This window comes from Vespa crabro, chromosome 21 (genome assembly GCF_910589235.1).
Source record: "Vespa crabro chromosome 21, iyVesCrab1.2, whole genome shotgun sequence".
Taxonomy (NCBI): domain Eukaryota; kingdom Metazoa; phylum Arthropoda; class Insecta; order Hymenoptera; family Vespidae; genus Vespa; species Vespa crabro.
Genome location: NC_060975.1, coordinates 4321577 through 4393665, shown reverse-complemented (window position 1 = coordinate 4393665; position 72089 = coordinate 4321577). Strand labels below are relative to the sequence as shown.

At 35.2% G+C, this 72089-nt stretch overlaps 5 protein-coding genes and 1 long non-coding RNA gene across 20 annotated transcripts in view; 3 read left to right on the top strand and 3 right to left on the bottom strand.

Moving 5' to 3' along the window:
- Positions 1-15467: 15467 nt before the first annotated feature.
- Positions 15468-26211, bottom strand: LOC124431407 (leukocyte tyrosine kinase receptor). 6 transcript variants are annotated; one of them, XM_046979298.1, is made up of 27 exons: positions 25030-26209; positions 24305-24607; positions 23999-24248; positions 23503-23915; positions 23185-23377; positions 22969-23096; positions 22760-22891; positions 22518-22673; positions 22299-22429; positions 22066-22232; positions 21907-22001; positions 21609-21707; positions 21342-21528; positions 21115-21262; positions 20755-20901; positions 20533-20695; positions 20271-20450; positions 19774-20019; positions 19577-19678; positions 19303-19498; positions 18942-19224; positions 18557-18849; positions 18048-18273; positions 17824-17940; positions 17403-17678; positions 16753-17196; positions 15468-16511 (listed from the first exon to the last, which is right to left on the bottom strand). In XM_046979298.1, the coding sequence occupies exons 4-27, from the start codon at positions 23864-23866 to the stop codon at positions 16464-16466; spliced, it is 4521 nt and encodes a 1506-aa protein (XP_046835254.1). In that variant the 5' UTR covers positions 23867-23915; positions 23999-24248; positions 24305-24607; positions 25030-26209; the 3' UTR covers positions 15468-16463. The 6 variants fall into 6 exon arrangements, with proteins under 6 accessions (XP_046835254.1, XP_046835253.1, XP_046835255.1 ...); XM_046979297.1 differs by having other exon boundaries at positions 24444-24607; XM_046979299.1 differs by having other exon boundaries at positions 24516-24607.
- A 661-nt stretch (positions 26212-26872) lies between these two features.
- LOC124431409 (cell wall protein DAN4-like) lies at positions 26873-28551 on the bottom strand. Its single transcript, XM_046979305.1, has 3 exons — positions 28349-28551; positions 27634-28101; positions 26873-27551 (listed from the first exon to the last, which is right to left on the bottom strand). Exons 1-3 carry the CDS (start codon positions 28413-28415, stop codon positions 27457-27459), a joined length of 630 nt encoding a protein of 209 aa, XP_046835261.1. The 5' UTR covers positions 28416-28551; the 3' UTR covers positions 26873-27456.
- Positions 28552-28893: 342 nt separating this feature from the next.
- LOC124431408 (toll-like receptor 7) lies at positions 28894-36082 on the top strand. Its single transcript, XM_046979304.1, has one exon. The coding sequence runs from the start codon at positions 30166-30168 to the stop codon at positions 34387-34389; it is 4224 nt and encodes a 1407-aa protein (XP_046835260.1). The 5' UTR covers positions 28894-30165; the 3' UTR covers positions 34390-36082.
- Positions 36083-50253: 14171 nt separating this feature from the next.
- LOC124431404 (histone-lysine N-methyltransferase trithorax) lies at positions 50254-67030 on the top strand. The gene is made up of 11 exons (XM_046979284.1): positions 50254-50418; positions 50944-52381; positions 52458-53024; positions 53123-53559; positions 53678-53839; positions 53921-54316; positions 54392-60867; positions 60981-61143; positions 61265-61411; positions 61584-62255; positions 62369-67030. The coding sequence occupies exons 1-10, from the start codon at positions 50254-50256 to the stop codon at positions 61755-61757; spliced, it is 10125 nt and encodes a 3374-aa protein (XP_046835240.1). The 3' UTR covers positions 61758-62255; positions 62369-67030.
- Positions 67031-67182: 152 nt separating this feature from the next.
- LOC124431406 (protein capicua homolog) overlaps positions 67183-72089 on the top strand; it is a 30164-nt gene continuing 25257 nt past the window's right edge. For 3 of the 10 annotated variants that reach the window (XM_046979294.1, XM_046979292.1, XM_046979293.1), the window contains exon 1: positions 69594-70562. The gene's annotated coding sequence lies outside the window, so the exon portion shown is untranslated. Of the gene's footprint in view, positions 69572-69593; positions 70563-71476 lie in introns of those variants that run through there. The other 7 variants (XM_046979295.1, XM_046979296.1, XM_046979291.1 and 4 more) reach the window with 5 other exon arrangements.
- Positions 70363-72089, bottom strand: part of LOC124431410 — a 3506-nt gene continuing 1779 nt past the window's right edge. The window contains exon 2 of the long non-coding RNA XR_006943987.1: positions 70363-70601. This is a non-coding gene — a long non-coding RNA (uncharacterized LOC124431410). The remainder of the gene's footprint in view (positions 70602-72089) is intronic.

Sequence of the window (72089 nt, the reverse complement as noted above, 5' to 3'; positions counted from 1 at the left end):
CAAGTTTTTGTAGATATTCTTCAAATACTTATTTTGAACCGATTTTAATTAATATACGAGAATTTGTGAATGTAAGCGAATGTACTCTGAAATATCTGCTATTTAATTTGTAAAATATCTATCACATACTTTTTTAATTATCATGTTATTAGTGTTCAAAATAATATCTCTCCATAGCATCGTCTAAAATGAGCAATGACAAATTATAGTAATCTTTTGATGGTTTCCGAATTTATAGTAACACAAGCTCTAATTATGCTCTGCTTCGTGTTCTTTGGAGTAGGCTTTTCTTTAGAAACATCTTGCTTTAGTTCTCCCCACAAGAAAAAGTGGACGTTCAATTTTACCGATTTGGAGATTTTCTCACGAAAATTTGTTTTGTAAGATTCGAAGAATGTATCGAAGAACTGTTATGTTACTACTATATTATTTCTCTCAACTGCCATTGCTAAAGTCTATGATCTCGTTGAAAATAAATTTATTGTTCTTTAATAATTTAAATTTTTGGAGTCAAAGATCACTTTGCTAACATGTCATTATATATATCTGAATGCATTTTAATGCATGTTAATTTAAAATGTTATTGTATTTTCAATAACATGAAAGTGCTATAGAGGTTGACTTAAGAGCAGGGCTCGCACTGAAGCGCGTACGTCTGTACGATAGATAAACAATACGACCGATAGGACGCCCGTTGTTCCTTTTAATCATTCATGTAGTTTCGCATTAGACACCGAATGCATCGGTTCTGTATAGTAAAGTGTAAGATATCGGAAAGAAAATATAAAAAATAACAAACATTTCTACGATCTATTTTTACCTGTACCTAATCTTTTACCTGTACACAACAAATTGGTGACGAGCGTGGAATGAAACTAAAGTAAAGTGCATTACAAGTTAAAAAATAGGTTACATAGACATACAGTGTACATTCGTGAATTTTTTCGTGAAACAAAGAAACAGACAAGAAATTTCGTACAATGCATTTATAAATACTAATTGTAAGTGCAGTAGAAATAATGGTAAAGATAGTGTTGCAAGATTCAGTATCGAAATATTCGATCTAATAAATGGAAAGAGATGGCTAGAACATTTCGAAGACACGACAATAGTTTTCAAGATATCAGAGAACAAAGAGATGGTTTATTTATTACATTTTATCAATTTTCTATGGTTTTCGATATGATGTGCAACAAATTGGCTTCAGCTGAACAATATAAGCAAACGTATGCAGATTTTACTTCTAAATTAAAGGATTTTTCCAGACCTATATCGTCAGAAACTGCAGAAAATTACTGTTTTTATCTGCGAAAACAAGAGGAAAGCAAATTCATACAAAATTTCGTAATGGCACTACATAAGTTAAGTATCTATTTCAATTCTATGGAGATTATTTAAAAACCAAATCCAAGCATGATTCTTAGAAAAAAATAATCTATATTTTTATTGCTATGTCTATTTTACTATAAATAATAAAGTTAAGATAAGCTGCGATTTTAACGTTACAATAAATAAGCGATTAGTCGATGAACATTTACTTTCGACAATTGACAAACTATTCTCATCAATAGCAGAGAGAGAAAAATATTAAAAAATTGCTCTACAACAAACTTACAAGTCGAAATTCATCTGAATGATCGGGAACTACTTACATTAAATACACACAATTACATTAGATACATACGTACATCAATGTATAAAACTATTATATACGGAATTTCGAGCACATCTGCAATTAAGTAACGCAAAATAGAAAATTTGTTAAAAAACATTCTGGAAGTTATGATATTCCTCGATGACATAATAATGTCTAACGATAAGTAACATTTCTAGATTAAATATTAATTAAGTTAAATAAAACGAACATACAAGAATAAGGAAAAATCGAAATTTTTTAAAAATTCTATAAAATACTGCGGATATACGATCGATAAAAATGACATTCATAAAATAAAAGCAAAGTAGATATCATTGATAAAATATCACGACCACGAAATAGTATAGAATTTCGAGAGTTTATTATTTTTGTGAATTACTACAGTAGGTTTATTTAAAACTTAAATTCATTGTTATGTCCAATCTATCAATTATTGAGACGTAAATCGTGTTTCATTCAAATGGACTAAAGAATGCGAAAGAGAGTTATTCGAAGCAAAGAAATAATTCAAAAATGATAAAATTTTAGTTTGTTTTGATTCTTTAACTTCCATTAATTGTGGCAATGAATGCAAGTTTATTGTAGGAACAATAATTTCACATAAATATTCAGGCAGATCAAAACGAATTCTATAATATATACGTCACAAACACTGACGAAAACCGATAACAATATTTGCAGATCGACAGAAAAGCGTATGCAATAATTTTTGTAATCAAAAAATTTCATCAGTACCTTTACGGAAATTATTTTACATTGTATACTGAACACCAACCATTAGTATAAATTTTTTCAAAGTCATTACAAGTATACAGTGCTATGAGGATATAGCACTATCCATTATTTTTATAAGTTTTCATGTTCAATATTAAATATAAAAATACAAAATTACATGGTAATGCAAATGTATTATTGCGTGTACCAATATAAAAGAAAAAAAAATGTCAATATGACGTAGTAGACGTTCATGAGTTAGACAACATAAATACATTGTCAGTTACAGCAGAGGAAATAGCCAAAACAACTGAAATAGATAAAATTTAAAAAGAATTAAAGTATCATTAAAAAGTGGAAAGCAATTAGCGGCTTTTTTAACATTCAGGAAACAATCTATAATTTACAAGGTATAATCAATAATAAAGTAGTCTTCCAGAACGATTACAAAATAACATTAATCGTAATAAACCGGCTTTATTCATGAAATTATTTCTTCGATAAAAAATATAAAAGTAATTAAAAAGATACTAAATAAAAATTATAATTCAACGGAGATATTTTTCAATGGTCTCGAATTCAATATGAACAGTACTCGGATTCATCGGAACAAAGAAAGTTCATTAAATCTTGAGAAGAGATTGAATAATTTCAATCAGACAATTATATGTTTTTATAGAAATTTTTTATGCTCGGAGAGAATATCAACTAAGATTTTTGAAAGCGTTTTATTTATGGTCCAAGAAATGGGACCCGCCTTTATTTTCAAACATTCAGATTCATACGTTATGATAAAAAAACATAACGATCTTAACGTTTACATACAGATAAGTTTGCCCTAATTTCGGAAATATAGAGTAAATTTATAGATAATAGTCAAGCGTGTTATAACCTATATGAAAATATTTCAATTGATAAACTATTGTTTCCTATGAAAGCTTGATGCCATTTTATACAAAATATGCTTAATAAGCTTTATAAATTTAACATAAAATTTGGTTAATAACCGATATTAAAACTAAATGTATTATAAATGGTTTTCCATATTTATGTAAAGATAAAACATGATTTTCGACACCTTTGAAAAAATTTATAGTCTTCAAATTAGCTGAACCATATTTAAACCGAAAAAGAAATATAACTACAGATAATTTTTTCATTAGTATATCACAAAAAAATTAATTAGAAAAAATGAAAACTTTGGTTGGGACAATCCGGACATTAAAGAGAGCTATCGAAACCAGCAAAAAATGCAAAGATAAAATGACTCTGTTATACTCACTGTATTATAAATCGGACAACTGCATTCTCATCGCTTATCAGAATAAGCTAAAAATAAAAATATTATTACTAAGCACAAAACACATTTGTGAAAGTTGAGAACAATTACAAACATATCCCGGAAACAATTAGATTTTACAATAAGACCGAATTTGGAATAGATGTAATCGATTAAATTGCATGCAAATACAGTATAAAAGCAAGATCTTTCCGGTGGCCTTTTCAGTTTTTTTTACAATATTTTAGATTTGGCAGTAATAAATGCCTGGATTTTATACAAAAAATATTTTATAACATCCAGAAAAAATTTTATATTTCAATTGGCCGAAGAAATTATCAACAAATACAAAAAAAGAAACGAATCAAGGATTCTTTTCCCATTAATTAACAGATCGTATAATAAAAGTTTGTATAAGTTAATATAAATTAATTAAATGAATAACATTCAGGATATTTCGATGTTATAAAAATGATAGAATATATATATATATATATATATATATATATATATATTCTATCTATCTAATATATATATATATATATATATATATATATATATATATATATATATATATATATATATATATATTAGCGACTAGATATTAATAAAGACATAGAAAATATTATGAAAAATTGCATATATTGTAATAGTAATAAAAATAATACAGCAAAAGTAAATACACATGTTGAAAACTAACGACTGTAACTTTCGACTGTGTACACATTGATTATGCAGATCCATTCTTAAGTCATTATTTTTTGTACTAATAGATTCATTTTCAAAATGGCCAGAAGTCCGAATAGTAGAAAATACTGCATAGAAAACAACGATCGAAAAGTACAAAAAAATTTTATTACTTACATTCATTATTACTTACAGTCATTTCCCGTATAATAGTAATAAATAACGATATAAATTTCCATTTACAAGAATTTGTAACATTTTTAAAGACAAACGAAATTACTCCAAAATTTACACCATTTTACAATCCTGCGACAAATAGACAAGCGAAGCGGCTTGTACAAATACTTAAAAGAATAATACAAAAAAGTTTAGAGGAAAAATATTTTTATTACATTACAGAATCACAATACAAGCTTCTACAAACGAATTACTAACAAAAGAAGATATATTCAAGAATCGAAGATAAAAACTCAATTAGATCTGATTTATCCTTGCAAGCAATAACTACGTACAGATATAAACGAAAATGACGAAATACGTTATTTCAAGAGAAAAAAGGAAAAGGAAGAGAGAGAGAGAAAGAGAGTGCAACACGAAAATTATTTCGGTTTAAATAAACGATGTTTCGCCGTGATTAAAAAAAGACGAGACTATACTTTTGCGCTCGATGATGGAAACGCCACAAAATAAATCATATACACAAAAATAAAAGTACGCAAATTGAAAATAGAGATTTAGATATACGTTACGAATTGTCAGAAAATACATCAATACAAACAGAACAAGTAAAAAAATCTTTCCGTAGTTCCTCAAGAACCAGTAATACCGCAAGTTTTAGAAAGATACATGAGAAACCAAAGACCGCTATAACGTTACGGTGAATTCTATGAACATTAGAATACTTTTATTAAGAGGAAGAAGTGATATAAGTTGACATAAGAACAGGACCTGCATTGAGTGGCATACGTCGAAATTATAGAAAATATTGAATATTTTCATAAATTATTTTTATCTTTAGTTGACTTACACAAAATCAGGAAAAACAAATAACTCGTGTTTAGATGTTATTTTAAATATCTCCGTTGTTTTTAATACTCTTATGTATATATATTGGGTAAAGATGTAATCCAGACGCAATCCAAATGGAATCCAGACGAAACCGTAACCTTCGACTTATATTTTGTATACTCTTTCTCTCTCCTTTATTCCTCTTCACTTTTTCTTTCACTATTTTTTCTTCGAGATTGAAAACTCAAAACAATGACATTTACAGAAAAATATTTTTTGCAGCATATTCATCGTTTAATACTTTTCATATTGCATGCAAAATATTTGTTTAATATTACATGAGTACTTAAAGGTAAAGATAAAGGTTTTTTAATATTAAATGAGTACCTAAAGTCGAGACATCTTGTATATATTAACGATATACATACGTATCTTCAATCTTATCTTGCACTATTTAGCGATGATACAACTATTTTATCTGCTTCTTGGCAACCTGAAACTTTAGTGCTAAGGCTTCAAAGTTATTTGAACATTTTCCTAAAATTTTTCGAAAATTGGAAGCTTAAAATCAATTCTAATAAAAAAATTCATATTTATTGTTAGAAAACATACACATTCTATTAATAAAAATTCTTATCGTCTAATGGATGAGGACTTTCATATTTTTTAATAGGACAATGTTAAATACTTTGCTGTTATCCTAAATAAACATCGCTATTGCATCTTCACGGGGGAAGAATGTATGGAAAAGTCCATCAAGGTAATTGGGACCTTGTATCCTCAGATTTCACCGAAGTTATCTCTTAGGCTTAACATCTATAAAATGTGCATTAGGCCGGTGTTGACTTATGTTATTTAAATATCGTGAGATATTATACCGGAATATTTAAAGATTAAATTGCAAAGAATGCAAAATCGCAACCTTACGATCTTCGAATTGGGCAGATGTGCCTCCATCTACAAGATTTACGAGCAGGTATTCCTCTAATTAAAAATTATCAAATCACTCAATCAGTTTATTATATATCCGTTTATTGAACTTACAAACACGTATAATATTTATACCTATAAATATACCTCGTATTATTTCTATCTGCTCAGCTTATTGTTTGCCGATGATATTTTTTTTAGTATTGTCAAGTTTTCAGTCGTATATTGTTTTTTATTTTTTAGTTTAATTGCTGAACTCCATATAAATAAAGTTCGGTAATTTCCATCATGATCTGTAATAATATTTTGATATGCAGATGCTATGTCTGTTTACGTGCTAATTGGATCTTTTTTTCTTACAGCTGCGGTTTTTCTGAAATTCTTTTCCGTTTATAATCAACCCTATAAATTATATATCAAGACAGTAATACCATTATATTTCAAATCTATCAATAAATAGATTTCGTCTATAAGAACGGTTCTTATGAAGAGCGTATTGTCAGGCGAGACTTACTACTTCCCCTACCTCAAAAAAAGAAAAGCGTACACAATTATTAATTTATATCACAATCTTATCGTCACAAATTTCATGTGAAATTTTAGTTGTACATACAATCGTGCTAACAGTGAAAGTCATTTTATTATTTCACATTGCATATTATTAGTCATCATTTTTTAATGATTTGGGCATACTCCCGCAAAACCAAAAACAGACTTATACAATGTAATTTATCTTCTGAGCAGTTTGAAAATTTACTATTCTACAATTATATTACTCTACAACATTTAAAAAACATTCATCCATTTTAGAATACAAGAGATTCTTTTGAATCATCCGGTATTCCTTATATTGATAAATACAACGTACTAGTAATAGAATCTAAAATAAAAACACGAATTTGTTTTGTTTCTTTTAGTTTCAAACAAATTCAAATCACTTCGAACCTGATTCGAAATATAAAAAGTCTGGAAAATTTTTATAAGTTCTGAGTTTTTTGACATTGTCGTTGTCTATCAACAATGGATTCATGCTAAGACTCTTAAATAGCTTTGAATCTGTATTTCAACTTTGAACATGATTCGAAACTTAATATTTTTAAAAATCTTGATCGTTATAGAATCGTCTTAAAAGTTTCGATAAATTTTAGACACATACTTGATAAGTATTCAATATTTAATAAGCTTTTTGATTATTTTTGTTCAAGCAGTTTCATTGACATAAAATATGTATTAAAAAAAGTTTATAAAGTTCAAATTATCATAAATACATTAATTTACGTTATACGTTTTTATAACTTGCAGTATACGAATGTTGATATCTAGGGAATAAAAGAAATAGAATAAAAAAATATGTTTATTGCTTATGCATACGTATTACTTATTGAATAACAAAACTGTATTTAATGTATATATAATATAATTTTGTTGACGTGGGCATGTTATTTCTTACAGATATCTCCTGTTATTTCACGTTGCGCATTTAATTGATCGCAATTAAACTATGTTGTTCGACAGTAACACATTTATCATTTGCGTTTAGAATTACAAATGTACTCGTGTTAGTTGTTGAAAACTATACTTTACAGTTAAAGGTATTCTAACTTGTTATAAACTATTCTATTGGTTGTATTATAATATTAAACGATTTAAAAGTATCTTATCTATTCGGTAAATGAATGTTTTTGATCGAATGCATTTCGGCTTGAATGCTTTTGCCGGAATGTTTCTCAGGAAATGTTCTGAATTAAATATATGATGACTTCTAATAAACTACCTAGATAAACAAGATTATGCAATTAGAAAGGAAAAGAGAAAAGGAAGAGTTTCAGTAAAAAGTGAGGAACCTCGAAAAGGGAGGACCTCATTGGTCGTGGGCGTGTCTGAATAATTTCTTAAAATATTTAAACAAATGATTCCTTGGACGAAATGAACAAACTGTTTCGTGAGAAACAAATAGACTCCAGACAAATCCATGACTCAATCGGTTTATGAATCTATCACTTATTTATTCTTCGACTTAGCAAATTTCCGAAGACTACGCACTTACCTAAGAATGTTTACGATTCGGATAATAGTAGTAATGAGTTTTTTATCTTACAGTATTTTCTTAAAGACTGTCTAACGAATTCTCATGGACAAATTTTCTATATAATAATATTAATAAATATAAACCTTGAAAGAAAGTTCTGTGAACTACCTCGAGTGTGCACACATGTATTAAAAAACATAATATATACAATATAGAGTAGTAATTATATTTTTATCCGAAGCAGCAAATATATAATCAGAGTATCAAAAGAAATAGATTAAAACCTAACTTTTTGAATAAAATCTTGTTATTAAAGAAATAGTGGCGGTGTAAGATTCGATATAACGCGCACAAATAAAAGTCTATTGTTGACAATCCAACGAAAATGATAAAAGATTCGAGATTTATCAAAACTTGAAAATCTATGTCAAAAATTTTAAACTTCGAATAATGTTCGAAATAAATTTTTTCAAACTACGTAATATTTAATAAAATATAAAAAAGAAAAATAAAAAACTATATAAATACGAAATAATAATTGTTATTTCAATCGCCTATATAAGTGAAATACTGTATCTGAAAGATGCAACTTCGATGTACCGCATAATGCTATTGATCTTCAGTTTTTTCTCATGTATTCTATGCATCTGTTAAACGATTCTTATGTCGACGTTATAACGTTCCAATTAGACGCGACTCAAGATTAAAACGCCGAAAAACACCAAGAGCCAGCTCGTGCCTCGAATATCTTTATATATTTCGGTATGCCTGTCTTTTCCATTCAGACGCGTGTAGGCCATCGACTTAACCAGGACCGTAACAAGATTAATAAGTACCATATCTCGTTCTTTGTATTTCCCTTGTTTTATTTATTTGTCTATTCCCAAGGTTTTATAATACGATTAATTGATTAATTCAATCAATTTTTTTTTTATAATCCGATCTGTTTCTGATGTGTAACAAAAATATATATATATTTACGTCTTAATGTTCGAAATTAAATTGACGATATTTCAGGCATGTAATTTGAAATAAAAATTTTTTTTCCAAAAATATATTACTTTCCTCAGGAATATAGTTAAGGAACTTATTGCGAATGCAATGAAAATAATATTATATAATAATTTAAATAATAATTTTTCGATTCTATGCGTTCGTTGATACTAGAAAGGAACGAGAAGAATCCAGGGTCCGAAAATGAGTCGATCAATACCTGGCGCTTCAATTCGGTCAAGTTCGATAAACTTTGTTGGCAAGAGAATAAGAAGAGAGAGATAGGAGAAGAGATATAGCTGCGTCAACCGTATATTCACAAAACATTTTCGCGCGGAACGTTTAAAATCCACCGAACGACCTTGTAATCAAATCACCATTCAGCTTGATCGTTTTGTATACTACGTGTACTATCGTACATATCGACAAACAAAGAATGATTCACGCGATAAAATTGAATCACGTGATCGTAATTCAAAGAAAACTTTTTCCATAATTATTATACACGATTTACAAGATTCTTATCTTGTCACACCTTTGAATTATAGTAAATTACTAAAGGGTCTTTCATACTTAGGCCTTCTGATATTGAAGCGTATACCACTAACGTCTGTTTGATCTTTTTTCCAGACACGAAATAAAATTCTTCGAACCGATTGAATACTAATTCTTAACTCTTCGTTTAGGTTTTTCGTTGCATAATATCAAATATTATATTATCGACGATATCTCTCTCTCTCTCTCTCTCTCTCTCTCTCTCTCTCTCTCTCTCTCTCTCTCTGCCGATACGTCACATCACGGCTTTTATCTCATATTATCCTGGAGTAAAGCCAATATACTTGTTTATTAACATTACCACATGAGCGACATATAAATATTCCTATAACAGAAATTGAAAAATTAATAAATTCGGCAGATCGATAATTACATATATTATTGTTGTTTCTTTGACATCTAAGACTATAGTCTAATTATTTATAACATCGTCGACAATTCTTTCGAAGAAACTTTGCATTTCTTTTATATATATGAATATAGTACCCTATATATATATCTTAAATTTTGGTCAAGGTATAGATTTGCTCTCATTTGAAACTGGCAGTTCAATCGTTTTACTTAACGTATATACCTACAAATATATATTAGTAGATGTTGTTGAAAAACACCGATATTCACGTTGCTTCTCGATTTCATCAAGTCGAAACGGTAAAGAGGTGCTCCTATTAGATTTTACTGCACAAGAACCCTATCTTAGGAGAATGAATGAAAGCTTAAATATATGTATCTATTTAAAGTGTCGAGATATTATGTTCAATGTATATAATGAAGTATTAAAAAAAAAAAAAACTTCAAATTAAAGCTTTTGTTGAAAAGAATTTGGATCAATGACTAAGTCAATGACCAGAACATATATTTGAACTATATTAATAACTTTGATGCTTCCTTATCTACATACACTTTTTATAGCTTCTGTAACAGATGATTTATATTTATATAAAATGAGTTTAAATGATTAGAGAAGAATCTTTGGTACTTTATTTTAAACAAATTCGTAAAATATACGAGTATTTCCTATTGACGTACACGTGCGTATTATTAAGCAATTCGCATGACTTTCTTTCAAAGATCATATATAATTATGGAGAATATTTGCTCTTAGGAATTCGTTAGACATTCGCTGGGAAAATACAGTAGATAAATAGATAAAAAACTCATTGCTATCATTATTCAAATCCTAAGCATTTTTTAGTTCCAAGTAACACATATCACGAGCTCTTTAGGATCCATGATGTTGTACCACTAATTTGTGCAAATACGTTGAGAAGTATTTTATGAAAGACAATATATATATATATATATATATATATATATATATATATATATATATATATATATATATATATATCTGAACTTGTACTACTGTTCTTTTCATCGCGATCTAAGTGAGTCTAAGATTCTGCCGCCCAGAAAAAGATCCTGGCATACTTTGTAAAAATCAACCTTCATCGTTGGCCATACGAAATCTGTAATGTAACGCCCATTTGTAATTGTGATCAAACATACATTTCCATTAGACTCTATGAAAAATATTCTTAAGACGTCAAATTAATGCTTTAATCCGTTCAACCCTAAGATAACTTTCATGATTGATTATCTAATTGGAATTCGATATACCAATAAAGGATTCTCCTAGTGACATTGTACGTATTTGTTGTAGTTTTCAATAATAACGAAATAATATCTTGTCTATCGTTCGTTTCGATAGAAGAAAAAAATATTAATATTGTTTCGCCTACATAATATTTTATAACGATGATTTTCTCTTATTTCGTTTCCTTCACCAAGTGGCCATTAACAATAGCTTGTAATGAAAATTGAATGGATTGTTTTCTCGTATTTTTATAACCAAATACAATAGAAACGCTTCGATAAAAGTTGACGAAAGATCATCGAAATTGCACATCGTATAATATAACGTAATATCTGTATTACGTTATCTGTAAAGAGAGAATTGTCAAAAAAAAAAGGAAAAAAGAAAGCAAGAGAAAAAAATAGAAAGAAAATATAGAATTGGATAAAAAGAAAAAAAGCAAGACTAATTTCTATGAGAGATAAGAAAACTTCCAATACATATATTGTATATTATATATATATGTATATAAGTATTATGTAGTTATATTTTTTGTCATACATTGTTTACCTCTATTATATAATGTATATAGTAATACATGTATACATTTATATATACGTTTACATACAAATATACATATTTATATACAGGGTGTGAAAAAACGGGCGCGAGGAAAAGTATATCAAAAGGACCAAATTTAAAATAGGAACCGTAATGCTACTTAACCAATGTTAGAGGGGAAATAGTGAACATCTTGATTGGAAATATCAACAGCATAAAACCATATTAATAGTAGAGAAGCACTGAAAATGTAACATCAGTAACATGTGACATTAACTTGTAACATTATTTGAATTATTTGTGTTCAACTTAATTGTTATGAAAACTGCGAGATAGAAAAGTATTCCTATCTCCGATTATTTATAACGATCTCCTCTATCACGCCCCAATATCCGAATGCGTCTATATTTTTACACCATATATATATATACAGAGTATCCCATTTATCTCGAAAAATTGGACTATCTCATGAGGGACTGAATCTATCAATAAAATATTTTTACGGATTTGTTTAATATAAAGGGGCACATTATATAGTGTTAATTTTTTTACAAGTCAAATGATGGGAGAAATTTTGAAGTCAAATTCATTGTCTTTAAATGGAACTATATATTTTTCTTTTCATAATTCGATGAAATTTGTGGAGACGAATTCAACGATGTGCCATATAGGGTTAGTTAGTATTGTAAAATGTTATAAATTATATTATAAATTCGTTAATTCCTAAAGAATATAATCCTATATCTCTGATTACTGGTTCCTAGGCTACATATTATAAACGAATACCGAACTTTTTACAAAATAAATTTCATTTACTTAGTCGTTAATTTGTGCATAATAATTGGACCTTTGTTTACAGGATGAAGCCTAACAGTAGACAACCAGCAATACAAGGTTACAGAAACTCGCAATATAATATGATATATATCATTTTATAATAATAAATGACCTCATATGGCATGTCGTTACATTCGTCTTAACAAAAGCCATCTAACTATAAAAAGAAACATATATAGTTCCATTTAAATAAATGAATTTAGCTTTAATATTTTCTCAACCATTAAGCCTGCAAAACAAAAATTGGCATCATATAATCTCTTCATACTAAACAAATCTGTAAAAAATTTTGTTGGTACGTTCGATTTCTCACAAGATATTCCAATTTTTCAAGATAAACAGAATACTTTGTATACATAAAAATAGTACAGTAAGGATAGTATTATTTGCAAAGAATAAAGAAAATCTTTAGTCAAAACATCTTAATTCTCTTCCATCTATCTTTAGCGAATTCAATACTATAAAAAATCGCTGATGGAAGACCTTGGAAGTAACTACAAATAAAAGATCATTGAAAGTAACATTGGCAGGATAATTAACATCTCCAAAATTGGAGATGTTAAAGTAATCTCGAACGAAGCTCATATCTTCGAAGAGTCAACCTGAACTTTTTAGGTGTCTCCTGCAATTTAATATTTCTACAAAGAAACCAGATGTCGTCGATATATACGCCAAAGTGAATTCCTTGATATTATCAGTTTAATGATTTCTCTTCATCAATCTCTGTCCTTGGAGCTTATCCTTTTAAGAATTTATCTTTCTCATTTTTGCATTCTCGCTATCCTCATCGATGGTCTTGACGTAGTAATAAAAATAATTCATTATGGCTTTGAAAGGAGAAATTTAATTAAACAAATTCGCGAGAAATAAAAATACTCTACATGTCGAAGTGGAAACAAAACTGTACCACAAATTGGATTTCATCGTCATCGTCATTCCTCTTCTTTCTTCCTTAACTTCTTCTACATTACCATATAATGCTCGAATGTGTATACGTATAATTCATAGGTTCATATATATAGTCATTGCAATCGCTAAGCGTCAGAACTACCAAGGAAAGCAAAAGATAATGAAAAAGAAAAAGAGAAAAAAATAAAAAGCTTCCTTGATAACGTAATAATGAGTCAATGAGACGAGAAATTTCAAGTTGTTCAATCGATTGTTCTTCAAGATTTTCCATAAACATGTTTCTTTATTATCATACATAAGAAAACATGGTGATTTTTGGTGAGGTCGGTGGTGCGATATTTTTAAAGGGTGTACATATATGCTAAACACACGTACACAAGATACATCGTTGTATCATTTTTCTTCTTCTTGTAAGAAAAGTAAAAAAGGGCCGTGTGCTTCCTTTTCTCTGTTAAATATACGAGACTTCGTTCATTTGTTACAGCCAATATTTAAATTTCCACCTCAAGGTAGAATTCAAGGAATACGAAAATGGCGCGATCTGCGCTTTGAATATGGCGGACAAAACGGTGATCTCACTTAGGATACAATCTTGTTATTAGACCGGCAAAATTCACGATCGTGATATTGTCTCTACTTGTTTCTCTCTCTCTCTCTCTCTCTCTCTCTCTCTCTCTCTCTCTCTCTTTTCCGCATGAGTTTCTTTACATTCGATACATTCTTATGTCGCTTCTATGAAAAGGAATAGTTATCAATTTGAACAAAATTTGAATCGAGTGCATCGATAAAAACACTTTGAATTATTTCGGTTCGACATTTAAAAAGTTACTTCATAATAATTTTGCTAGAATTAGAGTTGCTACGAATGACGCGAAAGAGACGACGAATAAAAAAATATTATTCGCGTTTAACGTTAATATTTTTGCGTTCGATTGCAGCCTTGTTCTTTAATAATCACTATTTAAAGGTTTTATTGTGAATAAATTTTTATTTAAATAATAATTTAATTCTCATATCGATATACGAGATATTTATTTTCCTTTTTTTTTTTTAAATGAATTGTTACTTAATAACAAATAATACGACTGATGGATAATAGGTAATAAAGAACAAGGCGTATACAAATAATACGAATAACGAATAAATTTTTATTCAAATAATTAATTAAATAAAAATTCAATCTCGAATAATGCCCAACTCTGCATCGAGTGAGTTCGTACGAATACGGACGAATCATCTTTGTTGTTATTTCAATTCCCTATTAGTTAATTTTTCTTCTTTTGTTGTTGTTGTCATATTATTATTATTACTATTATTATTATTCGTATTCTTATTGTTATTATTGTTATTTTTATTATTATTATTATTATTAATATTATTATTATTATTATTATTATTATTATTATTATTATTATTATTATTATTATTATTATTATTATTATTATTACTAGTAGTATTACTATTATCATTAGTATTATTTCGTCCTCTTTAACCGCTTATTATTATTATTTCGTTTTCCTGTTTTTTTTCTATAGAACATTCCTCGATACTTTTTTCATCGACATTATCATTACATCCATATGATTATAATTATCATTATCCCTATATCTATGATGGATATATGCATATTATTGAGATGACAAATATATGTAAAATATCGAATATTTGTCTTTGTAATTGTTAGGTAAAGTGAGGTTTTTATACCCTGGCACATTATTTGTATTCTCTATAATGGTAGAATTATCAAAATACCATTGTATATATTTCATGTTCAATGACAGATTGGAAAGTTTAAAATACATTTTTTCCTCGTGTAACTATAATTGTTTTCCGACGTTGTCGTTGCTATTTCATCTTTTACTGCTATTACTACTTCTATCACTATTACTACTATTACTTCTATCACTATTACTACTACTACTACTAATACTACTATTACTATTACTATTGCTACTGCTACTACAATTAATCCTATTAAACATTGCACAATTACTACACTATTTCTACTCTTATCATTACCAACTACCGCCGTTGTCGTTATTACAATCATTCCCATTGTCGTAGTCGTTGTGATTTCGCCCCCAGCGTTATAATTATTGTACAGTGATCCGTTGCAAGTCGGTATCTGACTTTTAAAAAAAGAAAGACGGAAAAGAAATCACTGTTGCGATGTGCAAAAGCAAGAGATTGTTTTTTAGAAAAATTCTCTCAATATTAGAAGCAGTCTATAATACGTTAGGTCTTATTTTATATCTTCATTGATTATTATTTAACTGGAAACGGTAACCGTTAATAAATAATGCGATTCAACCTGTACATATAATTGCACATATATACATATATCTGAGTATTTTTCTTTTCCTCTTGTACTTTTATAATTGTAATTACTTATGGACATTACGTTTTTGTCATTGTAATAATTTGTTTCTATACAATTTAATTGTTGTACATATAATACATATACATACATATGTATGTATATGTAATAACCTGCGAACAAATAAAAATGTTGGATCATTCGCAACGTTATTTATAAAAGCGTCTCCTGGGAATAAAATCTCGAAGACATCTCATCGGCGGATGTCCAAAGAATGGTCGATGATTCCGTCAATTTAAACGTGATCGCAGAAATCGTCGCTGATCTTTGCAGCTGCCTGCAAGTCCTCGCAGCGATTACCGCTACAGCAGTGTCTGGGGGGGAGTCCGGTCAGCCCCCGTCGTACAATTCTCAGCAAGAGCATTCTTCCTGCCTAGGTAACTCGTGTCCAAGAGAATCCTATACGCGTAAAAAATAAATGAAAAAATCGACGATGTTAACAATGTAAGAGTAGTTAGAGTATCGTGTATGAAGTTTCATCTGATTGGAGTCAAATATTATCCTCAATGTTAGACTCTAGATCATTTTCTTTCAATTGTACAATTTAGGTAGATACAACAGTAACAAAATATAAGTTAATTTATGATCAGATAAAACGAGCAAGATGTCCTAGATAGAAAATTTATGTATCTAAGTTTACCTTAGACAGCTCTATACTTCCAGGTGTGCTAGAACGTTGTGGTGGTGCAGAGAATGGTATTTTCTCATAATGAATCGTGCCGCGGTATAACGCGCTTGGATCCAAACTTAGAGCAGCCTTCAAAGCACTTTTTTTTAATATTCCATTGACGTTGTTAGCATTAGCATTGAGAACGATCCGACTAGGTGAACAGGTACGTGTGTTCGGTGTCGAATTGCTCGTCGTATCGGTCGAAGTATCAGCTGGTACGACAGCCATTGAATCAGAATTAGTGTCAGTCGTTGTAGTACTTTCATTCCCGTTTTTTCTATCAGCCGCTAAGTCTGTGCCGTCACTGTTTTCGCTGAAACGATCATCTTGATCCTCGGGAGGATCATTTCCGTTATCGGAACATTCCGAAATCTCCTTTTCCTCGACGTTCGTCTTCGTCGTTTTACGTTCGTGCTGAAATGAAATGAAATATGATAAAATAAAAAATAATTTATGCTATTGAGAAAAAATCGTAACAACTTCGAATGAAACCTTCTATTTTAATCAATTTCAAGATAAAAGATAAATAAATATAAAGAAAGATAAGAAAAAATTAAAGAACGAATCAAGAGAAATTTAGCAGAAAAGTGCTTACATTATCTAATTTCGCTCATATTTACCTCGGTTCTGTCGTTGCCATCGTTGTCAAGAACCGTACGAGCGTTTTCGAGATTATCTTCATTGTTCAGATTCTTTGGATTATCCTTATAGGAATTATTCTGTTCTGGTTCAATTCGTTGAATATCTCTCATTCGAGATATATTATCGTTCGTAGGTCCACTTTCGTATTTCTTTTGATGCATATAAGACATATTATTGGTGACTTGTTCAATGCGATAAGTCACTGGACGAAATTCTATGTCTCTTGGCTGCATATAACCATCAATCAACGCAGTCTATAAAGAAATCGATAGAATTTTGTATTTTTTTATTTATCTATCGATGTCTACCGATGACTATACATTTTTTGTTTAAACAAATTCTATATTAATTCTATATTAATATAGAATTAGTATATTAATTCTATATTAGTTAACTCACGTCCGAATGGACATTGATGCATTCTGTTTCAGGATCCGGTCTCATAATTGTTATTTCACGATCGCAAGCTGGTAAAATATCGTAATTTGGTGTTGGATGGTTTATTACGTCGGGATCCTAATGAATAGAAGAATCTTTAATTATTAAAAAAAAATTTATTTTGTTATAATTCATTTTTAATAATTTATTTGTTTAATTCCATTTCTCTTAGAAATATACTCTACCTGCAAGCAATAATCGATTCTTTCGGTGATGGTCGCAAAACTAGGTCGATCCTCCGGGCGTGGATGCCAACAACGCGTCATTATTCCATAAATTGGATCGGGACAACCGGCTGGCTTTTCCAAACGACCACCAGACGTTACCATTGACATTACCTCACGATTGGCACAGCCAGTGTATGGCATATACCCAAAAGACATAATTTCCCAAAGAAGAACGCCGAAAGCCCTTTAAATGAAAACCATCACATTATTTACTTTTTATATCTTTAAACTGCAGATAGTACAAACAATTACATCATTTAAACTAATAAAAGGATTAGAAGGATCATCTATCAAAATGATTCCGCAAAATTAATCACAAAAATCTAAAATCTTATATAAAATTGTATTTATAAGATACTTAGCTTTAGTCTAACTAAACAAAAGTAATTAATGAAAATATTAATAATAACAATAATGCATAATGAATGCTTGGAATAATAATCTTGAAAAATATTATCAAAACTTACCAGACGTCGGTTTTCGTAGTAAATATACCATCCAAAAAACTTTCTGGTGGCATCCATTTTATAGGTAACATAGCTTTACCGCCTTTCCTATAATAGTCACTTCTATAAATATCTCTAGCCATACCAAAATCTGCGATTTTTACTATACGACCAGATCCTTTGCAGGTGAGTAGACAATTTCGTGCAGCTATATCGCGATGTATGAAACGTGCCTCTTCCATGTATTTACAACCATTCGCAACATTGTAGCCACACATTATTAAATCATACATAGTTAGCGTAGTAGAACGATCCTGATGATAATAATTCATAAAGTTAATAAATAAATTGATTTTTCCCTTTTTTCTTTTTATTAAATGGACACATAAATTATATATTAACTCACCGATCTTGGTCTTTCTTCTCGAAGGAAATTTTTCAAATCACCACCAGCTAATAATTCTAATACAATATATCTTGGGTGGCTGTCAAAAGAGACTCCAATAAAATGTACTATATTGGGATGGCTGAATTTACTCATAATAAGAGCTTCCATCATGAAATCAGCTTCCGCTTGAGATGTCGTCAACGAGGGTAGAGTTTTAACAGCTACCGGATGCTCCTCGTTACATCTGTATTTGTATACTCCTTGAAAGACTTCGCCAAAAGCACCTTGCCCAAGTGGTCTACTTGGATACAGTATATAACAAATATACTTAATTACATCATCTTTTTGCCTCTCTTATTGGGTAAAATGAAATACTAACTTCACCAAAGAGATGTATTCACGTGGAATCTGAGGTAAATCCTTAAAACTATATAAATTCCCAGCAAATTCGTAATTTGGATTAAATTCGGTCATCATCGTGTCCGAGACAGCTCTCAATGCTGTTAGTTCCGTACCGTTTCCAAACATCACCTGTCGACGTTGTAAAAGAGTTTTTCGATTCTGATAGCGAATATCTACAGAATCAAATTTGTAGAAATTAGATATTATAACATATTAATTTCTATCTTTGAAAGAAAAGTCTAATCGCTTACAAAGTAGCGTGCCAAGTCCGATGAGAGCCACTAATAAAATTATGCTAGCGAATATCAACAAAATTATAAACAGTTGATGAGACACCTTTGGGTCAGTGGCCACTACAATAGACACGAGTTCCAGTTAGAAAATATTTATTTCTAATAATAACGATTACATATTAATAATAATTATTTATTAGCAACGCGTCACTTACTGATGCAGGATCTGGAATCATTGCTGAGAACCCAACCTGGTGGACACAGACACCTTGTTTCACTTAAATATTTATCGAGAGCAATGCAACGAAAATCGCATTTGCAACCACTTATAGCAGGTATTATATAAACTTCACCAGGTCCAGGATTCGCAGCAGGTTGAAAATAAACGTGTAATAAAGCGGTTGCAGCATAAGAATATCCACCTTCGCCATTACCGGATTCCTTAAGACCAGTACTACCTCCTGCATGGTATTAAAAATAAAATAGCGATATCTAATTAGAAACGATTTATATTTCCAAGAAATTGCTCCCAACCCGTTAATTCAAATGAGAATTAAGATTTGTTAAATACATAGATGAAAATACTGAATGAAAAAAATTTCAAATTTTGTCAAAAACGAAAATCGTTTCCATTAAATTCTGTTCAAATCTATATTTATAGCTTGAGGATCTTAAAAGGAATTTGCTAGTAAGGAGAAATATCGTGTTTTACCTATATAACCTCCACCTCCACCTCCTGTTAAACAACCACCACCACCTCCACCAAATCCACCATTACCGTAACCTTCTTTACCAGAACCACAGCCAGCACCACCTTTTCCTCCACGAGCCAAAGGAATTCCAGCAGCTACTCGGAACATACTATTCGAACTATTCCAACCACCACCAGGACCTGTTCGAATCAAATTTGTATCGTTATAGAAAATGAATATTTTTAGCATATTTAACTTAATATCATTTGTCAATTGCGATACCTGCGTTTTCAGTAATCGCTAAGCCAGAACTAGGTGATCTTTCTGATGGAGCAGCACCTTTTCCATGTTGTATACTATCATCCACTGATTGTCCTACACGTAATCCTAATCCACCGCCACCGGCAGCGATAAGCAATGGTTGCTGATCACCATTATTCTTAAGCTATAAAATAATATCAATTTTAATACGTAAGATTTTATCGCGTTTGGTCGTGTACTTACAGTGAAGATATAGGTAGCACCACCACCGCCACCTCCACCATCTTTTACCTCCATTTTTTTCACTTCGTGAAATATCGATGACATACCGCCTGTTTCTGATGGTCCATCAAATGGAGCTTGACATTCCTTTGTCTGCATTCCCAAATTCTAAAAATTGGTTAATAGTTTTTTGCAATTTTGTTTATATGAAAACACTTTATATGTATTTTTCTAATTATATTATATTTCAATTACATCGCTTGATCTTAATAAACAATGAATAACTTATTATTTGAGTTAAAATTCCTTTATCGATTAAATATTATGAAGGAATGAAAGATGAAATAATAAAAATAAAATAAATCCTTAATAAATGTTTACCTTAGGACATGCGTCAATTCCAGGCTGACCAACCATGAAATAAAGTTGATCACCCTTTACTAGCTCAACGACACCACGAACAAGTGAACCCAATGTACTTCCTGTACCGGAAGCACCTCGCCCACCACGTGCACCCATTCCAATTAAACTATTAGAAAAGAAAATATGATTGCGTGGATAAAGAAATTTATATTACCTATTTAACAATATACAGCAGAACTTCTTACGTATAATATCCACCACGTGGTGCAGTCCACCTCTGAATTCCATCTAGATTAAAAACAGGTAAATCTTCCTGAGAAGGTGCTGATGATTTTTCAATCAATTCGATGTCGGTTCTATTATTTTCCTCCATACATTGTTTTAGAGTTGGACCTATTCGGCCGGTAGCACCACAAGTAGTGATATGGATTACTAAACAAACATGAAAAAAATATTATACAAAAACGAAATGTGAAGTTATGTTTAATTCAAAATCATCTCTTCAATCGTACCCGTTTCATTAACGAAATCAATATGTGCTTCTGGTATTCTTTCAGACTCTATTATAGGATTATAATAATCAAAAGTTCCAACGACTTCTGGTGGTACTCCTAAACATAACATGTACGTTTAATGTAAATAATAAAAAAATAAAGAAAATAAAGAAGACATAGATACAGAATCGGCCAAAAATTTCTAAAAGACTTCAAAAATCAATTACTCTTTTTCAAAACTTTTTAAGCTAATTTTTATTCAAATTGTATAGCTACAAACTTAGAAACTTTTGGCCCATCATTATTTATAACTTACCTATACCAAAGCATTCTGGACTGAGAGAAATATCGTCAATAGCAATATCACCTTTCGAAGCATATCCTCTGCTTGCCTCAAATTGCAAAAAATATCTAGAATGTAAATATTAACTTATATCATGCTAATTTTAAGTCTTTCTATTCGTCTATTATATACCTATATCTGATCTCTGGAAGGGGAACTGTTTGGCTATACCAATCATCGCTTTTGTCACCGTAAGACCACCATAATAATTTAGAATTATTTTGATGTGGTTTCACTTGAACCAAGTATAATCCGAGAGAACCACTCTGTACACCATAACGATGGTAAAAGAATCGGATCTATAATAAAAAATAAATAAAAAATAGAATGAAGAATGAAGGTAAATACAAGCATTATATACCTACTTGACAGCTCTGATGATAAAAACTATTAGGATCACTACTGTAAGGTGGTGTTGGATTAAACAATGGACTCTCAAGTGTGCCTCGGCTACCATATTTTATTCCTTTCGCTGTATTCACATAAGCATATGTACCTAAAACAAAGCGATCGAATGATTAAGCATTTTTATAAAAATTCAAATTAATCTTACTATTTCGATAAATCAATGAAGAATATTGTACCCGTTATATTTCGATACGTATGATCGTAACTTGGTCCGGTTCTTTCGGTTGGTGTTGGACCACAATGAAGAGTCCAATTTAATGAACTTCCAGGAAGATTTGTCCAACCGCACCAACCATCTTCAAAATTACATCTTGAATTGGGTGGCATTTTGTCTAAAATTTATCATTAGATTATGGAATTACCTTTGAATCGAAAGAAAAAAAGAAAAAGCGATGAAAAAGAAATTTTTTTAACTCACCGCAATCGAGCCCTTCGTCTTCTGCATCGGCACAATCCTTCGTCAAATCACATATACGTGTTCTATTCAAGCAGGAACCATTGTTACAACGAAACATGTCGTCCGTGCAAACCGTAACATCCGGTGGAGATTCTATTAAAGAAATAAACATAACTACTCATTATTGGATTACGATTGCGATAGATACGAAATCGGCATTTTTTTATTACCTGGAAAACAATCGACCAATTGAATATTATCGACAGCTACACTTGAGTTCTTATAGGGCAAAAAGATCTCTAAATATAAACGAAAATGTTGTGCAATGGCACCAATGTTGAAACTGGTTATCTCCCACCTAAAGTGATATTTATTTCAATAACATAGATAATCAGTGTATTTAACTCTCAATCTCATTGATATATCAATAAAATTAATATTCTTACTTAGCATTATTATTTCCCATACGTTTAGTTGCGATATAGCTTTGACCATTCGTTTGTATAACAAAATTGAATTCCCCGTCTTTCATATTGACTTGATGCAATGCTAATAATAGATGACAATGTGATCCAGTGCGTGGTATAACTTCTGACATTAATTGGCCCCTGCCAAAACCCCGTAACCATAGAAAGTTTCCTTGAATAAAATAATCAGTTCCTTTTAGAGCTTACCTTTGATATATAGTAAATATATGAGTCTATAAACTTCACCGGGAATTTCAGAAAAATTTTAACTAATTTTGAATAAGTTAGTTTATTTACCTTTCTCCGACTTACTAATCTCCGCTGTAATTGTAAACTTTCTTGCCGTTGTCTTATTTAATCCTAGAGTATCGTTGAAAATCCAATCGCAGAAATTGTCGAAATCGCAACGGCCCAGAAGAGCCAATGGTTGTGCTTTACTATTCATGGCCGCTTGTAATTCCTTTAAACCACGTGGTAATCTCTTTTTCCACTCGTACCGATCACAGTAAGCACCAGTTATGCAACACAATGCTATAAAGACTCTCAGCAAAGAATATCTGTTACAGCCGACGCGTCTTTGACGTTGTTGTCGACTCCAGGTGGCTGGACTCACCGAATTAACAGTCGCGGTTCCCAGCTCGAACCGCCTGACTCTGATCATTACTCCGTGACTTCTTCCAGTGAACTATCCTCGAGTCCTTTACCGTATCCTATGATCATTGATCATTGTCAACGATTAATATTTAAATTCATTTGAGAAAAAGGAGATAAAGAAGAAAAAAATCATTTTTACCTTCGAGGATCACTCGCTGTTTTGTAAAACTTTTATTGAAACGCACGTGGCCATGATGCCACAAGCGACGCTTAAATCGTTCTTGGAAGACAACTCGATAAAGATATTGTCTTGATATTTCCAACGACTTGCTATTTGAACGTGTCACAGTCATTCGGACGTATTCAATGCTTTTACACATCACGTGTACTGCTTAGATTGCTACTACGTTTGTTTCTTATTATTAAGTTTCGATACGTCTTCTTCTTGCCTGCAATTGTCAAAAGTTGACGAAAAATGAAAAAGATAAATAGAGAAAAATAATACGTTTTTCTCAAAATCAATAATTCCTTCTCAAATATCTCGGATTTCATCTATTTTTGTAAGCAGCTTTTTAGCAACGTTTTATTCATAATTCTCGAAGCGTTTAACATGTTCGCACTTTCCTCGGGATTTAAGTACATACATCCGGACTGATCTTACTATCGGTGCCTGCCTCGGTAATAGAGAGGATACCACTCCGCAGCGATTGCCGTACCGGAAATTATGAAATATCGGCCAATCAGTTATGCCATTTCCGCCAATCATGGATTCATCTCCGGTAACAGCACTCCAGCAGCATACCGTTAACTTAAAGCATTCGAAATGATATTGCATCAGCTTAGTGACAAAAAAAGTGGAAACCGCTGATTATTATACTTTCCCTGATGATGATGATAATGATGATAATAATCGATAGTTATCGAAAATCAAAAAAATCAAAAATCGAGAAAGAAAATCTTGACGAGCACCGACAGCAATCAAACAGAATGATATTAGATATGAATATTTTCAATGCATTTTCATCGATCGTATAACTTGACTTTTGTTCGAAGTTGTCGATTGAAAGATTAAACGTTTGTATTGTGCACTTGTATTTTCATTGTTTTTTTTTCTTTTCTTTTGGCTCTTTTGTATTTCTTTACCTCGTAGAATGCAGGATAACAATAAAATTAATCTTTTGAGATGACTAATTATTACCGATCATGCTGCTTCAAATACTAGTTACTTACCTTTGTCAGGATAAAAATTCATCTCGTCTTCTTTCATCGATCGTAATATTGGCTCGTTAATGTAGCTAGTATCGATGATATATTCCCACTCGATTTAATAATAAATTATAAAAATGATAAATAAAGGAGGAAGTCAAAGATGGTACAGAAATTAGCCAAGACGAAAGCAAATCACGGCACAAAAGCACACATGCTCTCTTCTTATCTCATCCCTTGACGACATCGATTATTGTGAAATAAGTATAAAACGTAGAATTTCGAAGAAGCTTGATGAAAGGTCTATAAAAAGTCATTGAAAACGAATCGAGTTTGTCAATATTTCTTGCAAAGGTCACGTGACAACCTGGGAGAGAATGTCCTCCCTTGATGCTAACTGATTCAATCTCTAGTTCGAATGATACCATCCGGGACGACGATCCCGGCTATTATTTCACCATGAAACTTTCATCCCGATCAATAAACACCTTGCGTCTCCGCCATATTTTCTTATATCAATATATACCGCGTATAGTTATACAATATTTTATCGTCCGATCATCATTTCAATCTCAATATTCTATTTCTCGACAACGTTCGATAATTCAAACATTGAACGAATTTAACGGCAACGAGTAACTTTGAAAGATCTCTCTGTTCCAATATTTCGGATCTTTGAATATTCTATAATTACGGAATAAAGATATGCACTTAACACCAAATTTATCATATATACATATATATATATAACTTTTTTTAATAAAAACATTCTAAAGAGAAGCTAAAGAGAATTCTTAATGGACGGTTATTGAGAAGTCAAAATCATTAATTAACGATTAGGAACACTAGAAAATTGTTCACGCAAGTAGATTTTTGTTATTTCTCGTTCGTCAATAAAGTTCATTATTTTTATATAAATCACAGTATCCGTCGTGATCGTTACTCGTGGACCGAATTACGTATCTAGAAATATTGCGATAGTGTTGATCGATGAACACGTTCGTAGGGATTCACCCCGTGACGAGCGCACGTTTGAGCCCGACTAAAGCCTCGCCTTTGCCGCCTCGTCGTTGCAACGCGTCTTGCCGCGCTGCGTTCGGTCCAGACTCTCGCGTAAACGCGTCGCCATTCGAATGTGTGTGTGTGTGTCGAAAGCTTCCAAAAAAGCTTTATATCTAGGGAGCACTAGAGAAAGAGAGAGAAAGAGAGAGAGAAAGATAGAGAGAGAGAGAGAGAGAGAGAGAGAGAAAGAGGGAGTGAATGAGAGAGAGAGAGAGAGAGAGAGAGAGAGAAAGAGGGAGTGAATGAGAGAGAGAGAAAGAGAGAGAAAGAGCGAACATACGTATGTACGCACGTGTAGGGATGTGTGCGTGCGAAGGGTGCAAAAATAAGAGAGGGTAGAGGTAAACGAGAGGGAGCTCGGAAGGAAAGGGAAGCTGCGGAGGAAAGCGAAATAGGGGGATAAACCGAGCATGCTCGTCTCTCGACACTTCGACTCCACCCATACAAAAAGATCTGGACCACATCTGCGCTATATACATACATAATACAAAACGAATGAATTTCAAAAACAATAGTTTCATTTACCTTTCTATATAGGAATATAATTACGTGGATGATTGAGCGGTTCGAATCGTAATAAAATATAAAAAATATTTTTTTATAATTAAATTTATTTTTTAATCAATTTATTTATTTTTATTTTCTTTTTTTTTTTTTGTTATTGAATATTAAATTCGGCTCATGCAAAATTTAATTTCATACAAGTATATATAATTATGTGCTTGCACGAAAATATTCATATGAAGACATATATTCATAAATATATGTTCCGACTAAACGGGTGAAACAAAACATACTAGATGTGTTCATTATGTGACTGGATTGTTCCTAAAGGAACAATATCGAGATTTATTTATTATATACATTTGTTTCTTTCAATAAAGATACATACATAAAAGAAATATATATTATACAAACAAGAAGAGTCTCGTTGCTCGGTCGAGATTCTATAACTATTCTTTAGTACAGGTAATATAAAAGTAAAATAAAGCTATCTTAATTAATTGTACTCGTTCATGCAAGGAATACTCTTATGCTAGTCCATAGCAGAGTTCATCCTTTCGTCGAAATACGTTTTGTTCATGTTTATGTGATTAGCAATATAACTTTACTGATCACATCGATCGCATCACATTTATTGCGAAGAAATATAAGCGCGATACATACATACACACATATATATATACATATATATATATATATATATATATATATATATATATATATATAATCTCCAATTTCTAAAAGTGCATAAATCGTGTATCATTTCACGTTATAAAAAGAAATATAAGCGACATAACGAAAATAAAAATATAACATAATTCTGAGATCTATGTATAGGTGGTATAGCAAAAAATGAAATATTTTACAATAGGACTATGTAATAAGTCATAGAGTACGATATTTATCTTCACAGACGTGTTTACAGTATTTGCAAAGAAAAATTCCAATTCCAATTAAGCAGACAGTTAAAATTATGCCACCTGAAAAAAAGTAAATAGTGAATTATTAAGAGAAAATACATAATAGATGATCTATTAGATTATGTATTAAACATTGATATACCTAGAAAACTAAGACCATCAAAATGGCGGCCTGATATTGGAGGGCATGCAGTTGTAACTGGTACAGCTGTAGTTATATTAGAATAGAATCTCGTTTCGGTTGGAACTATATTGGAAGTAGTGGTAATACCAGTTGCAGTAGTAGTAATAGTGGTAGTAGTAGTTGTGATGTCGGTAGATGCAGCAGCAGTAGTAGTAGAGATTTTATCGCTTAATGTAATTGCAGAAGTCGAATCAATCTTTGAATCTGATGTTACAAGAGTTGCAGTTTTTGTGGGAGTAGTCATAATTTCTTCATGTTCCTTTTGTTTTTCAACAGTAGTAACACTTGGAGTAGTATAAGTAACAGCATTGTTAGGTTTCTCATTAGATTTTCCTATTGATGCTGGTGTACCGCTCAGAGAATCATTTTTTTTAATTGCAGTTGTCAAAGGTAGAGCAGTAGTAGTCTTGGTGGTACTTTCTCCATCTATAATGTCAAGACATAAATGAATTTTATTCTATTTTAACATGATATATAAATATGCTCAAACAAATTGAACGATTAGATCAATAAATGTAAATGTAAATCAACGCTATCACATTGGACGAGCATTAAAATCTAACGAATATCATTTGGTGTATTGCGTTACCCGACGCAACGAAAAAGAAAACAAACGATAGAGGACGATTTATATACGCACGTATACATATAGCATACATAAAAGCATACTCACCCTGCGGGCGTGCTAACGATGTGACAGTGATGACGAGCAAAGTGCACAGTACACAAAGTATCCTCATTTTCGTATTTATTTCGTCAATCTTATAGAAATAAGTATAATGTTTGACAAAAAGAGACCCAGCGTACACGTGTCAATAATCGAAATTCAAAGGCACAAAGGGGACGCTTGTCTTCAACTATTCAGTAGTATAGCTCGTATACTTTTCGTACCAATCGGAATATATTCGATAGTGGCGACAAGATGGTGGCTCCCTCAATTTAAAAATCGAGCAGAACGATACGATTAAAAATATCATAGATATAATTATTCCTTTCTGACACGTAAACTATTCAAATATCATTTTACATGAAATACCATATTCCTTCGGGTTGAATACAATTTTTTATTTTTTTTCTATAGAAACAAAAATTCAATGGTTGATACGTAACGTTACCAACCTCCAGGAAATACCGTTATTGCGAGAATAGATATGTTGGATCTGAGAACAATAAATATTTCTTAACAACGAAAATTTAATGTAAAATTAAAAGATGCGAAAACAATATTTATCGAAGCGACAACGGAATATATATAAGAGAATCGAAATTGTAACATTTTTCTTTTATTGCGTCTTACATTAGGGTTCTCTTTCATGTGGTTTCAATGATGTAACGACCTCTAGAGAGAAAGACGAAGGAAACTTTCTAAATTCTAGTACAGGGAACGTTTAAAAGATGCGCGCTCATCGTTGGCGTCAGCGTGATCGGTGGTGGTAGCTTATGGAGGCAACCGCAGCGAGGGTGACGATGGTGGCGACTGTGATATTAGTGGCGAGAGCGACGAGTCAGTGGCAGTGGTTGATGCGAGTTGAGCGTACGTTCGGACGTGCGGCCGCGCTCCGTCTGATATACGCGAAACTCGCTCGCGAATCGCTCGTGACAGGACGATAGAAAAATATACGAAATAAATTAAATCGTTCACGAGCTAAGCCGAATCAACTGTCTCGCATGTCTTCTTTTCTCAGTATTGGTCTAATGAGACAAGACGAGAACGAAAAGGGGTAGTAATAGTGATGGGTGAAAAGTAGGTGATAGTGTCATTTTGACTTATATAAACAAAACATAATAAAATAAAAGGAAAACGAAGGAAAACGAAAGAAAACAAAAGGAAGGTGAGAAAAAAAAAGAAGGAAACGAAAAAAGAAAAGAGAAGAAAGAAAGGAAGAAAGGAAGAAAATATAAATAGGGGATAGTGCGTAGAGTACCATCGACAGAAAGTGTGAGGGCAAGGTGGTGCCGAGGGCGCAGGATCGGCCCACCGGGAAAGAAAAAAAAGAAAAAAACAAAGGAAGAAATGGGCCGGTCCGTTGTACTTACGTGATAGGAGGTGTGCGAGCGCGCGCGCGCTCCCTCGCGCCTGCCTACCCGCCTGTCCGTTCGCGCGCGCGCGCGCGCGCCCTTCCGTGTGAGTGTCCTTTCTGGATCTCTCTCTCCCTCTCCCCCTTTTCTCCCTTTCTTCCCCTCATCCTCGTCCACTTTCTCCCCGCCTCGCTCTCTTTCTCTATCTGCTTTCTGTGTGTGCTTTTCCTCCGTGCGTGTGTGTATGTGCGTGCGCGCGTGTGTGCGTGCGCGCGCGTGTCAACCCCTTGTGCGAACGTGTATTACTGACGGTGGTTGTCGCGGTGCGCGACAGGGAAGGCTGGAAAGGGAGAGACAGCAAGAGCATTCTCTCGGTAAATTTCCTAAAAAGATCTGTTGTCGTCGTCTGCCGTCATCGTTCGTTCTATCGGCTTTCCGCTCGCGCAAAAAATCCGCGTGCATCGTCGCGAGATGACGATGAACGACGTCGCGAACGACGTCGCGAACGCGTTAAGGCGTTACGCTCTTAATGTGTTGCTCTTTTTGTGCCTCGCAACGACAACAGCAACGTTGACCGGTGGTGCTTCGTGCAAATGGTCCTCCGATAGTGGGAACGACACTCGTACCACAGCCGATTGTACTCTACGTGTTCTCGATCCAAACGCTTTAACCAGCCTCGCATCGTCCCTCGACGGTGCTACGAAATTGAGAATACGATGCAGCGAAGTTCATCATTTCGAGAGTACCTTGAATGCTCATAGTTGGCAAAGATTGCCTGCTCTTCACGAGCTCCATGTTCATGCATGTAAAGTACTCAGGATATCAGGAGGTGCTTTTCAATCTCTCATCGAGTTGAAGAAGTTGACTATACAAACGTTCAATGCCGAGTGGGGCGCTCAACGCGTCTTGGAACTTGCACCCGGTTCGTTATTGGGTTTACGAGAATTACATACCCTTGAAATAGTTGAGAGCAATGTGTTATCTTTACCAGCGTATTTGCTCTGCGATCTGGACAACTTGCAGAGTTTAAATCTTACGGGAAATCGTATTCGTGATATACTTGATATCGGTCTGACGCATCAACAGGATGATTCCGAAGAGAGCAACAATAGCAGTAATAGCAACAATAATATTAACGAGGAGTCTTGTCGAGCAGACGTTCGAATTTTGGATCTGTCACGTAACGAACTCACACGATTACCGAACAATGGACCATTGGTTGGCTTGCGACAATTACAAGAGTTACACCTGCAACGTAACTCGATCGCCGAAATTGGTAGCCGTGCACTGACCGGTCTTACCGTTCTACGTACCTTTAATGCTAGTTACAATTCCCTCGCTTCTCTTCCGGAGGGTCTATTCGGAAGCACGAGGGAACTGCGGGAGATACACCTGGCGCACAATGGACTAGGCGACTTACCCAAGGGTATTTTTACTCGGTTGGAGCAGCTGTTGGTTTTGAATCTCGCTGGCAATCGGCTCGATAGCGATCAAGTCGATGAAACATCGTTTCTTGGCCTTATACGATTGATTGTTCTCGATCTTTCGTACAATCTGTTAACCCGTATCGACGCTCGCATGTTCAAAGATCTCTTTTTTCTTCAAATACTCGATCTACGTAATAATTCGATCGATTACATCGAGAGTAACGCCTTTTTACCGCTTTACAATCTACATACCCTCGAACTATCCGACAATAAGCTTCGTACCGTTGGAACACAACTTCTTAATGGATTGTTCGTTCTAAATCGTCTTACTTTATCCGGAAATACGATCGCCAGCGTGGATCCTATGGCATTTCGAAATTGTTCGGATTTAAAAGAATTGGATTTGAGCGGTAACGAGCTTACTTCCGTACCAGAAGCGCTACGCGACCTTGCTTTCTTAAAGACCCTCGATCTCGGCGAAAATCGTATCGGGAGCTTTCACAATGGCTCCTTCCGTAATCTTCATCAGCTTACTGGATTACGCTTGATCGGCAACGACATCGGTAATTTATCTCGTGGAATGCTTTGGGATCTACCGAATCTTCAAATCTTAAATCTAGCCAGAAACAAAGTGCAACACGTCGACATGCATGCTTTCGAACGGAACATCAAACTGGAGGCTATTCGACTCGATGGCAACTTTCTATCGGACATAAACGGCATATTCACCAGCATTGCGAGTCTGCTACTTTTGAATTTATCGGAAAACCATATCGAGTGGTTTGATTACGCCTTCATACCGGGTAACCTAAAGTGGCTCGATATACACGGTAACTTTATCGAGAAACTTGACAACTATTACCAACTTCGAAACTCGAAGGTGAAGACCCTCGACGCCAGTCACAACCGCATAACCGAGCTAACGTCCTTGTCCGTGCCGGACAGTGTCGAGTTGCTCTTTATAAATAACAACTATATAAGCATCGTACATCCTAATACCTTCATAGAAAAAGTCAATTTGACTCGCGTCGATATGTACGCCAATATGATCGAAACGATGGAACTGACGGCTTTGCTATTAACAAGAGTACCAGAAAACAAGGCTTTACCGGAGTTCTACATTGGAGGTAATCCATTCTACTGTAATTGTTCGATGGACTGGTTGCCTGCAATCAACAATCAAACGTCTACGAGGGAGTATCCGCGTGTAATGGACTTAGATAACGTAATGTGTCGAACTTCCGGACCACGTGGCGTCGCTATCATACCGGCTTCGACGGCACGTTCCAATCAATTTCTCTGTCGTTATGAGGCACACTGTTTTGCTCTCTGTCATTGCTGCGATTACGACGCCTGTGACTGCGAAATGACTTGTCCGAATGGCTGCAAGTGTTATAACGATCGTACTTGGAGTACGAATGCCGTCGACTGTTCCGGTCTTGGCGTCGAAGAGATACCACGACGTATACCGATGGACGCGACCGAGGTCTATCTCGATGGTAACGTGCTCCGTGAATTACTGAATCACGTTTTCATCGGACGTAAGAACATGCGCGTGCTCTATGTGAACGGTAGCGGAATCGAATCAATTCAAAACCGTACCTTCAATGGTTTGAACAATCTCCAAATACTTCATCTCGAGGATAATCGTATACGGGAACTTAAAGGTTTCGAATTCGAGCGTTTATCTCATCTACGCGAGCTCTATTTGCAAAACAATCAAATTGGTTTTATCGGAAACCTGACCTTTCTACCATTGCGTTCACTCGAGATACTACGTCTTAGCGGCAATCGACTCGTTACATTTCCTGTTTGGCAAGTCACGCTCAACGCTCGTCTCGTCGAACTCTCCTTGGGTAACAATCCTTGGTCCTGTCGTTGCAAGTTTCTTCAAGAATTGTCCTCCTGGGTATCTGATAACGCGCACAAAGTCGTCGACACAAACGATGTCTGGTGTTATTACGGTGGTGGTGACACCAGACCAACTTATCGACGTCGGCTAAATGTCAACGAGACCGCATGTTCGGACTATTTCTCTCAAAGCGGTGGAATGATCGAGAGCATAATGGTATCGGACTATCTACCTCTGGTAACCGCGATATTGTCGGCCTTTTTGGTGCTTCTTCTCATCGTGGTGCTCGCCTTCGTATTTCGCGAATCTGTTAAAGCATGGGCTTACTCTAAGTACGGACTACGCTTTTTACGTACGAAACCTGCTAAAGCTAGTGCGACTGGTGGTGCGACTATGGTATCGACAGCGGGCATTACCTCGTGCTACGACATGGACCGTGAACGTTTGTACGACTGTTACGTTTCGTACAGCCCGAACGACGAAGATTTTGTACTTCATTCATTGGCAGCCGAGCTAGAGCACGAACCGACGGCTCTAAGATTATGCCTTCATCATCGTGATTTACCCTGCATGCTGCGTACCTCGGCACCAGCGCCGGCCATTCTCGAAGCAGTCGATGCTTCACGACGTACCTTGATCGTCCTTACACGAAACTTTCTTCAAACAGAGTGGTCACGTTTCGAGTTACGGGCTGCCTTTCACGAGGCATTACGTGGCAGAGCGAATCAGCTGATCGTTGTTCAGGCTGCCAATCTAGGTCCCGATCTCGAGAGAGATACTGAATTGCGACCGTATCTACGTAACGCCGCGCTTATATTGACATGGGGTGAAAAAAGATTCTGGGAGCGTCTGAAATACGCGATACCACCGGCACCACCATCAACAGCACCTCCTACGAGTACGCGAAACACCGCGAGCACAGCGTCTGGTGATGTCTCCCTCGATAACAAATCCTCTCCTCTCGTCTATAAACGCAATATCAACACCTACGCGATGGACAGTGTTGGTAGGAAATTAAACAATCCTTCGACATTTCGATCTCAAGATCGGCAGCGTACATTTTTTAAAGACACTACCACTAGCAGTGGTTCCTCTGCGTTGATATTGCAACACGCTCCACCCGCTTATTCCTGCGGTACCATTTCCTCTCACCATCAACAACCTCCACCATCCTCGCCACAAGCTCGGCTGACCGTCAATCATGTCTATCGCGATGCGGTCACTGTGCCAGCTGGCAGCCTCGCTCCTACGAATCCTATGCTCGCTGCCGAGGATCACACGAGACCCTTGTCCGAGCATATATATTCGTCCATTGATTCCGATTATTCGACGCTTGAGAGATCCACTTGGAGGCAACAGCAACCACCCTCCTCGTCACCCCCACCACCTTCATCCGGTCAGGCCTATCTCGTTTAGTCTTCTCGCTAGTTTTGCTCCAGCTTTATGATTACCTCAAACTTTCTCTTATCCTCCTAAACGCTATACACTATCATTTATCCTTTCTCTATCTCTCACTTATTCATCCCCTACTCTATCTTCCCCTCCTTTCTCTTCAACAGATACAGAGCGAGAAACGACAAAATACGCCTACCATCTACTAACTACCTACTACATTCAGAAAAGGGATCGTTAGTGAACACGTCTATTTGATCGTCAGTATCGAAAGTAGCGGACAATCGAGAAAGAAAAAGAGAAAGAAGGAAATATACAAATACGTTCGAAGTGTAATTTCATGGTAAAATGTGCCTCTAACATGCCATTTGTACTATTTCGTAAGCCCTTATTTTCCGAACGAAACTCAAAAAATAATCGTATCAAAGCTTTTAACAATTTTAAACATAGCTACGAATATTGATGTTTAAAAAAATAATAGTACTTTCCTTCACGAATATCTCTATTCGATTTAAGGTTTTCTTCGCGAAATGAGGATCTCCAGTAACAGCATGTATTTTTCCTTTCCCTCTTTTTTCCTTTCCTCCTTCTCCCCTTCCCCCTCTCCTCCTTCTCCTCCTGTTCCTCCTACTTCTTCTTCTCCTCTCCTGTCCTTCCTTTTTCTCCTTACTTTCTATCTTATCCCGAACGTGGCATATTTTTTGCATTTTATTTTTTTTATCTTCCATCGTTATAAAAACCGCTGGTTTATCGGTGAACTTGTTTTCCTTCTTTCCTCTCTCTTTTTCTCCCTCTTTCTAGACCTCCTCCGCTGCGATCACAAGGGGCAATAAAAGACGTAAGCATTACTCCGTTTTTCGTCGTCTGATGCGTAAATCTTTATCTTAAAATCGTCTCTCGCTGGCGAGTTTTTTTTATTCTAGCCCCCACGTACGTGTAAATATTTATTTTACGAGTATAAACGTGTAAATAGCTTTGCGCTGTCGTGTATCAGCGGGTGGTTGTACCTTGTATATATGTGTATATGGATGGCCGCACGTACGCGTGTAGTCGTAACGCGTGTACGTTTATGTACATACATACATACGTGCAAAATATATATGCGTGCGCCTGTATCACATCGAATACACGCGCATAATGACAAACATACATACAAACATAATGGCATCTATATATATATATATTTACTATACGTAATTCTCGTATAGAGTTCTTCGCTTATAACAATTTTGAATTCTCGAATAGATAGAGGATTTTTTGTAATTTTATATGTCCGATTCACGATGGAAACGAAGGAACGACTAATTTGTACGATATGTAAATATGTATATGGAAATTCGCCTCGTGTAAGATATTATTCATCGCGTAAAAGGGGAAAAGATGAAAAAAAAGGAATGATTACGAGGAGGTGCGAAAGACAAAAAATGGGGGGGAGAGATCTTTCGCTGAAGGTACGAAAACACGTAATCGAGACTCAGACATATGTATTGTGCTTGCGATCGTTTCGAAAAATAAATAAATAAACAAATAAAGAGAGACGGCGGAGTCTCGCGTTTGCTTCGTGGATGATAACAACAGCAACAACAACAACAATCGCGACGACAAGAAAAACGAAAAGAAAAATTGAGTAAAAAAAACAAGAACCTTAACTGTATACTACTTGATTAATTTAAATCCTGTGAATAAATTTATAAAGTACGTTATCGCTGAATCACAAGACAATGTGTGTGTGTATCTGCCTGAATCATGCCGTATTCATATCCACTGGCTTTCCTATTTCTCTTTTTTCATTGCAATCCACGTCCATCGTATCCATTCGTTCATAGAAAAGAAATTCATCGATAGGAGATAATTGATTAATGAAAGCTTAAGAATTACACAAAATTGAATTCTAAATTACATATTGTTACGAATTTACTCGGTTTATAGAATTCTGTAAAAAGAAAAGACGAATAATTATTATTCATTAACATTGGTTTAAAAAAATAATGTAAATAAAATGTATAATTAATTATTTTTTATCTATAAATCGATAATTACAGATATCTCTTCAACGATTTATAGAAAACCTCGGAAATTAATATACCTCATTGTGCATTTAGATCAGATTCATATCACACATTATAACAATTTTAGCGATAGATTTCTTTCGAACATTAATAATCCGTGATGTTTCCGTTAGCGAATGTGAATTTATATTATTCTACAAAAAAAAATACACGTATACACTATCGAGTTTAATATTCTATAACGCCATGTAACATTACAATCGTACACTACATATACATATATACATGTATGCATATACACATACATACATATATTATTTAAAATTAATTTCATTTTATCATAAATTGAATTGTTTCAAATATCTAAAATTTTTCATATTTTTTAAATATAAATTCTACCAAGTTTAATATAATTATATTAATACAAATAATAGAGTAATATTCGCATAATATAATTTCTTTTAGACGCGAAAAAAATTGGGTTACAGAATGATTAATCGTTAAATTAACTCCTCTGTTAGACTGAACTGAAGTCTCAAATATTCTATCAATTTTCACTTCTATAAGAATATATTATTCTTAACGTGATATCATAGAAACACTTGACATACCAGAAACTTCAATCGAAGTCAAACTTTTTTTACAAAATCTGTCAACCAATTATATCAACGGATTGTTCTATTTTAATCGATTCAGACAAATATGACAATTGTAAACTCAAACACCTTCACGCTCGTGATCTCAAATGGTAATTTATATAATTTTAACTAATACCTAAGTTTTCCTTCTTAAAACATCAAAATGGAGAAAAAGAAAATCAAAGAAACCAGGACCTAAAATAGAAAAATGTTTATACTGCAAAGAATTTCAAAATAAAAAGTCCTATTTAGCCGTCGACGAAATACATAATTTTATGAAAAATCTTGCAAAGAATTCAGTCTATTCGCGAGAAAGGTATTCTCTCTCTCTCTCTCACTCCCTCTCTCTCTCTCTCTCTCTCTCTCTCTCTCTCTCTCTCTTTCTTTCTTTCTCATACGAACATATTCTCATCGAAGGTACGTGAAGTAACAAGAACCGCGTTAAATAGTAATCGACGCTTTCGCGTCCTTGTGCTTATTCTCACGAGTGAGTTCAGAGCCACGCCTAGACCGAATATTTTCGAATAACTTCCATCGAAACGAGCCGCGTGCCGCGTAACGGTGTTGTTTCCTACACAGAAAGAGAGAGAGAGAGAGAGAGAGAGAGAGAGCCAGTTCGGTTTGTCGTTACCTATATTGCACTTTACTGTATAGATTGCGAGCGGAGCATTGATCCTAGTCAGCGCGCCACCAAACGCTCACTGCACACCATATGCACGTCTACATTATTAATGCACCTATACTACAGCAGCCGTTGCGCTGAACACGCTCAGCGTACCAGGCTATATCTATTTCTATTTGTATAATCTCTCTCTCTCTCTTTCTCTTTCGTGACTCGTAAACAACGGACAATCGGGCATTCGTACCACTCGCGATGCACAATATCAGCGTTTATTGCCTTTTCCGATCACATCGCATATCTCACAGGACCGCGAGTTCTTTCTCATTTACCGATTAACTTTTTGCGAATATTCCATAATAATTTTGTTGTTTTCAACGTTCCATTTAAATTAATCTATACAAACTAATCATTATTTTTTTATATCGATATCGTTGTTTCTTTACCTCACTCGTAATAATTTATTTTTATATTAGATTAAAACGTTTAATATTATCAATTTGACGTAATCGTTAAATGTTTTTAGTAATTATGTATTCAATATTTTTCTTTATTATACAGCTGTTTTTCTTTATACAATAATTAAGCAATTACTATTTTAATTCGTGGAAACGAATAAGTCACAAATTATCTACGATTATGAAAGAACAATACTCAACTTAAAATATTCCCGAATGATCGCTTTTTAATGAACGAGAGAATAAACGTAGTTACGTAATTCTAATTCAAGGGGCGTATTTAGAAAGTGACATCAATCGGAATTTAATCAAATTCCAAGCGAGACGTTACCGGATAAGATAGATAGAGAGAGAAAGAGAGTTCCTCTGGATCCTTCATCTAGGTGTCGTACCAATTTCCGTCGAATGGTGGTAAAAGCGCGCAAGGCGGATCGATTGAATGAGCTTTCCTCTCACCGCACGACGGCGCGATTCAATAGAAAGGGAACTCGTGATAAAACGGTCGAGCGTCCTCGAGATATTCGCGAGAAGCACCTTTCACCGAAGATCAAGGGAGGGTGGGATCGCCGGCCGCACGTTCTTCTCTGTTCCCTCACTCTCCTTCCCACGTCGTCATGTTGGAGTCAAGTTCGTTATTTGGGTCGTTCTTATGAAATCTTCTCTTGACAGAAGAAAATTAAAGTCGAACGAATGGAATCGACCATTATGCCGGTATGTAAATAAACCAACAAATCGAATAAAACATATCAAATAAATCAAATTTCATGAATTTGATTTTATTTAATTTTTTTTCGATTTGTTCGAATAAAAAATGTGATTTCATTTTTCTTACCTTCTCATAAACTGGAGACTCTTGTTGTCAAATGAAAATATCAATAGTCATTGGATTAATCAAGTTCTCTAAATAATCTCGAATTTGATTATTTATACTGAGGTTTATAAAATAATCATCATTTATTGAATAATTTTCTTATCGAATAGCTATAAATAACAAATAAACATTGAGAGTACAGGATCAACGTGTGTAAACACATGTAAAATACGTAAAACGTATGTTTACAATATGATATAATATTGATATATAATCCGAATTTTCATTGAAAATCAATTTTTCGATCAACCTAATCGTTTATATTTACTTTGTAATTTATATGTATTTATTTGCATTATTTGATTTATTTACGTATTTTTCATTAATCTAATCCGTTAATATATCTCGTGTATGTAATTATTCCATCGATAGAACAAATTCTATCGTAAACTAATTATTCGTTATCTCTCAATCGATCACTAGTATAATAGTGATTAAAAATTTGATAGAAAAATAGTAACCTCGAGTTATAAAAGCTTACTTTTTCTTTTAACTGCATATATTTACGATTTTCCTAACAAAAAGAAAAAGAGAACATTTTGTTTTTATCTACGTTTAAAAATGATACCTACTGTTATACTTACGATTTTCTTACTTGGAGTACAATTTCCTCAGTTAAAGTTCATAAAACATTGAGGCTCGCTAAAAATATCGTATAAAGCTATTATTTAAATTATTATTTAAATTATTACATTGATCGAACTCAAATATTTCGCGATAATAACACATTTTTATTATTCCAAGTATATTCATTATAATCATTTATACAAAATTATATGATCGATCATATTATCAAACATTTTTCAACGTATACATACGTATATATATATTATATAATTTCAATTAATGAGCATTTAAAATTTTCTAAAGTCGACGTCCCCAATACTTGCCCCAATACTTATTGTTATACGTATCATTGTCCCTATGAGTATATGTACATATATAAAGCTATGTAGTACGAGGAGCTTTTAATGCGGATATAATAGCTTTAGATTTACAAGAATGAAAGAAAAGAGTAGAGAAATTAAACGTGGGGTAGAGGTAGAGAGCAGGTAGTACATACCTATTGTTTTACCAAGCTGCAGAGCCCCATTCCACGCTCCACCTATCATCGATTCTATGTAGCAGCAGGCGGTACACACCTGGACAGAAGAAGGAGATTCGGACATTGGCTCGTTAACATCGACTAACTTTGAAATGCGAATGTTATACAAAGGTATAGTAGAACATACTGAGTTCACATAGGAATGACAACACCTTTGGTATACTTAAAATTCAGCACGTGCCACGTTCACACGACGACTGTTGACCAGTTCTTTTTCTACCTTGTAAATCATTTCCTATGCTTTACGATTTTTTCACGTGAACACACGAATGAAGCCAAAAAACGCTCATTTCAAATATGAGTACGTACGTACATACGTATGTATTGTACGAGGTAAAAAGCAAATGAAAGATATCTCATACTGTGTACATATAATCTAGCATGGTAGATCACGCGAACCGTTTTATCGTTCAAACGAGGACAATAAGTTTTCGCGCGTTACCTAGAAGAGTTCTCGAATTATTCCCTTTATCAATAGACCAGGTCCGTTGGTTCAGAAACGACGATATCATTTGCCAGTTTTTGCGAGTCGCGTGACGATTGCCATATTTATGAGGGAGAATGAAAGAGAGAAAGAGAAAGGGGGAGGGAGAAAGAGGAACAGTGAGGTGGAAGAAAAGTGTAGGGGTTAACGCAACTAGTCTGCTCGCGCCATCTGCCATTTCTCCTATATATATACGCATGCATATCACGTCGTTTTTCCTCTCACCACCGTCCTACCACCACACACACGCATATATACGTCCACGCACGCGCGCATAGTATACCTTCCAGAGTTTCCTTTTTGCATTCTGCTTTTGCTCTCGTAACAGCCGCCGAGTTAAACGTATACCAGGGAGTTGAGTAATTTCGCGAAAGCTGCCACCGCTGCCATCACTGTCGGTAGCACTGCGTGACCTCTCAACGACCCTCTCCTCTCTCACGCCTCCTACTTATTGCGTTCCTTCTTCTTTTCCGGTCGATTTTACGCACCCTACCAAAATGCTCTGAAAGATGTCTTATTTTTTTCGGATAAAACCCAGTTAAAAAACATTTACGAGGAAATATAATACATTATATTTTTGTTATACTAAAATATTTAATAAATATAAATTTATATTTATTTTGTATCTTGATGCATTTTTGTTAAAAATTAATTGAGATTACATTATTAAATGATATAAAATTGAACATTTAAAATTTTTAATTTCAGCATTGTATTTGAACTAAATAACTTATAAAAAATTTCTCATAATAATTCCTAATTTCATGAAAAATTTAATAAAATTTTCTTCAAGATATTCACTACATTGGATATTAAATGTTCCATTTTGGACACTGTAGTTGAATGTTCTAGATAAATTTGTTAATTTATATCGGTGAAACAAGGGTTTTCAGAACGCTGTATCTCACTATACTTCGATATCACAGAAAACGATCACCAACATAGAAGCCAGGACAATAAAAATCCTTTCCCTCTCTTCCTTTATCTCGTCGACACGCGATCATATTACCCGTTCATCTTTAACGTCCCTTTGCCATTGTCGAACGTCCCTCGAGAACGAGCCACCAAACGGACATTGCGTTTTTCCTTTAGCCAAGTCTCCTTCAGCGGTATATTCTCCCTAATCGCGTTTAAAGGACAAGGTACCCCGCGATATTGATTACACGCCAGTCGCTATATCCTTTCCGGTGACCCTACTTTGTCGGTAGTCATTGGAAAGAGAAGCTTCGCCACGGTTTTAACTTTCCTGTTTACATATGCGAACACTCGAGAGCTCTTTCGGAGGGTGTTGTGGACGCATTGGTCACGCGAGGATAGCTTTATGTCGAAACGTCGGCGACACACCGCGAAGAAAGGAGATATCCTAATATCGATGATGCTAATTTATAAAGGGTGTACCTTAACACGTGGGACGAATTTCCAAGATTGAACCGAAGAAACAAAAACGGGAACAAAATTCATTTACTTCTTTCTAAATATATTTATTTTTAGGATTTGCTTTTTATACGTAGTTTTTTATCTTTACGGGAAACTCTTGAAACTCAATTATTTATCATTTGGTTGCAAACTCTTAATCATCGTTGAATAAAGTTTTTTATCTTTTCCAACATTCCAAACCATCTTTGGCAACCTCGTTCCATATTTCAACCAATTCTATTAGCCCGCAATGAGTTTATGATAAGAACTACTGGAACACAAATATACGAATGTAACTTTGAAACAAGGTCAAATAAGGTATATATTTATATAGAAGCCTTTTCATTGTTTTCGTATGTCCATAACAGAGATGCAGTAGATTCCATATGCCGAAGTACACCCTATGTACTTGTATACGTATATTAGCACCGAACGAGCGCGCAAAGCCTAGAACACTGGAATACATTGCTTCGCATTTCCTCTCCAGGATCCCTTGTAGAATCTGCTCTCCGGTTAACTATCGACGCAATCCGACATACAGAGTCAGAACGTCGTCGCATTACCCTGACGAAGGTGGTTGCGCGTAGGGTTGCCGGTGGGCGCATAGTTCTCTCATTGTATCTATGTATACATTCATGCAGGTAGATGAGGTGGGTCGGTAGACGAGGCGAGTAGACGAGGTGGGTAAGTGGGACGGAATACCGCGAGCTAAAGCAGAAAGCTCCACTGCGTGACCTGTCACCGTGAGCACTGGCTAGATTTATATACGCGGACGCTAACTTGTCGCATATTTACGTCGTCGTCGTCGTCGTCGTCGTCGTCGTCGTCGTCGTCGTCGTCGTCGACGGACTTTACCTAACCTCCTCCCTTTGTACTCGACTCTTTTCCAAGCTCGCCACGAACCCCACACACGCTTCCTTCCACCTTGCCTCCTCTTTCCCTTACCCTATGACAAACCCTCGCGAATGTGTCGAGCCAGACCGACTGACGCCATCGGCTTCTACTTCGACTAGAAGCCAAGCGCTGCTACGTCTCGACGACGACCACCACTTTTTTCGATTCTTCTTCGTTTTCTTCTTCTTATTTTTCCTCCTCCTTCTCTTCTTTCTACTCCTCTTCCTCCTTCTCTTCTTCTTCCTCCTCCTCTTCCTCCTCCTCCTCCTCCTTCTCTTTCTTCCTTATATACTATCATACCGCACGTACTATGTACATACATAGTACATAGGTCTGCTCCCTTGCAACGCGTTCGACCGAAGTTAGGCCGACGTCGTTTATCGACCACTCCAATCCCATAATTCTCCTCGTAATGTGTAGTGATTCGAACGCGATCATCCGAAATCGAAAATTTACAAATTAAAACATCGTTCAGCTTTATATTTACTTCAAAATTTATATGCTTTTAACTGACTCCTCGGAGAAATTTAAAGCTTTTTAATTAATAATTTCTTTAAAATTCTTTTAAAAATGGAATATTCTTGAATTCTATCGATTGCAAATATTGCGACAATACTTACAAAATTATATAATAATTACAGTAATACACTACATTTAATAAATTACATTTAAACTATTTCTCGAAATCTTGATTTTTCAAAAATAATTTATAAAAAAAAAAGAATAGACCGTAGATTTAAGCTTCTAAAAATAAATGATGTGCCTGAAAAACATTATCACGTCTGATCTTTTGCTCATTGATTGATCCAAAGAAAGAACGTTTCTAGACGAAAATTCAAAATGGAAAATATGATTCCTAGAGAAAAAAGGGAAAGAAAACAATGATATTAACCGTCGCACTGGCTGCTTTTTCGTCTCATATTCCCGCTGAACGTCATAGCGATTCCAAGCGCAACGATTGGCATGAATCGTGACTGGATGGTCCGAACAATAACGTCTCTCGCGAGCGTTTCCAATCGGAATATTCCGGCTGCCTCGCAGCATTCAGAAAAAGCAGAAAGCATGTGCTACCTTCGTTCCTTTTTCCACTCTTCCTTTTTCTTTCTCCCTTTTAGCTCTCTGTTTCTCTCTTCCTCCCTTTCTCTCTCTCTCTCTCTATATATATATATATTTATAAAGAGAGAGATACTAAATATATAAGTATGTAAATATATATATACATATATTTACATACTTATATATATATATATATATATATATATATATACCTCTTATTTTTTGTTTCTCCTTTTACCGAAGTATTATCGAAGATTCGTTGCGCGAATGAGAAGACACGAAAGGAAATAAACCATAGTGTACGTGTGCTATGAAAGAAAGAAATAATGGAAGTAGGGAAGGAGAAGAAGAGAACACACAAAAACGATCATTGACTTTCGTGCATATTCGACCATATTCCATTTTCGTTTACACGTCAGTAAAAGTTGCACGGTCTGTGATTAAAATTGTTCGAGAATTTAATGCTCGAACATTGTATATATAATATTATAATAGCATTAATCGAATATTACAGGAACTGTAATTATAATTATTATTATTTGCAGATATCCATAATACATGTATATGTGTTCGATATTCGGAGAGAACAAAAATTCGAGGAACGATGCGAACTTTCTACTTTGGAAAAATCATCGTCGATGCTATCAGTATATCGTAACTATTCTAAAATATTCTGTAAAAAGAATGACAGCCATCATAGAACAATACCAAAAGCATATCGATAACGATTTTCACAATAAGAATGTTCAGTTACCGATATCCGTTACCGATATGAGAGTGACGTGACTACTAGGAGTAAAGCAAAGAGGAACGAGAAAATGAACGAGAAAATGAACGAGTGAGAGATCCCTTGGCCTCAACAGGGAGGTTTGAGGACACATCGAAAACGAGGATTGCACCCCGGAGCGACGTACCCCATGACGAGTCCTTTGCTTCGTTGGTTCGAACGTTGCAACATGAAAAGAGAGAAGAAAGAAAGAGAGTACAAAAAGAGAGAAAGAGAGAGAAAGGGACAGTCGGTCGTTCCGCTTCCTCGACTACCGTCCTTCGATCCGTATCTCTGTAGCGAAGTGCGTGTCACGCGCGCAGAGGGCCGCATATACGCAGCATGCACGTGCAAAGAGAGAGAGAAAGAGAGAGAGAGAGAGAGAGAGAGAGAGAGAGAAAGAGAGAGAGAGGATGAGTGAGGCCCCCTGTTTGGGGTGGCAGAGTGGGGGCATACGGACGCAGAGCCCGTTTGCACGCGCTACCGTCGTATCTACGCTTCGGTTTCGCTCGGAAACGCTCGCGTTCGGTTCGTTGGCACGCTATACCGACAGGCGTAGCCTTCTCGGAGGTTAGATGCGCGTGATAATGCGATCCACGGCAGCACGTTGTATTCTCTCTAGACAGGAGAGGGATGGGAAAAAGAAAGCTTGAGTGTGAGAGAGAAAGAAAGACTGACGAAGCTCGGTGGCTTCTTTCTTTTCTTCCCTCTCTCTTTCTCTCTCTCTCTCTCTATACCTCTTTCTCTCTCTCTCTCTCGTTTTCTTTCTCTCTCGTATAATACATACATACATATGTACATACATTCAACAATAAAGTAGGTATGGAAAATCCGCTCACAGTCGGCACCGATAGAATAGCGGGTGTGGTACGTGACTATGCGGGATAAAATGAGAAGGTCGAAAGAGAGACTGCGGTGAGAGAAAGAGGTGAAGAAGGAGGTAAAGAAGGGTAGAAGCTAGAGTGAGGAAGGAAGAAAAGGAGGTAGGAGAGCAAGAAGAGAACTGCTAGCGAAGCGAAGGAGAGAGAAAAAGAGAGAGAAAGAGAGAGAGAGAAACTACCATGAGAGAGGATGCGTTCGTTCCGTTATCGACCTGCAGCAGGGCGTGTCTCTCCCTCCGTTCGCCGCCGTCCGATCCGCTCTCTGTTCCCCCTCTTACCCTCCCCCTTCTCTCTCTTATTCGTTCGGTGCACGCGCACGGTGGTAGCGGGATCCAACCTTCCATCGCGCACTGTCCTCGCTCGCGAAGCAGAGCAAGAGAAACGAGTCTCGAAGTACTCGCGCTTCGAGAAGGAAACTCGAAACATTTTCCGTGGCCCGAGTTTCATCAGAGTCTCTATGTAGTATATAATAGGTATATGGCGATATTATGTGAACGACGAGTTCGAGCCTGTTAACGTTATATTCGAGTCTCTTTTCTAGTACAGCTAGGTAGCTCCCTTTTCTTTCTCTCTCTCTCTCTCTCTCTCTCTCTTTTCTCTGTCGTTTTCTTTTACTTTCTCATTGCGTACATGAGAGCCAACGAGCGTAGTAGTACGGTACGGTACGTACGTACGATCGACCGGCCTCATTGGGCGGAGACAGGAATGGGTGAGTGGGTGGGTGGTTGGTTGGTTGGTTTGCTTGCCTGCCTGCCTGCCTTTTGATGAGGACTCGACGAGAGAAAAAGAGAGAAAGAGTGCCGCCCATAACCAGCTTAAAGAAATGACTCACCCCGCGATTTTTGAGTGGCGCTATGCTTAACGGTAACATACAGTTACCGCGTTGTGCAGCATATTACATACCCCTAAAAAATGACTGATTTGCGAGATTCTTAAACGATCGTCATTTCATTACAATTTCGTTAGAATTAATCGTTTGAGAAAGACGAAAAAAGAAAAAGAGAAATTTCTTTGGATTCGAAACTCATACCTTCCCTCTCCCTCTCTCTCTCCCTTACTCTCTCTCTTTCTCTCTCCCTCTCTCTCTCTCTCTCTCTCTCACGCTCACAAAGTTGAGCTCTTATCACTGCTCTCTCACAGATCTTTCCGTATTATGCGATATTTACACACTCCTCGTCCCACCGATAACGGGTTCTCTCCTGAGAGAGAAATGCCAAGAATACGGGAACACTGTTCAAACAGGCGTGAACGTAGCGAGGAAGAGGAGGAGGAAAAGGAGAACGAGGAAGAAGAAGAAAATGCGATAAAGGTTAGGAGAGCTGAGAGCGATTCCTGAGATTTCCTACTCTTGATTTTGGAAAGCTTATTGTTAGATGAATGAACGGAACGTGGACGATCCGATAGGAGTCATTTTCCTTTTTTCTTTTTTATTCTTTTTCCATCATTTCTTTCTTTCTGTCTCTATTGTTTTCTTTTTTCCTCTTTGATCTTCTCGCAAAAAAAGAAAAAAACAGAAAGAGAGAGAGAAAGAGAGAGAAACATTTCCGCCGATCTCACGACTTTCTGTTTTTTTCGTCGCGAAGAGAGATCAGCAGCCTCTGATACGGGGCTTAGATGTAAACGCGATGATGAGAAATATTGTCCTTCCGTCCGCTGTGACGTGAGAAGAATCACTATTGTATTCTTTCTCTTGAATGCTTGAGAGTGGGAGAGAGAGAGAGAGAGAGAGCAAAGCGGAAGAAGAAGGAAGAAAAAGAAAGAAAAGAAGAAAGAGGATTTCATCTAAACGTACGAGTTCGGGTATTCGAAGCTCGATGGGCATAGGGAGGGTTGGGTTCGTTACTTCGTCGAATGCGTCTTCTTTTAGCTTCCTCCTAATTATCGTGCCTGGCATACCAACGGAGGAGAGACTGCCTTTCTGAGTTGCACGCATCGATGTGCGACACGGTGAACAAGGGCTGGAACAATCGTTGAAAGGGAAAGAGGGAAGGACCGAAGAAATCGATAAGAATACTCACCCTAAACCGAAATCAAGAAGAATGACGATGTCAAGGATGCTGAAATGTTATAAGCATAATCTATGTGTCTTATACAACGCTTCTAAACATGGTGTATTCATATACATGTTTCGTATACATACGTGTTATGCGTGCATGTGTGCACGCGCGCGTATGTGTGCCCATGTTGAAGCTATAAAAAGGCCCGATAATTACTTCGCTCGAGATTATTTGCCCTTGAATTATGAAGCAAAAAAAGTCCGCCGTTTATTATTACGAGCTAAGGTACAAATCGTAATAAAGTAATTAGAAGGAGAAGATGAAAAAAAAAAGAAAAAAAGAAAAAGAAAAAAGGTGCTTTAATCTTCCAACGTTTTCACTCCCACTTTTCCCGAGCATTGTTACCCGGTATCTACTTTCTCTTGTTGGAGGTACAAAGCTGATATCGAGATAAAAGAGAATATGCAACAAGCGATTTCTTTGAAACACGACTTTTAAACTAGTACGCATATATTGCATATACATACGTATATACGTACGTACGTGTACATATATTTATATATATATATATATATATATATATATATATATATGTATTCTTAACGGACGACGTTTCTACAGGATTATAGTAGATATATGTACTTCACATACGAGCTCTTGTACTTTAATAGCAAGAGGAATCATCAACAAGACCGTCCATTAAAGATAGCTGTATGTGTGTATGTGTGTGTATATCGTGTATAATATTTATCGCGTGGCAAAAAATTAGCTCGAATGGTCGCAGATAAGTGCGTTTATTGGTCCAGCACACGCCTCAAAAACGTCTCCATTTTCTTCCCTTCGTCCTTCCTCTATTAGTCTCTCTGTCTGTCCCTCTCTCTCTCTCTGTCTCTCTGTTTGTCTGTCTCTTTCTCTCTCTCTCTCTTCCCCTCCCTCTCTCCACCTTTCTTTCTCTCTCTTCCCCTCTCTTCCCGCCTCTCTCCATTTCTCTTTCTTATTCTCGGTTAGACCGAGGTATATTAAATTCTTTCGTAAACTAACGAGAGTAGAAGGTACGAAGAGACGTTATAAAAGAATGATTCTTTTTTCTTATATCCAGACAAGATATGGATAATAGAGATACTCAGCAAATATAAAGAACAAGTGGCTATTTTTTTTTCGTTAGATTTCTATCTATTTATCTTCCTCTCCTCCCCTCCTCTCTCTCTATTTCTCTCTCTCTCTCTTTTCTCTCACGCTTTTTCTAATACACGTATATCTAGCGTACGCATGGACATGATATGTAAGAGAAGTTATTAATCCGTAAAAGTGTTCGTGATCTTGGCGCGTCTCCTCTCTTACTCTCTTTTTCCCTACCCCCTCTCTGCCTCTCTCCCTCCCTCTCTCTCTCTCTCTCTCTCTTTCTTATGTACGTCGAACGGTGCAGCCGTTCGAGTCCCATGCGTCTTATTATTCTTCTAGGATCGCACGCTCTGATCTATACTATTAAAAAACGCGAGTCAATGCACCGGTACAAGGAGAGCATGCAATGCAAAAGAACGAAAATGTAAGGATAGATCTTCTAACTCTATTACATCCTTCTAGCCGACTAGCTGACCAATTTCAACGAATACGATCGATACCAAACCCGGCCAACCGTTTCAAGTGAAATGATCGAGACAGATAAACGTTTTTGTCATCGTTCAACTAACCGAATGATCATCCTTTCTAGGGCCAATTTTTTTTTCTTTTTATTTTTCTTTTCATAATAAATATTTTCGCAAAATTCTTGAAATTCGATCATTCGATCATTCGAAAACTATCAATTCGATATTATTTTACTTAATATTCGATATATCGATGATTAACACCATCATGAAAAAATATGAATAACCTTAGGAAGTGTAAATACATTTTTGTTTTTGTTCAATTTATTAATGGATAGGATATATATGTATGTGTGCATGTATGTATGTATGATGTATGCTGTATGTATGTGTGTATGTATGTATGTATGAATATATATATACATACATGATGGTTTAAACAGTATTTAATCTATGGTTATGCCGAAGAAAAATATTATTTTGTTGAATATTAAACATTCGTCAACTTCTTTCACGATTATTTCATATGAATACGTTCAACATTTTTTGCTTTTTGAATTAATTACGTAGAGTGCTTGAACGTCGTTGATACTTCGCGTTTACGGTAGGCGGCGCTGACAGTGGATTATATGAGAGTTCACCCTACAATGAGGCGTCGTACTCTCTCTCTTTCCAATATCATCTAGGGTTCTTTGTAGTAACGTTGATACGAAATTCTTAAAGTTGATTACTAACAACAATCACGTAAACGTTGAACAATGAATAAATTCAACGATAAGCGTTGATCGATATCAAATGAATTGTAAATTCTAGAAAGTTTTCGTTCTTTCAGGTTGTTTCTCCGTTCATGATTTGACAGTTCACAGAGGACGTTAAACAGGGCATATTTCATCTTAGTATTAGTAAGTTTTGGTTTGACAGTACGCGCGTATTTCGCGGTCATTGACGAATTCGTCCGAATGTAACCGATGATAGACGAAGGTTGCAAGTTTCGTGTGTGTTAAATATTCGTTGGTGTTCGGTTGAGGCACCTCGGCTGGGCAAAATCACGTAAAATGGAAACAGAATTTCGTTGTGAGGTTGAGGTTGATCGTTGAAAAGTGTGAACATGGGAAGGTCCAAGTTTCCGGGGAAGCCGCCGAAAACGGTGACCAGGAAACGGATAAAAGTTCTCGGTCAGCCCGAGACTGTCCAAAACGATTCGGTAACCGTCGCCGAGAACATCTACTACGGACTTTCCCTGTTCAACGAAACATTTGGTGACAACGAGAAGGTAAATTTACAGTTCGAACTTGTTCACGATATATTGTGAACCTCGTATTATCGTTACCGATCATAGAATTTATCGTATTTGACACTTACCATCGCGTTCGCATCGTGAGCGTCCTATGAAACGCATACGGCGTTTATTTGATCGTCGGAAAAATGCCAAGATTCGACTGTGTAATGAAGGTTAATGTTTTAGAAAGGAGTTACGGCCTCGAAATGGTAGAGTGTTTGTCGCGTTCACTGATATATTGCTATGGTAGAAAGTGTCAATGACTCTGTAAAAGATTCTTCATCCATACAGATCACAAATTGTGTTGCACCTTTAAAGTAACTCCCAAAATTTTATCTATGTTATGTTATAATTTCAAAATAATCTTTCTTTTTATATAATATATTTACTCAATGTCAAAATACATAATTTATCTTAATGTAGTATTTTGTTGTATGTACAGTCGATGACTTTGTTAATTTCTTGTACGACTGAATATTATATTTTACTTTTTCGTTGAAAGTATAATTGTTTTTGCAGGAACATCCGCCATTCCATGGTTTTAGCACTAAAGAGGCTAATCTTTCTGTGTCTTACATAAAAACACAGCAACATGGTACCGAAACTACAAATAATAAAGCTCCTTCCGTTAAGGTTAAAAATCATGTTTTACAATCTAGCTCTAATAAAGATATTACGAATGTCAAAAATTCTTCCATGGATATGGAAAATAATATAGAAAAATTGTACGATACTAATTCTGAATCAAATGAAAATGTTAAAAAAGATCTAACTACGTCGGATTGTAAAAGGAGTTCAAAAATTAATAGACCCAAAACCAGAAGAAATTGTAATAATATCAAATTTTCAAATTTTATGAAAACTCCAGTATTGAAGTCAGTGAATGCTATTCTAGATCAACACCAACGTACTAGACAACTGCGCAATAGTACTGCTAAGAGATTGTTACAAAGAGCAAAATCTAATAGCAGCAATGTACGTAATGCTATAGTACAGTCTGGTGATAAATCCAATACTGTAAGAAAATTTATATTACCTATACGCAGTGCACATTCGTCAAGAGTTATAAAACCTAATAAACGATTCATAGAAGAATTAGAAGATATTTCTGGTACAGAGCATAATGAAAATGATATTAATGTACATGTTAAAAAAGCTAGATTTGCTGTAAACAAATTGAACAATCAAGAATCAAAGTCAAAAGAGGAAACTGTTAATTTATTACATACAAAATTAAAAGTTGAGGAGATAAAAAATAAGAGTAAAAGAATAGTTCAGCGTACAACTTCAAATAACCAAATTACAAGTCAACCAGCGAAAAATTCTACAAAGTTCTCAGATTCAAGGCAAGATATACAAGTATCTAAATCCATAGTAAAAGAAGCGAAGAAAAACAATAACACATCCTCTAAGATAAAACTAACAAATAACTTATCTAATGAATCGGATGTTAAGCAAGATAGCTCAGAGAATACAAGTGGAACTGTACAGAGCCCTAAGTCAACCATTTCCAGAAACAATAAACAGACATCTGTTCCTACAAAAGTTCTTCCTGATATCAATGTTCCAAATTATGAGTCTTCCAGAGTTCAAACAAGATCAGGAACTCAGTGTGAAGTATTCCACGATACAAATAGTCCAAATAATGCACAAGATAATACAAAATTAACAGAAAATAATAGTACAGAAGAACAATGTTGTCTAAACAAAGATGACAAAACAGTTGAGAGTAATTCAGATAACTTTGATACAGAAAGTACTTTATCTGAAAGTGGAAGTGATCACAGTAATCACACAGAAGATGAACAATCTGAATGGTCGGGAATAAAATTGAATGGAGGAAAGGTTATTTTAAGAAAAGCAAGATTAAAATTAGATAATAAATGTGTGGGTGGAACAGAAGGACCATTTTCTGTAACAAGTACTAATACTAATTCCAATGGAAGCACAAACCTAGGTATTTAAAGATTATTATTACATTATTAATAAGGTATATATACACTTTTATGTATTGTCTGTTTTTTTATCTACAGGGTTGACAGGAACTATAAAATGTGGTGTTTGTGGTGCAGTACGCTTTTATAGATTTGTCAAACAAGCACGGAAATTTGGAATACACAGTTGTGAATCTTGTCGTAAATTTATTAGTAAAATGATTAAACGACAAGCTTGTGCTAAATCGACAAATAGTCCTCTTCCTTTCCTCCAGTGTCACAAAGGCGATGGATTATGTCTTGTACCACCTGTTGTTAGAAGTCATCAATGGAATCTCATGCGCTGTGTTTATAAGGCTAGATGTCCAGCTTGTTGGTTAAAAATGTGTCTCAAGTGTTATAATATACCTGCTACGTTGAGATCTGGTTTGAATTCCATGTTACCACCTATGATGCGAGATCCCTTAAGTACATCACCATTATTAGGTCAAGATGAAAGTGATTGTCAAGGTCAAAAATCGCCACCATCCAAAATAAGCTGGCCAGCGGAAGATAGTCTGGAAAAGAACTTATTCAAGTCTGCGATGAGTTGGAAGAATATCGAATTAGGCCAAAAAACTGCTTATCAGGGTACAGGTGGTTTTCTTTATACAAAACTTGAGAAATGTAAGGATATGAATTTTTTAATGTTTCAAATAATTAATTACGTTCTTTAAATCTATATTATGAAACTTCAAATTCACTTATAAACTTATTAATTGCAGTTGATGCTATAATGAGTACATCGCCAAATAAAAAAAGAAGAAAGCACAATCGAATTAAAGTACGGAAGAAAATCAAAAACCCTATACTTCCTTCGCCACAGATAAATCACCGTCCACAACCTCTTAGGCAGAAACTCGAATTGAAAGGACCAAGAGTAAAGCATGTTTGTCGAAGTGCAAGCGTGGCTCTTGGACAACCAATAGCAACTTTTCCTTCTTTGGATAGTAAAGAGGAATCTGAAAATAATAGCCATAATCCAAAGGCAGTTACGAAACAAACTAATGTGGTTGATAAGAAAAATGATAATTCAAAAGAAAAAGAAATCTGCAAGGATAGCGATGAGAATAATCATAATACAAATGTTAATACTGTACAACAATCCTATTCGAAAAAGGGAAAATCACAGCAAAATATGCCCATGTCTAATCTTTCAATGGTAAATAGATATTAAGTCTAGATTCTTAAGTTTACTATTTAAAAAACTTTACAATTATTAAAATTATAGCTACAATTATTAAAATACATGTATTAAAATAAAATATTTTAATTTACAGATTTCAAAAACTAATCTTGACACATCACACACAGTATCTATAGACTTCTGGGAGCAATATGATCCTACAGAAGTTGGGGCAAAAGGCTTTGCTCTCATTGGTTCAGAATTATTTCACGTTCCTGCTATTTGTTTCCTTTGCGGGAGTGCTGGGAAAGAAGCGGTATGTATGAAAAATTCAAGCGATATGTGTTATTTAATGTGTAATATATTGCAATGTTTTTTATGTATTAATTTTTTCCAGCTGATTTACTGTCAATGTTGTTGCGAACCATACCACGCTTTTTGTTTGGAACCCAGTGAATGGAATATTTGTTCACAACCAAATTGGTGCTGTCCAAGGTGTACGATATGTCAATCCTGCCATTTAAGATTTGGTCCAAAATTATCTTGTATTCGTTGTCGTCAGTCATTTCATCACACATGTCTTTTAAAATCTGGCATCAGTTCTAGACTTTATAGTCCAGATAGACCTTATGTGTGTCAAAGTTGCATCAAGTGTAAAAGTTGTGGTAGCGAGGGTGTAAACGTTCACGTAGGCAATTTACCTTTATGTTCTATGTGCTTTAAATTGAGACAACAAGGAAACTATTGTCCATTATGTCAAAAATGTTACAATGAAAATGATTTTGATACTAAAGTAAGTATTAGAAAAAATAATTTATCGTGCTTTGTTCGCTAGTTAAATTATATATAATTATAAATATATTTCCAGATGATGGAGTGTAGTGAATGTTCTTGCTGGGTTCACGCTCGTTGCGAAGGTCTCTCGGATGAAAAATATCAGATTCTTAGTTATCTTCCAGATTCCATCGAATTTACCTGTCAACAATGTTCTGACAATCCAAATTCTGTTTGGAGAAATGCTGTTGAAGCAGAACTTAAAGCTGGACTCATTGGTGTAATTAAATCTTTGAGTAAGAATCGAAAAGCTTGTGCTGCGTTGAAGTGGAGTCCTAAAAAAGAATGTTTCTGTAAGTCAATTTCAACTGCAAAGAAAATAGATCTTCCCGAAGAGAAAACTGAAGTAAATGGCATAAACAGTAAAGATATTACCACGTCGGATGAATCTGATGATTTAACTGGAAACGGAGAACATAATTCGGTCTCCAGTTTGAAATCTGACTTATCAAACAAATCTGAATTGGAGGAACAATCAACGGAAGGATCAACGAGAAAAGGCTTACGTCGTCTTCGACAAAAGTTTCACTTGAAAGAATGTACTGTGAGGGTAAAAAATTGTATCCCTAAAGATACACTGGAGGTTGATAAAAAAGATGCAATTCGTAATCAGGAATCCACTAACGAGAAATTAGGTGAAGTTTCAGACTGTCATTGTGCGGAACAACAAATTATTATGAGACCATCGCCCACGCTAATGACTGTTAAACAAAAAGTTAATAATAACGAATATAAATCATTGATCCAATTTCATGCAGATATGGAGCACGTAATTAATCGTACTGATATTAAAGATTTGATGGATGCATATCACGAAACTTTACAAGAAGTATTTCCATGGTTTGTACCGAAATATTCTAAAACTGACCATAAGACTGGTGGTGCACCCACTTCAACTATAAATGCTGATGAAAATAATGATTCGTCGATACCGAAGTCCGACGATTCTATTGTAGACACGAACAAAGAAGAAATAATAAAAGGTTCCAAAGGTGTAGCAGCAAAACCATTGAATTTATATAACGCTAATCAAGAAGATAGCAGGTCATGCTGTTTGTGTAAAGGATTAGGTGATGGTCAAGAAACGAAGGAAGGTAGACTTCTATATTGTGGCCAAAATGAATGGGTCCATGCAAATTGTGCATTATGGTCGAACGAAGTATTTGAAGAAATTGATGGTTCCCTGCAGAACGTTCACAGTGCTATTTCAAGAGGACGTTTGATCCGTTGCAGTGAATGTGGTAAAAAAGGAGCGAGCATAGGATGCTGTGCAAAAAATTGTAACAACACTTTCCATTATCCCTGTGCAAGAAACATTGGTCTTGCTTTTAATGATGACAAAACAGTATTTTGCTTTTTGCATTTAAACAACTCGACGCATAAACCGCTACATAATGAAGCTGATTTTAGTTTGAAGAGGCCAGTATATGTGGAACTTGATCGTAAGAAGAAAAAATATGTAGAACCAAATAAAGTCAAAGTGATGATCGGCTCGTTAATAATTGATTGCTTAGGTACGATAGTACCAGAATTTTCTGATACAGTTGAAAAAATAATACCTTGCGATTATAAGTGTTCACGGCTATACTGGTCCACTGTAAATCCATTTAAAATTGTAAGATATTATATTAGAACGTACGTGCAAGTATTCGTGCCAGAAGTATCGGCTAATTTAGAAAATAACATTACCATTGATCATTCCAAAGAGCAAAGGAAGGAAGATCTGTCAACAGATAAACATAAAGTTGAATATTTAGTTGTAAAACAAACTTTGGATGCATTATTGGATACTGTATGTAGTAAAGAAGTTGATGAAAATTTAGCTGAGCAAAATAATACAGATTTGTTACCTCCCGAATTGGAAGAAGCTATTTTTGAGGATTTACCCCATGATTTATTGGATGGAATTTCCATGCAAGATATTTTTCCGAAAATGACAATTGAGGACTTTTTAACTATGGATCTGAAAAATGACGGTACTTTCACGAACGATTTATTTAAAGATGATATGTTATCTTCCGAAGTAGCGGAATCATCTAAGCCAGTAGAAAGTAAAATCTCAAAAATGGATCCCTCCTTATTAGAATTAGGAGCACATAATGATCTGTGGGTACATTTAGAAACAAAGACTTCTGTTCAAGATTTTATGGATGATTTATTCAATTCTAAAAGTCAAAAGCGTGGTGGTAGAGAATTAAAACGTTCAAAATCAGAAGTAATATCAAATAATTCACTAATAGTAGGAGGCCCAAGACATCATCAGAGATCTTGCAGTCTTACTTGGAGTTGCAAGTTGGATAATACTTATGGTCCTAGTATAAAAAGAAGAAAATTACCTAGAAACACAGCAGGAAAATCTACTGAAACAAGTGTAATGGTACTTGATGCTCAAAATGAACATACGTCTATGATTCATGAATTACGAATTCCTGAAAGTATAATGGTTACTGTTGGTAGAGCTAATACTCCTAATATTATATCTGATTCAGTACGTGAAATAAAATATTGTATTGAGGATTCAAATGGCATTAATCGTCACGTATTGCCTTCAAGAGACGATGGTAAAGAACATAAAAGACTCTTTTGGCACACAAGACAACAGCCTCGTATATTACAAGTGGATGGTTCTGCTGATCCAAGTAGCGCTAGCGAATGTAGTTCTCCTGAATATAATATAGAGGAAAAAACATCTTTGGAAAGATCTGAACACTTATCCATTCCTCAATTAGATGGTATTAACGATGAATCTTCATGTGATGATAACGAATGGATCTTATCTAAGGAAAAAGATTTAAATTTATTTATACACCCTTCAAATGTACAGCATTCACGAAGGATTTTCGGTCTTCTCAGGTCACATTTATCCCACAATGATACGCGAAAAGAAAATGACAAAGATAATTTCTCTCATATTTCAAAATCGATGCAGCATAAATCGAATTTTTTCAAAGGAAAAGATCTCAAATTAAATTTACAAATTCCACAATTAGATGGAGCAGATGATGTTTCTAGCGACGACGAATGTACATCTCCTAAACATGCCGAGAATGAAATAACCAATGTCATTCCACATTATGATCCTCCGATCGATCACACTGAAAAACCTGTAACTTGTGAAAGATGTCGTTGCACATATAGAACACAAGATAGTTATAATAGACATCTAATTAACTGTGATATTATGATTACAAGCGATAGTGATTCTGAAATTATGGATAATAAGTTAGCATCTCCAGATTCTAGATTTTCTCCAAATATTGGATCAGTATCTCCACAATTTATAACTCTTTCTCCATCAGAAGGACATACACTTTCATCGGAATATACTGAAATACAAGCTACATCGCCTATAGAAGCCTCTGTACCATCACCCCATCCTGGAATCCAAATAGAACCAATTGCTCAAGCAATTATTACACCACAATTACACACTCGTGCTACCGTGGAAACTGTTCATCAAACAGTATTAACGTCTAATGATATGATTGTGCAGACTCAATACACTAGAACGACAGCGACATTACCAAATGCCACAGTATTACCTCAAGAAAGTACTGTTCAGATAACAGAAATAACAGATCCTCCATCGATCTCCAATGATTCTTGTATTACACAAACTTTGGTAAATATGCCAATAAGTTCTCCAGATAGTACAAGTTCTCAAAGTGTTCCAAGTCCACAAGTATCGCCAACATTTTCATCTACTGGTGTACAAACTGCAACAAATGACGCATCATTAACAAATATTCAAATATCAAGAGTAACAAAATCAAAATCACCTCGTGCTGCTAGACCTCGTGCAAAAAACATCAAATCGCATGTTATGAAGAATTCCATGCAGTCGCATAGCGGGCCTACTAGACTTCAGCCAATGCAAACTAGTACTCCTGTAATTCAATTACAACAGGCTCAAAGGCCTAATGGCCCAACAGTAATCTTGCAACAAGTTCCTTCGCCAAGCATTATGTCTGCATATGTTGAAACTTTACAACAGCAATCTGGACAAAATTTGCAGTATATAACTGCTATCAGTGGTCAACATGAAACAGGATTCAAACCACAGTTTATAACAACTAATCAGTTAGTTCCAGGTACATACATACAAACGCCATCTGATAATTTACTAGCGTTACAAAATGGAGGAATATCAATATTACCAAGTGTACAAATTGCACAGACCCAACCAACAGTTTTGGGAACTATTATACAACAGCAACCAAGTGCAATACAATGTGGTGTAATATCATCGGAACAGTTGTTATTGAGTTCTACTCCGACATTAGAAATGTTTACAGATTCAACAGGAAGTATGTTTGTTTCTAATCAGCCCATGTATTATGGTTTAGAAACAATAGTGAGCAATACTGTAATGTCTTCGAGTCAATTCATGACTGGAGCAGTACCCCAAGTCTTAGCGAGCAGTTATCAAACAACAACGCAAGTTTTTCAGGCTTCTAAGCTTATGGAACCTATTGTAGACGTTCAATCTGTTTCTGGAGTACCAACTGTAACAGCAGTTGAAGCAGTACAGAGCATACCAGGTGTACCTAATGTAACAGGCTTACCTACTGTGCCGAGTGTACCTACAGTACCTGCTGTACCCAGCATACCTAGTGTATCTAGTGTACCTAGTGTACCTAGTATACCCACTGTACCCAGTGTACTGAGTGCACCTACTGCACCTAGCGTAGCTACTGTACCTAATATACCTAGTGTACCAAATGTACCAAATGTACAAGCCATGGGGAATGTACCAAGCGTATCGGCAGTAACTGGTGTACCTGGTGGTTATGTCGTGGTCAGTCAACATACACCAGTAGTAGACACGGTCGTAACGCCACAGATCAATATTCCCACTACCATCGAACAAAATTTTGCTTCGATCGCATGTAATTCTATATCACCGTCACCCTGTAGGACAGTAGTAGAAACACTTGCAGATCAAGTGCAGATACCAGATGTATGTTCATCCGAAACTTCTATTACGATTACACCAAGAATAACATCACCTCCTAAACCCTTACAACAGACAATGCCAACTATTCCAAGAGTTGCAGTACGTCCAAGTCCAGCTTCACATCCAGGCATACAATTGAATTGTGGATCATGGAAGATTACTGAACAAAAAGAAACAACTTCTTTCGATACAGAACAAATTATTAGTAACAGTGTTAGACCATATTTTGATTCGAAACATGTATCAGAAAATACCAGCATGATAAAGGCTAGCATATCATCTAAAATACTGCCCTTACCTAATCATTGCATAACACAAAGGAATATAATTGTAAATAAGTTGAATCATGATGTAAATAATGTGCATAATAGTTATAGCAGTAATGTATCAAATTCTAACGGTATCAACGTAAGCACGAGTAGTAATCCAGTTGTAACTAGTTGTAATGTCCAAAATAAAATAACAATGTCTATGAGCAATGTACCGACAAGCAGACCCATGAATAGGGTCTTGCCAATGCAGGCTGTTACACCGAAACAAGATATTATTAAACCTGTAGAAAAAGAAGAAATTGTTATGGAAGAACCAACTAAACCTATTATAAAGTCACCCATTGAGCTAACAAATGCAGAATCTAAGAGACAGATCATTGAAAGCATTGTTCCGATGAAAAAATCTGAAAACGAAGTTAACAATATAACGGAAACACGAAAATTGAATACAGAAACTGTGGAAAAAGTTAAGGACAATCTTAAACTGGAACTCGATAAAGAAAAATTGCATAGCACATCCTTGAAGATCGTATTGCAAAAGCAATTACAAGATGGTTCCTACAAGATTAGGCACAATATGAAAGCAATAACGCAAAATAAAAAATCCCCGCAAGTAACATCAGTGGAGATATTACCGACAAAGCAGGTACCGCAAATAACGTCCTTACAACTTTTACCGATTAAAACGTTTACGTTAAAAACGAATAAGATAGAAGAAAAAGTGAAGAATATAGATAACAAAGTGAATGTATTGAAGAAAAGTCCTCCAGTTGCTGTAAAAAAACCTAGAATAATTACAAAGTCGATGAAACTTCCTCAGAAAGAAACTTCAAATCCACAAGTGCAGAAAAGTTGTTCGAAAGGGCCAAGTCTAATGTATGAAATCAAATCTCAAGATGGGTTTACGCATACTGCATCTTCGATGTCCGAAGTGTGGGATATGGTTTTCCAAGCTGTGCAAAATGCTCGAAAGGCTCATAATTTGCCTCCTTTACCGCATAATCCTCTTTCTGAAAATCTTGGGTTAGAAAATAATGCGACAGTATATCTAGTCGAGCAGTTACCAGGTGTCAATAGATGCACTAAATATAAACCCAAATTTCATAACTTGACACCAACAATATCCAGTGAAACGGATAATGATCTTCTAGCAGCATGTGATAATGGTGCAGCTCGTGCGGAGCCATTTAAAGCTAGAAAAGTGCACGATATGTTCAGTTGGTTGGCATCAAGGCATAGACAGCAACCAAAAATGATTGCTATCTCAGAAGCAGAATCAAGGTAATATTTACAATTTTGCTCAATTTTATTTATATAAAATTCGCCATAACTCCATATATATGTATAATTTTTTAAAGATATACACATATAAATATATATTTTATATTTTATAGACGAGTAACGAGCACGAATTTACCGATGGCAATGCGCTTTAGGATACTTAAAGAAACATCAAAAGAATCTGTTGGAGTGTACCATTCACACATACACGGAAGAGGTCTTTTTTGTTTAAGAGACATAGAAGCTGGAGAGATGGTCATTGAGTATGCTGGAGAGGTAAATGAATATAAAGAATCATTTTGTATATAACATGCTATATATATATATACATGCACACACGAATTTTGTCATATAAATCATACATATTAAATACATGACATTAAAATAATTCATTTAGGTAATTCGTGCATCCTTGACGGACAAACGAGAAAAATACTATGACAGTAAAAATATCGGATGTTACATGTTCAAAATCGACGATCATCTAGTTGTTGATGCTACAATGAAAGGAAATGCAGCGAGATTCATCAATCACTCGTGCGAGGTATATATTTTTATCTCATTTCTATGAATCAAGATAATTTATATAAATAAGAATGCATAGTTTTATTTAATTAAAAATTGAATTTAACTTGCATGCTTTAAAGTATATAGAATAGAGAGGGGGGGGAAGGAGGAGAAAGAGAGAGAGATACATTTTCAAATTTATGTTACAGCCAAATTGTTATTCAAGAGTGGTAGACATCCTAGGTAAAAAACATATTTTAATCTTTGCACTCCGACGCATCGTTCAAGGAGAAGAGTTAACGTACGACTACAAATTTCCATTTGAGGATATCAAGATACCATGTACCTGTGGTTCTCGCAGGTGTCGCAAATATCTCAACTGAGACTGCGTATAAAAATTTCGCAAACAAACATCCATGAAACAGATAGAAAGAGAGAAAGATAAAGATAAAAAGAGAAAGAAAGAGAAATATGTGCTATAATTACGCGCGCTTTGAATATAGGATTCATTTTATTGAAGATTATTCATTTGAACATCAAACTATTTTCAGAGATAGCAGCTTTTTATTACTACAAAAAGAAAGTAGATACGCGCTAAGAGATTGATTAGAAGGCCAGCTACAGAGCGTGAAAAAATGGCGTTTATGACAATGTTACTTTAGACAGCTACGTTTGGTAGTTGATTTAAGGACTATACTTATAGCAATAAATGATTCAACGTGTCCCGCTTTCATACCTAAAGGGTCTTGCGTGTTGGAAAACGCTTGAGACTCTTGAAAGTGTTATATTATTCACGCCTGTGCTTTTCTGCACGATTTAGGCTTTACATTGTCTATTATTGAGGCTTAAGTGTACAAGTTGTCGTACACTTTACACTAAATGTAAGTCTTCTTTATCATCATTTTATCGTTTTACGTGTGTTTTTATTACACAGATTTCTGAATGTGATTATACCGATTATTCAAGTATGTAACATTTTTCGATTTTCCTCTAGAATGAATCGGACCAAGCTAAAAAGATAGTATATCATCGATGTACTGTTTGTAGGAGATGCACCATACATTTTTTAACAGCACGACGTACATGACAATTCGAACTTGTTTCCCGAATCAAGAAAGAGATGCGATTAATATATTCGTGTATTATACAGTAACTACGAGAAGAGGATTGAGGGTAATTTAACAAAGAATTTTAAAACGACTGTTTTTTAGCAGCTGGCAAATAATCGCTACAAATTGAAATTTAAATGCATATTAAAATAGCGTGAGCGACGTTATCTTTTTCTTTTTTTTTTTGCTTTGTTTTTAATTTTGTTAAACTTTTTTTTTCTTTTGTAAATTTCAATTTAGTGTACAGTGTATGATTAACTTTATGACCTCCCGTGTCTGTTGTAGGGCCGGATTTCAAATATTCTCTTGTAAATTATGTAATTGTAGAGTAGATATCATCTTGATGTAAGTAAAAAAAAAAGAATCACAAGCCGTTTTAAATGAAATTAGGATCGTAATTATTAAGGAGAGAGAGATACAGAATGGCAAGATAAGACAGTCCCTATCATGGGATACTGTTTGGAGATGTACCTACTTTGGCAGACATTGATAATTGATACTTTTAAGTCTTTCTAATAGTCGAAGAAAGACACGATGATGGAATCTCGTTTTACGAGCTATATTACAGTTTAAATTGCTTCTTTATCATAAGAAAAAAAAACTATTATCATACGCGCAATATCATTTCGATGTCTTTTCTGCAGAGTTTGAAATAACGCATTTACATGTGTTGTGCTTCCACCTTTTCAACGATATACATATATATTATAAATCCTATTGGTTTATTTTGTGATATATCGATGAACGCAAAGCTAAGATAAATAAGCAGGTAGAAGCAACTTTATTTTACAGAAGCTTAATAGAAGTATTATGATATTTCTAGAATATTTTATAGTAACTTCTAATAGGAAAGTGATTTTACTCACTCAATCAAAGCTTATCCGAACACACAAAACATACATACACACACACGCACACACACACACATACACATATATATATATATATATAAATATATATACATACATATAATAATTATGTTCGCAATGTATGTACACGATCACGGTGGTTCTTTAATAAGTATTTCTAGAGTACGTCTAGCAAATGTTTCTGCAATGTTTTCCCATAATGGGAAAAAAAAGAAGGAGAAAAGAAAGAAAGAAGAAGAAAAAGAGAAAAAATGATAAATGTGTAGCGTCCTTCATGGGAACGTATTTCATATTTTACGGACACTCCGTAGAGTCACTTCTTATATCGCGAAACGCAATTTTGCCTTACCTTTAACGTACCTACGCTTTAACCCGGTGATACATTTAGATACGTCCCAATTACTCGGATTCAAGCTTTGAGAATCGCAAATGCATTATTATAATGCATCCATTGTGCGTAAAAGAAAGTATTTTAGTGTGCGATCAATCAATTTCTGCCGAGGTGTGGTATTCCCTTATATTTGGTGCTCTCATGGACACCGTTAAGTGCACTTTTTCATGAAAAAAATGGCCTAGAGTAAGAGATATAATAGGATGCAGTGGAAGTGTTTGATAATAAATAATAAGAAATGCGTTATATGATGAATACCGATCGCGAATTATTTAATGAAGTAATATAAAGGATAAATGAAACGGCAGGAGCATTATTACAATCGAACGAATAATGCCAGCCGCGTTAACATTCTAATCGGCCTGGTTTGGTACAAAATGTGTATGCTGAGTTGTAAAAAGTTGATAAAAACAAGGTAAAAATGAGAACTTGTTCTGGTCACGAGAAATTGCCATTTCTTTTTTATTATTTTTTTTTCTTTTTTTTTTTTTTTTTTTTCTTTTTATTTTATTTTGTTTTAGATATTCTGAATTTTTTTAATATTGTAATTACCGATAATTAAATAATTATTATTGGGAGATGACGAATATTGTTAATATAATGATAATTAATTTTAATCTGTAAAGAAAAGGTAATACGCCATAAGGAAGGTACATTACTTGAAAATATAATAGCAATGTTAGATATTTTATTGATATTTATTGATTACGCGCTGGAGTGGTTCTAAGGGGGGTGGGGCGGGGAGATTAACGGGAGAGGGTGGGAGGGGATGGGAAGGGAGGGAGGGAAGAAAGAAAGAAAGAAAGAAAGAAAGAAAGAAAGAAAGAAAGGGGCGAAAAGTAAAAATAACGAAAATATGGAAAATAAACTAATGTCGTGAGATTTTCGAAACGGTGCACATGATGGAATAGGAACTAGCATTCAACGGATCAATCATTTTACAGGACAAGGAAGATGCGTTTCTCGTTCGAGTAAAGCCTCATTAATCGTTTCTTAAAAATCGTAAACAAAATTAATATATGCGGTATTTTGAAGTACGAGAGCGCAGAGAGTTTATAAATAAATAAAGCGTACTTCAAAATTCCTCCTTTTGTGCGTCGCTCTACCCACGGTGATCGTTATAAAATGGACTATGTACTGTCTGGTTATATGGCTACGCATAGATATATAGTCATGTACGAAACATGCTGTATTTTCCAATTATTTTTTTATTTACAATATTTCGTAAGATATATATGCTCCGAAAAGGAAATGAAAACAAAGTAGTTTTAACGGTTGTGCGTCTTTGAATATGAAAAAGAAACAACAACAACAAGAAGAAAAAAAAACATCATTTTCCTTTACCCCCCGGTGAATTTGATTTATTTACATACATATCTTTTTTCATAATACACATACTCTGTAATTTTTTAAACTGCTCCTATGTATTTTCTAATCTGTTAGCAGAGTATAGACGTGCTTCTTTAGTATTACATTTATGCTCTCGTTATTATCATTACTATTAATTAATTACCATTACTTATAATTCTATGGATAAAAAGCATAATACATCACCGAGTCACCGAACCTTAGGCACACAAAATGTCGTTCTATTTTTTTATTGTTTTAATATTTTGTTCTTTTTCCCTATACCTATCTGGGCGGGCGGCAAATTTGAAATATATACTGTTCAAATTGTATCGAAGAAAGATATGCAAAATTGTGATTGTAAATTTATTGCGTTTTATTATTACTCGACGTTGCCGACTTTTGCCCATTTTTGTACTTTTATTTATTTATATTTTATTTCATTTTTTTCTGCTTTCCTTCTTCAAACAAATTCGGGAAACGTCACATCGAGCTCTCTTTTACAAATAGGAGCTTTCTCTCTTCGCATCTTTTCTGTTAAATGTACCTCTAAGGAATATTTAAGAGACTAAGGAATTCAAATCGAAATATAAAACGCTTCTTGTAAAAAAGAAAAAAAAAACTATATAATTATTCTAACGTTTAAACGAATTGTAGAAATTTGAACGTCGTACTTGTTTAAGAGAGAGAGAGAGAGAGAGAGAGAGAGAGAGAGAGAGAGAGAGAGAGAGAGAGAGAGAGAGAGTGAGAGTGAGTAAATAGAGAGAACGAGAGAGTGAGTAGATAGAGAGAGAGAGAGAGAGAGAGAGAGAGAGAGAGAGAGAGAGAGAGAGAGAGAGAGAGCAGAATAATATTAAGGACGAACTGAAGGTGGAACGAAAGGAAAATTGAAAAAAAAATTGTCTGTGATTATCAGTCATAATAATCTTTAGGTCAACATATTTTTTAGAGGATATTTTTTAGAAAATTACAAAATTTATGATATACCCCTATTATTGATACGATATTCGATCGGACATGCTACGCATAACTATTAAAGTGAAAATTGAACTGTAAAAGTTGCTAACTGTTTAATAGAGTTATGGACTAGTTGAGATATCGATGGCTGTTGTAAAATATTCAGTGTTTGGACAAATAATTATTGAAAACTATTTATAGCTACTAATTATCGAGGTATAATGATACTATTATTATATCGCATGTTGTGTAGTAGCATTTTTATCCCTTCGTGCGTTTATCATACATTTATTATTCACGGAGAAATATATTAAGGAATCGCAGAACAAAAAAAAAAGGAAAGAAAGAACAAAATCGATCACGTCGTATGTAGACTCGCGAAATATCGATATTCGCAAAAAAGGAAAAGAAAAAAATTAAAGTAAAAAAAAAAAGAGGAAAAGAAAAAAAAACAAAACGAGATACAAATTCGAACGAAGAGAGCCTATGGGAAAGCGAGGCGCACGTGACACATCCTTCATCTGCGTATTATAAATCTTTTTTATTATTATTATTATGATTATGATTATTATTATGATTATGATTATTATTATTATTATTATTATTATTATTATTATTATTATTATTATTATTATAATTATGATTATTATTATGACTATTATTATTATAAATCCATCTACTCGCCGCAGAAAAGAAAGAAAGAAAAAAAAAATGAAATAAAAATAAAACTAAAACCTATGAAATAATCGTAAATAATCTCTACATTTTAACCAGGAACGCTATGCCGCGCAAAATGCGCGCATACGCTCATAGCCGCTTTTGTCACGACACACATACACACCGCGCTCGCGCTAGCGCGCGCACGCACACGTCAAAAAAAGAAGAAGAAGAAGAAGAACATACAGACACGTTTTGTAAAAACTAAATGTTTTGTTAGTATTATATCATAAGAAATTAAGGAAATAAAAGCGCAAAACTTGAAATCTCCTACCGTTTTCTATCCGCGTGTATCAAACAACGATAATAATAGTAATAATAATAATTATAAAGAAGAAAAAGAAAACAGAAAGAAAAAAACCACCCGGTGACGTAAACACAAATAAGTTAGAATACGCGCGCGTGTTGAAAGGAGAGAGAGAGAGAGAGAGTAAAAAGAAGCATCATCCTCTCTCTCTCTCTCTCTCTCTCTCTCTCACTATCTATCTTTCTCTTTTTCTCTTCTTTTTTTTGTTCTTTTAGTTTTGTTCCAAAGAACGACGCGTCTAACGTAACCTCCGATGCGTTTCTTTTTTATCTTACGAGAAATCAGTGCGCCCGCGCCGTGCTCCTTTTTTTCCACTTCTTTTACAAAGGAACAGAGAGAAAGAGAGAGAGAGGCGAAGGAGAATGGACGATGCGCGAAAGAGAAGCGCCGGTGAGGAGTCTACCCGAGAAGCGAGAAGGGTAAAGAAGGGTAAAGAAGGGCGGTTGCAAAGTATATATATGTGTACATATATATACATATGTATATGTATCACTTTTAAATATTGCCAGCGTCGCCGTGCGCAATTAGTTTAACGCGCAAAGTGTCGATCTTATCTCTTTTGCTCGTTCCCACGAGTGTGAGTGGCTCGTACGCGAACGATGAGCCGAACGACGCACGTGTACCTCGCCTATATGCCGCTTCTCATCTTTTTCATTTTCTTCTTTTTTTCTATATACGCGTGAGAATTTTTATGCAATTTGAATACGTATTCGGTTTCCATATGTGTTTATATATACTATATATATATATAGATACGAATGTGTGTACCGAGTGTCGATGATTCACCTCTCATCGTCGTCCTCCTCCTTCTCTTTTTCCTCCTCTTCCTCCTTCTCTTTACCACCTTCGTGATTAGAACGAAAAACCTCATTTCTTCGAAAGTCGAGTTTCTACGCTTGCTTAACAGGAAACGCGTCTATTACGACGAGCAAGAGTATTCAATAGTTATACGTATGTGTACGTGTTGTGTTCATGGGCGTACGTGCGTACATACGTATATGTGTGTGCGCGTGCTGCTGATGCTCCAGTGTGTATACAAGTAGCGAAAAGCGCGCTTCTTCAACTTTCAAACGAACCGACCAATTTCGCGCGCACCCATTCTCTCTCTCTTTCTCTCTTTCTCTCTCTCTCGTTCGATGTCAGGTTGCAGCTGCCCGTTAGAAAGGACGCAATGTTTTTATGAGAAATTCGACAATAGCATTGCCAACGATAAAATGTTTAGAAAACGATTAATACGAATATAACGCAAGAAATCAACGCAATATAAGCGTAATCGATCGTATTAGAGTTCTCCGGTTGTTACTCGGAAAATCCACTTTCTGAAGCATTTCTTTAACCGTTCAAGATCGACACCTGCTGAATCAATAATCGAGATGCCATTCGAGAAGCAAAGAAAAAGCCATTACCCTTTAAGAGAATCGACTTAAAACAATGTACGGTGCGGTGACCTCTAGGAATTTTCTAATCGATGAATAATCTTTCGAAATGTCATAATAAATATTATCCAATTTCGAAAGTATCAATATGCCAAAATGCGTGTTTTTAGAAATTGATTTTTAGAAATATCTATACATCAATATCTGAAAAATCTTAATTTTAAGGAATTCCCAAAGAAATGAGGAGTATTAAGAAAAATTGTTGGCAAGCGAACAAGGCTCGTGCTCGCCTATACAAGATTCATTTCATTAAGAGAGTAATGGAAGAACTCGTAGAAGGGGGCTACAAGTGTCATTCAAGTGCGGTGGAAGCTGTGCGTGATCAGTGCCGCTTCTTTCACCACGCGACGATATTCTCAGCGATTAGCGCGCCATCGATCTCGCGGTAACGAATGCGAACGATGAGAAGAAAGAAAGAGAAAGAGAGAAAAAGAGAGAGACGCATTAAGATCGCGATTTCAATGCGCTACTCCGTAACTCTCTGACGTTCCACATCGAGCAACCTTTCCTATTCTCTCTCTTTTCCAGTGTACGGAGGCGTGTTCGTTATCCCCACTAGTTTGTCCTTCCACCCTTTCCTCGTTGCTTGGTGTCCCCTCCTATCTTGCCCGGCGACAAGCATTCCAGGAACCATGGACTCTACATCGCTTTTCTCTTTCGTTCTTGTTCCTATGAAGCGCCTGACGAAGGTTTAAAGCACTCTTCCTCTTCTTTCCTTCTTCTCCTCGCAGCTTCTCTCACTCCTCATCATCGTCGATGTGACGTCGTCGTCATCGCCGTCGTCGGCGTGATCGTCGTTGCCGTCGTCGTTGTCGTTGTCAGAACGCTCTTCTCCCCAGCAACGAGACTTTTCCTCTCCTCTCTCTCTCTCTCTCTCTCTCTCTCTTTCTTTCTCTATTACCCCTATATTTCTCCTTTCGACTGACGTACACGTATCCCACTCTGTATTTCTCACATAGCCGGTGAACGACGAGGTGTTAGTCACTTCAAGGACGTTGCTGTAATTGGGATAGGTCGGATAGACGCGTCGGTTGGGGAGGAGAGAGGGTTGCACTGGTGGAGAGGTAAGAGGTTGCACTGGTCGAGAGAGAGAAAAAGAGAGAGAGAGAAAAAGAGAGAGGAAGGAAAAGAGAGAGAGAGGGAGAGAGAGAGGGAAAGAAAGAGAAGAGGAAAAGGGAGGGAGAGAAAAAGCAAGAGAAAAAGAAAGGCTGTGTGCGTTTCTGTAAATGGCGGCTGGCCGGGCGTCGCGCGTCACAGCTGTTTCTGTCTCTCTTCTTGGTGTCTTTCTCTCGGTCAACCGCGCGCGCGTTAGTCGCAGACGAGCGAGCAAGGTCTCCAGTAGTGCTGAGGAACGTGGAGATAGTACGCGCGCGCGGTGACAGAGAGGCTACGAGAGCCGTCGCCGGTACATTTTTCGGTCAAGTGCTCTCTTTATTGTGTATATGTGTTCTGTGTATGCGTGTACGTGTGTGGGAGAAGAAAGAAAGAAAAGGAGGGAGAGAGAGAGAGAGTGAGAGAGAGAGAGAGAAAATCTACGCACGCACGTGCCCTATCATCTCTCTCTTTTCGTTTATTCTTCGTAGTGTTTAGTGCCAATCGTCGATCTTTCTCTCTGCAGAGGATTTCGAGTATCGAGCAACATGGAGGAAGGTGCGGTGGTTCTCCGATAGTGCTCTCAGCGATAGGCTAGAGGAGTGAGCGGTACGACAGCAGCGCCACAGGAGGAGAAGGATCGTCGTATTAGTCTCTTTCTGTTTGTCCCTCTTTCTCTCTCTCTCTCTATTTCTTTCTTTTCTTCCTTTCTCTCTTTCTCTCTCTCTCTCTCTCTCTCTCTCTCTCTCTCTCTCTCTCTCTCTCTCTCTCTCTCTCTCTAGCTCCTATCCTCTTATGTCCCGCTTTCTTCTCTACACCCGCACGCACTTGCTTTTTCGTTCTCGCCTTTGTTCGATGCGAAGCATATCCGCCACAACCGCTACCGCCACCGCCACCGCCACCGCCACCGTTGCCACCCCCGTCACAACCACCACCGTCGCCACGTACAGGAACAAACCACAGGTAAAGAACGATTAATCGAATGTTGTTGCCACGCTCGATCTGTAATACAAAGATCTGTGATTAGCGCTAACAGAGGGAGAGGCCAACAAGATCTTAGGATCGATAGATTTTTTGAAAAAGAGAAAGAGAAAGAGAACGTGAACTCGCTAATGCACTGTCCACGGCTCTATTCGGACATAGACTTCCCTTATTTTTTTGTTCCTAATCTTTCTCATATCTTATTTTTTCTTTCGTATAAAAGTAATAAAGGAAAAGATTGAGTGAGGTTAGAAACTTGTCTAACTATCGAGCAAAGATATAAGAACGAATACAATTAAATGCCAATTGACATTAGATCGAGACTCAACCGAGATAAAACCAGATTGGTTATTATGTACATGCGCGCGAGAATTAGAGATCCATTTTATCACTATCCTGTCGTGTCCCGGAAATAGGTACCAACGTCGAAAGAAAGGTAGGGAATCGAACGAGTTGCCAAGTACAATGTATCTTTTCAATAATTCTCGACTCCTGGTAACAACTCCGTATCAGCATTGATCGACACAGTTCTGTTTAAATCTGGCGCGCTTATGTATCCTCGCTCCGATATTTTGTTACCTATCTCTCTACGAATTATGCTCATAATGAAAGAGAATCACAGAAGAGCTTAATTGCGCGCGTAATTTGAATTTATATCACATATACTTTTTGGACAATTCCATGCTGCATAAGTATGAACACGTTCTTCTTATAAGAATGTTCGGGGGTTTATAAAAGAATACTATTTATTTTATTGTAAAGAAAAAATAGTGCTGAAAAAAGCGAAAAAATGTTTACTCTCAACTATAATATATTTTGTTGTATGGTAATAGCTTTTTATAGACATTATGAAACACGAGTAAATTTATTTGTTCATTTACTGCAATAAGAAATAATTTTTAATAATTTTTCAATACAACATAATATTATCTTCAAATACACATATATCATATACTTTGTATCTCTTTATAGTTCCTTTTTTTTTCTTAAACCATAAAATTTAAAAATCAAGAGCTGATCGGAGCAACGACTTATCCGGTCATTTTTTATCCAAATATAGAAAAATAATAGAATATCAATAAAATTATCGTTATAATTTTTCGCAACGAAAGTAAAAAGTAAAAAAATCACGCGTAGTCTCGCACGTTTGATCCATCCCGTGTGTATCGGGATAATCCGTAAGACGGCCCTGATGATAGGAGACCGAACTACCAAGCACAGGCTCGGCGACGAATAAAGTTGACCCTGTGTCTTTAATCGTACACTTCAAATTGTATGTTCGTTGCATCCTTAAGAAATGAAATATGTTCTCTTTCTCTTTATTTTTTTCTCGTAATTTAGCTATTAGAGTTAAAAAAGTAAAACAGAGTGGAGAAATTAAAAGGTATACTGTGTGACGCATCATCGTCAGTGATATTTTGTATGACGGCATACCCGCTCGCTAGCGGCCGCGTGTCTGCTCTCTACGCGATGCTCGTCGCGTATACGCGCGCCCGACTGGATCGCTGG

Bases quoted from the DNA above. Each gene is read 5' to 3' on its own strand.
- LOC124431409 (XM_046979305.1), bottom strand. From the start codon at position 28,415: ATGAGGATACTTTGTGTACTGTGCACTTTGCTCGTCATCACTGTCACA. The intron at 28,102-28,348 runs GTGAGTATGCTT...TTGACATTATAG, and splicing joins ATCGTTAGCACGCCCGCAGG to ATGGAGAAAGTACCACCAAG. The intron at 27,552-27,633 runs GTATATCAATGT...ACTTTTTTTCAG, and splicing joins TGATGGTCTTAGTTTTCTAG to GTGGCATAATTTTAACTGTC.
- LOC124431407 (XM_046979298.1), bottom strand. From the start codon at position 23,866: ATGATCAGAGTCAGGCGGTTCGAGCTGGGAACCGCGACTGTTAATTCG. The intron at 21,263-21,341 runs GTAAGAAGTTCT...CTTTTCTAATAG, and splicing joins CCACGTGGTGGATATTATAC to TTTAATTGGAATGGGTGCAC. The intron at 19,679-19,773 runs GTAAGTGACGCG...TGTCTATTGTAG, and splicing joins TGATTCCAGATCCTGCATCA to TGGCCACTGACCCAAAGGTG.
- LOC124431408 (XM_046979304.1), top strand. From the start codon at position 30,166: ATGACGATGAACGACGTCGCGAACGACGTCGCGAACGCGTTAAGGCGT.
- LOC124431404 (XM_046979284.1), top strand. From the start codon at position 50,254: ATGGGAAGGTCCAAGTTTCCGGGGAAGCCGCCGAAAACGGTGACCAGG. The intron at 54,317-54,391 runs GTAAGTATTAGA...ATATATTTCCAG, and splicing joins AAAATGATTTTGATACTAAA to ATGATGGAGTGTAGTGAATG. The intron at 61,144-61,264 runs GTAAATGAATAT...TAATTCATTTAG, and splicing joins TCATTGAGTATGCTGGAGAG to GTAATTCGTGCATCCTTGAC.